This window comes from Leptinotarsa decemlineata, unplaced genomic scaffold (genome assembly GCF_025532065.1).
Source record: "Leptinotarsa decemlineata unplaced genomic scaffold, Ldec_3_MD MMD2_tig00000505_RagTag_RagTag, whole genome shotgun sequence".
Lineage (NCBI taxonomy): Eukaryota > Metazoa > Arthropoda > Insecta > Coleoptera > Chrysomelidae > Leptinotarsa > Leptinotarsa decemlineata.
Window position 1 is genome coordinate 9475016 of NW_027412549.1, and position 72089 is coordinate 9547104.

The 72089-nt window shown below is 34.0% G+C and overlaps 1 protein-coding gene across 2 annotated transcripts; it reads left to right on the forward strand.

Moving 5' to 3' along the window:
• The first annotated feature begins 2387 nt into the window (after window positions 1-2387).
• On the forward strand, window positions 2388-42608 carry LOC111510455 (equilibrative nucleoside transporter 3). Of its 2 annotated transcripts, XM_074173895.1 has the most exons (8): window positions 2388-2547; window positions 15985-16148; window positions 18390-18633; window positions 21882-21932; window positions 25100-25537; window positions 28206-28291; window positions 32639-32838; window positions 42241-42608. In XM_074173895.1, the coding sequence occupies exons 1-8, from the start codon at window positions 2517-2519 to the stop codon at window positions 42347-42349; spliced, it is 1323 nt and encodes a 440-aa protein (XP_074029996.1). In that variant the 5' UTR covers window positions 2388-2516; the 3' UTR covers window positions 42350-42608. The 2 variants fall into 2 exon arrangements, with proteins under 2 accessions (XP_074029996.1, XP_074029997.1); XM_074173896.1 differs by lacking the exon at window positions 25100-25537.
• Window positions 42609-72089: the final 29481 nt, after the last annotated feature.

Below are 72089 nucleotides of genomic sequence, written 5' to 3' on the forward strand. Positions count from 1 at the left end.
GAAGTTTGGCTTCGTTACTGACCATCGTTGGGATACTTGCTTATCTGAAGTTATATTCAGGCGCGTAACCATCTGTAACAAATCTGTAATGTAACCGCGAACACAACGTTACGGATGGTGAATACGGAGTATAGTTGTATTTTAGTCGTATCACTTTGATATGTTGTTACGTTATCCGTAAAAGGTACCTATTTATTGTCGCTTGCCCATCTACTAATAGCTCATATCGAGATCATAAACAACCACCCGATAGCTGCTGCCACTAACGGAAAAATTAGAAACTTTGTTGGTCCTTGACCAAGGTATTTTAATCATTTTCAGTTGGAAATCGACAATGATACTCGAACTCTGAATTTAACTTAGGGATTTTCGTAAACGCTATGAGTGGTTGTAAATCACATGTTCACAGAAACGGATTCGTAATTGTGCTGATTTGGAAGGTTGAAAATTCCGTTTTCTTATCTCTTCGGAGGATATTTATATCAGTTTTTTTCCAACTGTATATGAAAACGTCTTCAAATTATTAGGGTTCGATAATCGGAGGCATTTTTTTTTTATAAATTGGTGTACCACCCAGGAAAAAAAACCCGATATTATTATATGAACAGTTATTTGGGGACAAGGAAATGAGGAAATGTCACATGGGTGTTTCATCCTCTTCCTTGGAGCAGCAAAATAGTGCCGTATTACAGCTGGCCGTTTGGAATCGAGGCTAAGTACCGCATAGCGGCATTAAGGACTTTCCTTTTGAGTGAAAATTTAATATATATTATTTTTTATACTAATACCAATATCATGTCTTCCGATCAAATTTCTAACTAGAAAATAAGTTTTTCCTCTCATTGTGCCCCCCACATATGAACTGATGATTGACTAAATAAGTAATAAGAAAAAAAATATTACGTAACAATGTTTAACCATGTCTAACGTTTTCAAGCCATGGTATCAAAGGATTATTGAGTAGACAAGGCGAAAGATTGGGACCGGCATTATTTTATATCCCGATCGGTTTGAATGATTGATACGATCAAAACTCGAACTGTTTCCGGAGGCAAACCGTGTCATTTCGCAACGAGCCGAATATTTGAGATGTTACGTTATGAGCCATTAGCTCTTATGTATATGCGCCTATAAACCGAAGTAGTAGGTCACGCGGCGTTATTTCATACATTGTTCGGTTGTGTTATGGAATGATTGATACAACCAGAACTCAAAATACTTCCTGAAGTGAATCATGTCATCTTACGTGTTATTTGCTCATATATGGTCGAAAGTCAGAGTGCTTCCGGAAGTGAACCATATCATCTCACTATGAGCCAAACATGTACGATATTATGTTACGAGTACGTGGATCATATGGGAGAGAGAGCAAAGAGATTTGTTTCTTTGCTTGTAGTAACCTGTGATTCCTTTCGAAAATTCTGATAACATATCCCAAAATATGAAGAAGTGCTGCTCTTCGATAATTGGGGTTTCAGTTTTTATTTCGATCCCATAGATGGGGTCTTTGTAAGGAGAGTTATCTTGCTCACTTTTCACTGGAGACTGTTCACGTTAAGGAGAAGAACTTCGAATTTGTTTCCTATCCCAGTACCGTTGGTGGGATCTAATACGCCATCTGATATGAGTTCATGACTGCAACGCTTCAGTTAGGTTGCGGTACCATCTAGTTCACTGTTTGTACTGAAACCTGCGGACATAGACAAAATACAATTAATTATTTGTTGGTTGACGTCCAAGCTTATATTTTTGACATATCGCCGCGCCCTTGTGATTATCGTTCACTTTTAATATTCATGTTTTGGTTTTCTGTTGATACCTTAAATGTCATCTTTGGGAGGAAAATTATCTTCTTCTCTTCTTACTCAGGGTTTTGTGAAGCTCTTAAATCTCCCTTTCGTTTAGAGATATTGAATTTATTGTAAGTAAGTCAACCACACTGACAAAAGATTCACAAAAAAGTCAAGGCCCAAAATTTCAACTCAACTAAGCTCAGAAATAGGGTGACCACAATGTTTTCCAATGCCTTATTATTTCTATTACATATTGATGAGGATGTATATATCATTCTACAAAGATTGTGGCGTTTATATCATAAAATGCCAACTCACTGACAAACAGGTCTCAATATCAAGCCCTGGTTTACCCTAATTCTAGTGGTATTTCATTTTATTTTCTGATAGGTTAACAAGAATTTCTGTTTTCATACAAGTATTGGCCAATTCCATCAAATATATTGTTATCAGGACTTTCCATCCTGCATTCTCAGAACCTTCGATGAAATCTACGATTCATGCATTGAAAACATCTGTACTTCAGTATTATCTATTTACGATAACATTTCTTGAATGTCATTCTCACCTGTACGATAAATTAACTGATATCTATATTATCTTTATAATGAATTGGATAAATGGAGAAAGAATGTGAATGGTCATTCATATTGCTGTTGATAATTTATATTAAATGAAGGTTTTTCAGTAACTTGCGGAACGTTCAACCACCATTATTCAATCATGAAGGAAAACGTTGAAATTTTGAGGAAAGGTAAGAAAACATGTTTTACGTTTGAATTTTGAATATAGAGCAGTTTCTATGAAATTGATATCAAGGATTATCAATTCCAAGGTCTTTCATCTATTTTCATGAAGAAACATGGTTGGGATTTTCATGGTAAGATTTATTCAACCCTCGAATATTATTGTCATTTCAGCAAATTCGCAGTCTCAGAAAAAAATCAATACTCCAAATATGGTAGTGGAAATTTCTTCAAGTGACATAAGTGTTGGTACTTTGTGAGATCATATATTCAATTAGGGAACGGATTTCTTAAAAATGACAAGGAATTGTATACAATCAATCTAGATTGTATTGAAAACTCTAGGTTGATCGGATTAGTGAACCAAAATATGTTTCATGTATTCTAGAATGGATCATGTTGTCAGATTATGGCTTCAATAGTTCCAAATAATTCATCAATTTCACTTTCCACCCACTACTAGATAGTGAAATCAACTGAAATATTCGATAGTTCGTACTGGAACCTCTGGTGTGAAATGAAGCTATTGAAAATACTTTCTCAACACCGGAACAAAATCAGGTAACAACGTGACAATATCTATACATGTGGTGTGTTCAACGGGTTATGATGTGAAATACATTTGAAAACTGGAGAAAGTACCTCGAGATCAAATAAACAGGAGTTGCACATATGCCCTTATTGGTCAGGTTTTCCATGACTCTTCATTTTACGTTGAGCCGTTTTCTCTTGATTAACATTTATATTGTTACCTGATAACCGAACAGGTTTTCCGACCTCTACCAGTAGTATTCCTCTTATGTGAGTGACATTTCATGATTATGGATTTTGTTTCGTCTAAGTGCTTAATATTTGGCTTCTCCTAGGTTTTTTTGTAGTCAAACAAACCCCACCGCTGGACAAGTTTGGATACACAAATATCATATTGTTTTTGGGAAAGAAAGGACGTGGTTTTCTACCACTTCTTCGTCTTCATACAAAAAGTATGGGAATCTTCCAAAGATTCCCAGTATTTTCTGAATAGTTCAATGTTCACATAAAAGTAGTCGTTTCGAAAGTATTTTTTTTTGTCTAATTCAATATTTCTATGAAAGAAGTTGTCTCGATAGGGCTTTCTTTCCAGTTTGTGTCTGAAAATTTTATTTTTGCACAATCTACATATTTTTGTAAAAACTTCACTTCGAAATTATTTGCTTCTTCCTTTCTTTGGAAGTCATACATTGTTTTGTATAAAGATGAAGGAATAGAAAGCCAAAACCTCTCACTCCTAAAACGATTCTTCTTCAAAAACTAATTTCCCCCTAAAAATATACCGTTTCCAATTCATCTTATTGTGAAATAAAACAATATAGTTATGTCGAAATTTCGAAATTGGAAGGATGCTTTAAAGAGCATTTATTTTAAATTTTATAATTTTCGAAACTCTTACACAAATAATGGAAACAACCTCATATCTGAGTATACATTTAAAATTAGGTTTTTATCTGTTGATAAAACGACTCCTAGACAAAAAATGTACTCACTGGTTTAATTGGAGAATGACTCACAGTGTTTCAAGACCTGCAAATATTTGTTGTCATTTATTGGTAATTGTATAGAACTGGCCGATTCTTGATGAAAATCCATATTAAAAAACTAATTATCACAGTTTATTTTATGATTTTCACTATGAAGGGTTTTACAAAAACTGCGACACGTGTTTCGCTCAAGCATAAACTGACAGTTACTTCTGAATTATAACCTAACATTAGGCAGACGAGTAGGTAATAGGTTAGAGTATGAAATGGTTGTCATTTAGAAGTAGTGTCCGACCGAAACTGGTTTTTACGACCGAAACCGAAACCGAATTTCGGCAACGGTCTCAGTTTCGGCCGAATCTGAAACCGAAACTTCTTTAAAAGGATTATGTTTTGAGGGAAAAATAAAGAAAACGTTATTATAATCAGTCAGTCTTCATTTTTGTATCTTTAAATCACAACTTTATGCAGTCATCGACATTTTTACTTATTATTGATAATCAACAAATCAACATAACAACCTCTTATTTAAGAAAAAATATGAATTGCACCTTAAAAACACTTAAAATATGTGAGGTGTTCATTCGAGTAGGTGTAGATTCTTCTTTTGAATATTATTAATGGTTTTTCAAAAATATTAAACAACATAAAATTCCTTCTCTAATCTAAAGAAATGAACTTTAACATTCAAGCCAGTCTCGATATACCTACACAGTAGGTTGAATGGACTGACTCCTATCAGAAAACAACTACTCCTCTGGGTAGTACCACGAAGGGCTTTGGATTATATCCGACAGGCGTCAGTGCAGGAATCTTCACAGAAAATTTCCTGCATATGCAATTGGCAATACAATTGAAAGCGTCGACCTACAATTTTGGAACGGGGATACTTACAGACCGGTTTCGGGCTCATTAGCCACTCGTCAGTGCAAGATAGTGACCATTATCGACCTAAAGTCAATGATATTCCATAATTTAAAATCGGAATACTTTCAGAGTATTTCATTCCTCTTCCGTAGTAGGAGCGAACATCACAAAATGTCTCTCCATCTAGTGGACGAGGTACTAACTGCATATCCGTAATTTGCCCGATTCCTCTGAATAAGGAATAAAAACTTTCTTATTAGTCAGTGGGCTATGCTTGAAACAAATCTAAAGAAATGAACTTTAAACGTTCAAGCCAGTCTCGATATACCTACCCAGTAGGTTGCATGGACTGACGCCAGAAAACAACTACTCCCCTGGCTAATACCACGAAGGGCGTTGGATTATTTCCGACAGGCGTCAGTGTTACCTTATATCACAATGGGTGCTTAATATTTATGTAATAAACATAATAAATCACAAACTAAGTCACGAGTCATGACATGATTCGGCACGTGGACGCGTCGCTTGTATGAAATTCAACGCGCCGAACATTATCGATCACAGCACGAGAACTCCCAAATGCAGTTTCGGTTTCGGTCGTAGTTTCGGCAGGTTTGTCGCCGAAAGCGAAACTAAACCAAAACCCGTTTTTTTGCCGAAACTCGACCGAAACCGAAACCGAACTTTCAGTCGGACACTATTTAGAAGTAACTGTCAATTTAGGCTTGAAAAAGCTATTGCATAGCGAAACACGTGTCGCGGTTTTAGTAAAATCCTTTATAGTGAAAATCATACAGTGAACTGTATTAATTTTTTTTTCATCCATTGGTGTAAAAAAAACCTAATTATTCACAAACAGGAGTAGAAGAAGTTTCAAAAAATGATTGCTGTATGATATACCGAATATACCAAAAATGAACTCGAACTCGATAGATCTCAGTTGAAGAAGTAGTAAAAGATAAAGTCACAAAAGTAGAACGCAAAAGAGTTTCTGTAAATATTTCGAAAGAATGCTGGATAATATCAAATGACTACAAAATAATTTCAGAATAATAGAACTTGATTCCATTGTTCGAGGATACATTATTCTACCAAGTTGAATAAAAGGAAAGAATCAGCTTATAATAATATATTTCAGAAAAAACTTTGGAATATGGGTTCACTGCATCACTTATGCTAGGCCACTTAAATTCTTCAAGTGGTAGGTTGAACTGTAACGTGAATTTGAATATTAGCAGTTCTGTTTGGAAAACAAGCAAAATACGATATATTTGTGAGTAGAGTCATTATCAGAGCAATGACTATAGAGAACAAATACGAGGGAACATTTTTCCCTCACCAGAACAAAAATACTGTCTCTCGACGTGCGTTCCGCTAACCGAGTTACCGTCATCAAGTGATGATTGGGACTACGTATACTGAATATGTTGAATGTTTTTATATGAATCTATTCATCGTAAGGGTCATTTGAAAAATTCCTGATATCTAGTGTTATTTGCTACCTGATTGATATCTAATCTTCAACTGTTTTTCATCTCTAATTACGTAAGTGTGCGAACAGAGGGCTGATATGAATGGGACTTTGGTCTTCGTTCATAGAACCCAATTCACATTTTTCGGTTTCTAAATTTTTAATGTAACGGTCCCAACAATTTCAAGCATTCCTCTATGGAACCGAATAAGTGAAAAATGTTCCTTGTAGCAAGCTTGTCTCTTGGGTTGTCCAACACTTACGAAGTTACGAAAAGTTTTGAAAGCCACTATCATATTTATATTCAAAATATTGTATTGTAGGTACTAAAAAGAAAAATTCTGGGATTTACGAAATGAGCCGTGGGACGGTGTCACGGTAGCCGGTTGGGTTGGCGTGAGCGGTTTGTTCCATTCTCAGGAGTAACTTGTTAACATCGCCGGGGCGTTTCTCACTGCCCCTTCTCAGCGGAGCCGTGAGGACGAGTTTGTCGAAAGAAGAAGTATTTTGCTACTTTACACTTCAGGTAGAGAAAAGCCTGGAAAATGTAGATGTGTGAATGATATATTATAATAAATGGATACTTGATTTTGGTTTGTTGGACTCATTCGATCGACCGTCAGGTGAAACGGTAGTTCACGCCACGAGGCCGGATAATCAATTTTCACTGCCTATAGTCCAACCCGTACTGAGAATCGTCCGTTGAAAAGCAATACCTCAGCTCGCACAGGAAAAATTGAGCGGACTGTGATAGCTCGCTACAAAGAACATGTTTCACATATTTGCCTTCATAGACAATGCCATACAGAACGTAACATAACATAAACACACAACGAGAGCTCTATCATAGGCGACATTGCCACAACACTAGGAAAAACTTGCCATGGAAACAGCAGAGTTCATAAAGTTCATAGTATTTATTCATACTGAAAATCTAAAAGAGATCAAAGAATAACAAGAACAAGCCAAACAATAGAATTTAGAGGCTGAACGAAAACTGATATTTACAAACAGAACATCTGGAAAAAATAACGTCTTGATTTTTGGTGTTGCGCAAGAAACAGACGAGAACACTGAAGACATACTGATCTCGGTTTGTAATTCCAAAGAAATCATTGCGAGATCAAATAACCTGGAAGGAACAAAAATTAAAATCGTTAACGACCTACTCCCTGAAGACAAAAAAACCCAAAAGAACTTAGACGCAAAAATACTTAAAGAACATCTTTACATTGGTGGAGAAATGTACATAGTAGAAAAGTTAGAGATACGTACGAAAAGTATTTCAGAAACACCAAAAATAAAATAAAATAGTCCTCTATCAAATAATACATCATAAACTCCTCCAAACAAGAATAGTCATATTATCAATACACCACAAAAAAAATTGGTTCGGACAACATACAAGAAAAATAAGAAAATAGCTATATATAGATCACCATTGACAAAAGAGGAAAATTTTGTTGAAACATTTTGAAAATTACCTGTAACAAACGGAAAATACATCAATAAATACTTAGACAATAGTCGGAGATATGAATATGAACCTGAATATACTGAGTGAGAGAGGTTTTGAGTAGATGATTAACTACAACACTCGAATACAAGATACATATGAAAGTTGCATTGACCACATATTTCTGAATCGAACAAAAATCATATAGCACTAACATATAAGAATTATTTTTCAGACCACAGATTGACAACCTCAGGCATACCAACTTCACATTGGGCAAAACATTTTTTTTATAACGAACCAAAAATAAAATATATTACGAATTTTAATAACTTAAAAATTGATTTGAAGTCCCACCATTGAAACAAATACTTGGGTGAGACAGATACTGAAATACTTCTGACTAACCTAATGGATATTCCCAAGTATCTCATCGATGAAAATACTATAGCGAAAAAAAATTGACAGAAATGAAATAAAATGTAATGATTGGATTACTCCAGGTCGTATTGAATCAGGAAAAAATATTAGTTATATGATGACTACAGAAATTATCCCATTGATTCTGATAGAAAGTATACTCATCACGAATATAAAAAAATGTATAAATTGATCAAACTAGCAAAATATAATCACTATAAAACACAAATAGGTAATAAAAGGAAATCACAAAAAAATTATTTCAAATAGTCAACTGAAAAAAATCAGAAAATGAAATTGGGGACGTCAAGAACAAAAACTTTGAACTATTGACGAATCGAAAGCAAATAAATGCTTTCAAGAATATTTATGCGGAGTTGGAGAATCGCTCGTCAATAAAATACCAAAAACCTCACGAAAACAAAATCGAACAAGGCATCACCAATCTTTCTTTCTTAATCCTGTAGACAAAAAAAATTATTGACCATAATTCAATAACTAGGTTCCAAGCAAACTCCAGGTATAGATGCAATAAACACAAAAGTGATCCAAAAAATATCAAATGTAATTGTGTCACTTCTCACCCACCTTATCAAAAACATGCTTGCAGCAAATATGTTATGCTGCAAGCAGCCATGAACAGTTGTTACAAACTTTGGTCGGTATAGGATTACGAAGAGACCCGAACAAGTAGTGAAAAAAATTAACAATGTCCTAAGTGAAGAAGGGGTAATGAACTACAGCACACCCCAAGTTACAGTCTCAGGACCAATCCTCTTCTCAATTTATAAAAATTACTTATCAGTGTCAAATCTGTCAACAAAAAATATTATCAGCTACGCCGACGACATTGCTATCCTGTATACAGATCACACATGGGATATAATGAAAAACAAAGTAGAAACTGATTCGAAAATGATTTTTGGATCCGTCTCTACTTTGTTTTTGAAGTTCAGTAAAAAACATTACCTACCAATTTTGAAAAAGAGAAATTCTACTCCATTCGGTCGGTCGGTAGCCAGGCGGTGCGACGTGGGTGCTTTGTTCCATCACTCGAATTGACTGACGTGATGGTCGGTGGTCTGAACGCTTGATTTTCACTTGCTATCGCCAACCCGTGTTAGAAATTACACGTTGAAAGGTGAGACCCCGTTAATCCTTAGCTCGCATACGTTTCGACTTCTGAGGATTGTCGTTCGTAGGAGTGCGACAGCTGGTTAACGGAAAAACATATTTTTTTTAAATAGATTCGCCAATAACAATAGCACACCACCCGATTTTGATACTTTGAACGTAGAACATAACGAAAATATGGAAGTAATACTGGTTAACGGAAACACATATTTTAAATAGTTTTTAAACAGAATATATTCTCGAAACAATATGGAACGCCGTTTTACTTTTTATTGTCACAAATATTCATTCCTCAATTTATTCAACTAACAATTTATTTGTTTGAATTTAATTGACTCATGCATTTGTTCAACACATTAAAAACGATTGTTCGCAAAATTTGTTCTATTTTAAATGACACTTGATTTAAAATGTTACATGAATAAAATTGTTATTTGAATAAAAAAGAGTAATGAAACAACTTGAAACTTTTATTGATTCCGAAGAAAAATATTGTTTCAGAGTATTGGAAAATGGAACGCCAATTTATTATATATTATGCTGAAAAATAATCTATATACATATAGTTCAACTCAGCAATAAACCAATATTTTAATTCAACCATCAATGGAATGTATTATTCGAGTAAATTCAACAAACGTTTCAATTCCGCATATGATTTTGACCTTTCAATAAAATGTTAGTTATTTATATGACTGTTGAATTACAATGAAATTTTAAATTCACTTTCTAACAGTAAGTTTGGGAATAAAATTTCAATGAATATATTTGAATGACTGTCAAAGTTTTTCCATGAAACATTGTTGGTAATAAAAATAGACTTTCGTTTGTCTGAAAATATAGCAAATTAACTTTCCATACTAAATATTTTCCAATGAATAATAAAGATTGTTATATTTCAATTTTATTGAAAGTGTTCAATATTTGCAACATTCACTTTAATGCCTTCAATTTAAAATTTGGTTACAACTTTTGTGCAAAACATTCTCAAGCAAGTATCATTTTATTCCATCAGTCTTTTTGAAAAGCTAATTTCTGACAAAAAATTAAATTTTTTGATGATTTAAAAAGTTTCTTGTATTTGAAAGATACATTTAAAACGATTGTTGATAATTTTAATTCGGCGCTGGTATCGAGCGGATTTATCAAGAACTTCAATTGTTACATATGGCAACATGCTAGTTCATTTATAGTACGACAACACGCCGTTCAACCGTGGCGCCGAATAAAAATTATCAACAATCAATTTAATTCATGTATCACTGAAATTCAACAAACAAAATAATTCAGATCATTTCATAGGAATATTAATAAAAAGCAAAACGGCGTGCCACGCCGTTTTACTTTCTATTGGTATTTTGTCAAAATGAATTGTTTTGACTGTTGCATTTAGGTGATATATGAATTAAATTGATTGTTGATAATTTTTATTTGTCGCTGCGGTCTAACGGATTATTACCGTACTATGACCAACGCCATACATATATGCAGTTGAGTAGTTCCATAAAAATACGCCCGACGACAGCGCCGAATAAAAATTATCAACTATCAATTTATTTCATGTATCACTGAAATTCGACAAACAAAATAATTCAGCTCATTTCAAATGAATATTAATAAAAAGCAAAACGGCGTACCACGCCGTTTTACTTTTTATTATTATTCCTTTGGAAAGAATTGAATTAATTTTTTTGTTGCATTTCAGTGATACATGAATTAAATTGTTTGTTGATTATTTTTATTCGGCGCTGACGTCGGGCGTATTTTTGCGGAACTACTTAACTGCATATAATATTTATGTCATTGGTCATAGTACGGTAATAATCCGTTCGACTGCAGCGCCGAATAAAAATTATCAACAAACAATTTAATTCATGTATCACTGAAATTCAACAAACAAAATAATTCAGATCATTTCAAAGGAATATTAAAAAAAGTAAAACGGCGTGCCACGCCGTTTTACTTTTTATTATTATTCCTTTGGAAAGAATTGAATTAATTTGTTTGTTGCATTTCAGTGATATATGAATTGAATTGTTTGTTGATAATTTTTATTCGGCGCTGACGTCGGGCGTATTTTTGCGGAACTACTTAACTGCATATAATATTTATGTCATTGGTCATAGTACGGTAATAATCCGTTCGACTGCAGCGCCGAATAAAAATTATCAACAAACAATTTAATTCATGTATCACTGAAATTCAACAAACAAAATAATTCAGATCATTTCAAAGGAATATTAAAATAAGTAAAACGGCGTGGCACGCCGTTTTACTTTCTATTGGTATTTTGTAAAAATGAATTGTTTTGATTGTTGCTTTTAGGTGATACATGAATTAAATTGATTGTTGATAATTTTTATTCGGCGCTGCGGTCGAACGGAATATTGTGTTACTATCACTGAACTATCATGTTGCCAGATTCAAAAATTCAGCTTCTGCAAGAATCCGTTCGACGCTAGCGCCGAATTAAAATTATCAACAATCGTTTTAATTCATGTAACTATAATTATCAACAAACCATTTTATTCATGTTTCACAGAAATTGTAGTAAATTATTCGCTAGTTACAAAAAAAGTATACATGACAAACATTTACTTCCAAAAATTTCAAACAATGAATCTATATTATAACTGTTCGCAACTTTTCATCAAACAAATTAAATCAAGTGTCATTTAAAATAGAACAAATTTTGGGAACAATCGTTTTTAATGTGTCGAAGAAATGCATGAATCAATTAAATTCAAACAAATACATTGTTAGTTGAATAAATTGAGGAATGAATATTTGTGACAATAAAAAGTGAAACGGCGTTCCATAAAACAATATAAAATACTTAGGAATAACAATAAATAAACACCTACACTGGGATCTCCACATAACTAATATGACAAACATCAGGATGCTCATTATATAGATTCAGAAAACTGAAAAACATACTTGACATTACTCACCTAAAAATGATATAACACGCTCTCGTTCAGTCGAAGCTACAATGGGCTCATTCAGGCTAATTTAGTTTTTTATTGAAAATTATATATTACAAAAGTAAATCATCTCCCAAATATCCCACAAAATTTTCCAGTTTATATGTCAATTAACAACTGAGCAAGATCAATTGAAAATGTGAGATCGCCCGCCGTACATCTTGAGTTCACACCAGGCAACGAGCTTCGAGCAGTTGCAACCGGGCCTGTAGTTGGAGATTATGAATCGCTGCTATCGTCAATTCAATTTAATTTTCTTCAAAGTGATGTACCTATATATCAATTCTGGGTAACTGGCATTTTTGAGACGAAAGTTCTATAATAAATAAAGAGTCTCTTAGGATTCCAAGACATAATTTCGGATTTTTCGCTATGACGTAAATAGATCTTTGCTCAATATTGTTTTTCGAATTACAGTTTTGAACAAATATTCCAGACAAAGTAGAATTTGATGATGTATCAACAGAGGTCATGTCTGATGTACTCTAACTCTCACTGTCTTCGGGGGAACTTAGTCGTAATTTTTTTCCAATACTTTCTTTTTTTTTTTCTCGTTCTTCAGAACGATTTCTTTTTCGGTGGTAGGCATATAATATTTACTGTAGCTGTTGATTTTTGAAAAATCTGTTTAATACCTTGAATTTCAACATCAAAGGTCTTTTCCTGTGTACTTGCTTCATCAAACATGCTTTGATTTTCAGGGATATCTTCGTTACAAGTATTCAACAAGATTTGTGTTTCCTTTTTTTGAACAAACGGAGCTTTAGATGTATGGGCCGTCGGTCTATCAATCTGGCAATCAAATATATGCGGAATTACGCCTGGTTTCAATATAATTTTTCCCGCTTTCATAGTTTTGATATACATGTGATTTTCTAAGTCTTTTTCAACCTATAATTTTTTTATTAATCATTAATACTTACATTAAAATGATCTTCGCAACAAAAATGCGTCCCCTTGGCAGATACAAAGTCGGCCCTCCCCATAGCGCGCTGCCATAACTTTCGTAATTTCAAGTTACTTGGCAGTGAAATAAAAATTTTGTCTGGTGCAGTTACCGAATAATTCTTGCATTAAGAAACGTTCTTTTTTATCATTATTCATATTCACGCAGTTGACATGTCAACAAGTTGTGTGTTGTTTACTGCAGTGTGCACACAGTTTGCACACTGTGCACACTGTATTTCGCTGCGCACACTGTATTTCGGCTCTAGCACACGTATTTCGCTTATCCGCCAGCACTCGCCGAGTCGACTGATGTGACGTCACGCTTGACCACGTCACGTTTCGGCGAACGCCACATTCAACTATTAATTTGCGGGGAAAGATAAAGAGTGAAAATTCAGATTTTTTGCAGATGTACTATTTGAAACATAAACTTTAAAATAATGAATTGAAAAAAAATTGTTAAATGAGCCCATACGCCATTCTCAGTTGGAATTATCCAGTTAAACTCTATTTGAATCAGTTAGATGTCCTCTAAAGAAGGATTTTGAAAATAATCTATAACAAAAAACAACTACTCCTTCAATAGATTATTCCAAGAAACATGTTTAATCGACTTAAGACAGCTATTCATGCATCAAACATCAGGTGTAAGCAGTCAGAGGCAGAAAGATTGTAAAACTCTTTTTTCTGTTCGAGAGAGACAATAAACGCCTCGAAAGCTTGAACAGGAAAAATAGTCTCACAATCTTCCTGCCTGCTACACCCGATTTCACTCCCTGCATTATATAGAAAATAGATAACTACTACTCTGATCTGTTTAAAAAAAAAATGTTTAAAATATGTTCTTCCGTTAATCAGCGCCGCTATACGAACGACAACTCACAACAGAAGTTGTGAAACGTGTGCGAGCTAAGGACTGACGAGGTCTTACCTTTTAACGTGTGATTCCTGACACGGTTGCAGAATCATTCCTGCATCAAGCGAAGCCAGAGCCCCCTAATCATTAGGGATCCAACTTTATGACCTGAACCCGGACGAACTTCATTCAATAAAAACAGCAATAATGGAAAACGAACCGATTATATCCTTCAAAGATCCAAGTTTTTGGATGATGTTTATCTACCTGGTCCTAGTATCAATTTGTTTGTACCGAGTGCACAAGAAGATTGGCCTCAGAGGATGCAAAACCAAAGGACCATCCGAACCAAATCATGACATGGAGATGTCTAGGGTTCAACTTCCTCGCTGACCCTCCTACGGGGGAGGAATTATATCGCCCGTTTCCATATGAACCGCTGACCATGCTATAGCAGAATCTCGCGATTCTGGGAAACTGATGTGCAAGCAATCTCATCTTCATGGGAAGAATACTTTCATAATTCAGTCTTAATTTTGCTCTCACACTGTTAACACCCATTTTTGTTAATGAAATTAAATTTTTTAAAATGTACTTTGACATCCGAAAGTTGTATTTCGTGTTATATCATTTTCAGATAAGTAATGTCGAGTATGTTTTTCAATTATCTATATAATGAGCATCTTGATGTTTTTGTCATAGGTATTAGTTATGTGAAGATCCCAGTGTAGGTGTTTATCTATTAATACTCCTAATTATTTCATATCGTTTCTAGAATGTATTGTATTTGAAATCTATTTGAAATATGTTTTTCCGTTAACCAGTATTATTTCTGTTATGCTCAAAGTAGCACAATCAGGCAGTGTGCTATTGTTATTGGCGAATGAGTGAAATTTTTCTTCTTCAGAATTGGCAGTTGATATTTTTTGACTGAACTTCAAAAACAAAGTAGGAACGGATATGGAAATCATTTTCAGAGACGTTTCTACTTTGTTTTTCGATATATCCCATGTGTAATCTGTATACAGGATAGCAGTGTCATCGGCGTAGCTGAAAATATTTTTTGTTGACAGTTTTGACACTAATAAATCATTTATATGAATTGAAAAGGAGATTGATCCTGAGACTGTACCTTGGAGTGTGCTGTAATTGATTACCCCTTTTTCACTTAGGACATTGTTAATATTTTCACTACTTGTTCGGTTCTATTCGTAATCCTATACCGACCGAAGTTTGTAACAACTGTTCATGGCTGAATGTGTCAAAAGCCTTGGGCAAACCCAGTAACAAATTGGACTAACTCTTATCTAAGGACATGTAAACTTTTTTGGATGAGTAGGCAATTGCATCATTTGTTGATAGTCTTTCTCGAAAGACAAACTGCTTATTAGACATCATTTTATGTTCATTCAAAAAGTCATTTATTCTGTTCTTGAGTGCTTTTTCGAATATTTTTGCAAGACAAGTATGGTCTTGTAATTAGATAATATTTGCTTCTTGCAGCAAATAACATATCTTTCTGAAAGCCCCAAACAAGGGCGGATTCTGATCTGAATTTTGGGGAATCTGGGGTAAACCTGAATTTTGAAAGGGTAATTTTCAAGCATATATTATAATACTCATGTCAAATCATCTGGAGGGATAATTCGTACAGGCTAGTCTTGTAGGTTAATGGACCATTAACCTACAAGATCAATATCAATGATATTATTCCTATATAGGCGGTTCATTGTATTCATAAAGAATTTTATTCTTTATTGAAATCACATTGATGAACTTTGTTTTTCAGAATCTATCATTTCTGTTTCATCAACTAGGAACGATTACGACAAAAGATTTGGCGACAAAATCAAGAATGCACCTAAGGATACTTTTTATTTATGTAGCTTTTACTTCTTCATCTTGGGATTCATGACAATGATGCCATTGGTGTTCATCGGAACAGCATTTAATGTAAGTACAAATATCATCATTGTATCATGTGAAATATCGTCTCTACAGACGTCGTAACCGACTAGTGAAAAAATTATCACTTGACATGTTTCATTGGTATGATTTCCATCACCTCACTTGCGATACTGTCTAGGGTGATCACGCTAGAACGAGATAGAAATAATATCATTATTCTGAAAAAACTCGGTGTGAAGTTCCTGAATTGGTCGACATTGTTCAGGCCAACATTTTCCATGGATCCGGAGTGGGAGAACAACATATTATTCAATGGCCTTTTTTATCACTGTCAAAAATCGACGGTTCCCAATTTTTTTTCATACTGACGCAGTTACTGATGGAGAAGCTATGTTTTTATTTCGCCACCCTGTATGAAACGGCATCGAGGTGATTCATTTTTCTATCCTCAATGAATCAATCACTGGGCACGGGTATTAAACGGATTGGTGAATAGTACTTCGGTGGACATTTCATATCCAACAATATCTGGTGTAGTTAGAAACTAGAAATTATGAAAAATCAAATCATGAAATGACTCTCAACGAATGGAATATATTTGAAAATGCGATTGCAATTACTATCTTTGCACAACTACCAGTTGATTAATACATGTCTTCACTATCAGTTGCCAATATAGTGTAACTTTCTAACTGGGATCACATTTACGAGATTTTCTGAAACTTTTCTGAATATAGTACTTTTATTTTCTCAAGGAGAACATAACAAGCCTATGGACAAGAAAGTTATGATCTACCATTTTGTGTTGTGACTAATGGTGTGAGGTATTAGGAATATATCTTGTATTCTTCCAGTGGACATGAAATTTCAGACCCAAGTTACTTCTGATCAATAAGACATCCAACAATGATAACTCCTCGTTTTTTTCAATTCCATATGTCAACCCAATATTTGGATTTCTATCCTCTACCTTTGATTTCTTTGTATCATACATATTGGATCCAAGTCCGTAGAAAGTAATTCAAATCAACATTTGCTTTCAATACAAATCGGCTCATGAACAAATTAGCTATGAAGGAGGAGACTGGGTTTCTCACTGCCATGTCATCGATTATTTCTCTACTGAGACCGTTGACACGCCCGAAGAAGCTAGTGTTTAATGAAACACGTGTTGCGTTTTTATGAAACTGTTTAATGAAAATCTCACAATGAAGTGTTTCTTGAATGTATACAATATCTTCACATACTTAACCTTCCATATGAAATCATGTGAATTAACAACACCTGAACTCAATTGTGAGAATTGTGAGAGATTTTACCTGCTGTCCAAGAACTGAGATTATAATAGTTTTTCGGATTATACCTGTTATCTCATTTACCATCAACCAATCAAGTGAGTAACTACTACTGTTGTATATAAGAATTGTAGACCAGTGTGTGTACTATTACTATGGATGAAGCTACGGTGTTGCGAATCGCGTCTAGAAGAAACATTATATTTTTGAAAATTGAATAATTATTATGATTGATAGTTAGACATTCAATAATTTTATAAGCAGGGAAAATTATGGCGGAGACAATTGGAAGCACATACTTTCCAGGCTTGTGAATATTTGGTAGATCGTATATTTAAGAAACTGTAGGATTAGAAACCTGTAGATTCCTGTTCAAGCCTGTTCAGAAATCAAGTTTTGATTTCTGAAACCGTCTTAGGAACTCAGTATATGCTCCCTTGTTTTCATATTAGTTCAATTTTGATAGTCAACATTTGACTATCTATCTATATATATATATATATATATATATATATATATATATATATATATATATATATATATATATATATATATATATATATATTTTCTTGCCGACGTTTCTAATTCATTTAAATTATTCTGTAGGGCTCGAAAAGTTGTTTCTTCCTGTTGGTAATATTACTATTTCGAAGACCATCAGAAGTATTAGATACAAATTGAGAAAAATGAAAAATATCACAACAACCAAATTTCCGAAATATAACCAACACGAAACGACATGAAACAAACAAAATTTTCGAATCTCTGGTTGAAACTGCAGCCCGAATGTCCTATATATAACACATTGCAATCGTCGCACTAGAGCTTGTAGACCCCAGACCTTTTTAATTTGTCTTGTGCTGATTTACAATCATTTTCACCCTGCCCTTTCAATCAGTTGTTCCTGGAAGGATAACTGGATGGTATTCAAAACAATTTTTTGAAACGATATTACACTTGATATACCTAATCAGTTCTTTGTTATTTTCAGTATTGGATGTTTAAGTTCAGGAATACAACTGCACCAGCACATGACCCAAGCAGAACGTCACTGCAATCTCTTTACGAGTCATCATCAAGAATTGCCTCTTCAATACCATCTGTAATATTCACTATCGTAGGTTCAATTTATGCGGGAAGGCTTAACCCACAAAAATGTATTTTGTCCGCGTTGACTGTCATCCTTTCGATTTTCGTGATTCTTTCATTGTTCACTCAAATTGACACAGACTCATGTAAGTAGAGCATTTAACTTGAATTCAAGTGTATTATATGATATTTCCAATGAAGATTTCATCAATTAGAAATTGTAATAAACGAAACAGAAAATAACAATATGAACTTCGGGATGTTCAAATAATCAAAATATGTTTCGTTATGAAATAGGATCATTCATAATATTGAAAAATCATATTTTTTACAATGCACAACGAAATGATTGATTGGATTCACTAGACTAGTGAATTCAGATGAATACAAATCATGAAATTATAAAACAATAACAAATATTATTCGAATGAAGGCACTTTGCGTTTGTAGATAGTTCATTCTGTCAAACTAGCGAAATATCGAGGAAAAAAATCTTCATTAATATTTTAATCAATCAGTCAATCAAATGTATTAATCTGAAGACCACAAGTGGTATAAGACATATCAAAAATTTGGATTATAGAGCAAAATTACAGAGTGAAAGTTAAATGTTAAAATGACAAGTACAAGTACAGACAGAGTACAGTACAATTTGAATATCAAGGTAAAATATGCAATTACACACATACTACGACACATTCATAATAATAATAATAATAATTCTTTCATTCCATCTGGATCATTTACATGATATTGGAAATGTCACAGTCACAAGAATATCTCATTCAAAGATAGAGTATTCTAAGGAATAAATATAAAAAATGTATATACATATGAAACACATTACTAACATCACTAAAACAGTCGCTAAAACAGATGATTGAACATTTCATTTAGAGTGTATAAAGTAAAACACATTACAAACATTATTGAAACAAATGATTTCAGTTCTTCCAGTTTCTTCCAAAGTATAGAACGCACCCTCAATTAGTACTTTTTTCAGTGACTTCTTGAATCTGAAATTGGTAGGTTCATCTGTGATATTTTGGAGAATTTTATTAATAATTCGAATTCTGATGCTTAGAGGACCGTTTTGGGATAGGTTCACTCTGTTTTGAGGAGTATTCAGCAAATGCTGATTCCGGGTGGAACGACCATGAATGTCATCATGACAGAGCAAAGTATTTCTATGTTTGTAAATGTAACATGTAAATGTAGCAGTTGCCAATATGTAAAGAGAAATAAGGGGCGATACTTGTAGCTTTATAAAGAGAGGTCTACTAGATTTTTGTTGGGGTTTGCGAAACATGACACGAATACACTTTTTCTGTGTAATGAAGAGACGTAGAGCAGCAGATGATTGTCCTCATACTATAATTCCGTATGCCAGTCTCGACTGAATGTCTGCAAAATAGAAGTTTTTCATTACTGGAGCTCTCAGGACCAAATTATACATACAGCGTATTTGAAATATTTTGGTGTTAATATATTTTATTAGAGTAGGTATATGTGGGTTTCCCAATTCAGTTTATCATTTATATTCAGACCTAAGAACTCAACAGAGGTATTACGGTTCACGTTAGTGTTGTTTAAGGTCAGGTTGATATTTTCAATTTGTTTTTGTCTTGTATGGAAGATAAAAAAATCAGTTTCCGCTGAGTTTATATACAGCTTATTTTTTGAAAATCATTTTGCAATTTTATGCATCAAATCAATACCAGCCTGTTCATTTTAATCATAAGATTCTTTAGATACTAAGATTGATAGATATTCTGTTAGTTTTGATCTGGTCATATCTATTGAAATATTTTTTCTTCGATTAACACATAAAATTTGATATTTCGTACTTGTTTCCAAACAAGACAGTTGTAAATTCAGTACACATGCACTAAACTGTATGAAATAGGGATTATACCACTGTTGTACTCTAATGTCAGATGGGGAAATTCATCAATTTTCACATGCTTCTTTGTAGGCAGCCTCAGTCTACGACTGAAATATATATCGATGACAGTCTGTCAAGCAAAATGTCATTGGCAAATGAAATTTTGCGTTTTATTGAAAATGAAACAGCATCTGCTGGTGGAATATTTTTTTTGAAAAAATAGAAAACTCAATAAAAATTCAGGATGATGTATCTGCAAATAATATTGCTGACTGTGATACTGCCGATATTAACTTTTGCACAATACTATAGAAAGCGCTAAACGGGATGACGACCCCATTCAGTTGTTATGATGTATGTAATTTGCAATTCGGAATAAAGGTATAGTTCATCGAAGCCAATATTTTTGATGATAAACCACTTGAAAATATATACAGTGTCAACCAGAAATGATCCTAAGTCAAGAATTTTTATTAAAATCCTGTATTTTTTTGACCATTCGCTCAATGATATAACACTTGTAGCCATTTCCATTAAAGATATTAGCGTGGGACTCATTTTCTTCAAATTCGATATGGTGGCACTATGGCGTCATCTAAAGAAATTTTGTTAAACAACTCGACGTAGAGAAAAAGGATCGACGGAATTTTCCAGTTTTTAGATAAAAATTCAAAAACTTGAATAATTCATCAATCCACGTACTCTTTCTTGATTCTCAAATGCCATTTATTCATCTAAAAAATCTTATTTGGGAGTGATATTCTTCAAGCTTTGACTTTGAAGTCACTACAAGAAAATGTCGAAGACACTGAGTTTTTCATTTTTTCTGTAAGTGAAGAAGTGAAAGTATCAAAGCTACTCTATAGTATTCTGAGTTATTAGCTATTTACATTCTCAATTCCTAACATATTGAAATTTTTAAATTTCCATCGAAAAACTGGGCAAATACGTCCTTTATTTATCCCTTCTTGGATTTGCTTCAAAATATGTCTATGGATAATGTCATAGTGCCGTCATATTGAATTTGGGAGGAATGACACCTTCGCAGTCATTTTGAGAAGAAGTGGCCACCAATCGAATGGTCAAAAAAATGTACCCTGTTCCATTCAAATTCTTGACTTGGGTTGATTTCCGTTTGACCTTGTATGAATTTTACATTATTTCAGAATTAAAAATATCAAATTCAAATAACTCCATGTTGATTCTGCATTTCAAACTCCTTACCTCACAAACAACTGAATAACGCTGTGTACAATGTTTTCGATGTCATCCGCTACATTTTTTTCCAAAAATGATGATAACTAGCAGTCGTACTTCCTGTGTAAAACTGTTGATACATTTTCTTAGATCAAAATTTTCGATTCTTAGTCATTATATACAGTGAATTTTCTCTTACTTGAAAACTTTAGATGTCAGACTGATTTTTAGTGTGTGTAGCAAAAATGTAAAAATATATAATCCAACTCACAATTTTCACTTTGGAAAAAAATAATTTTCCCTACTTTTTAGGGCAGACGGAATTTTTTGCCTTGGCGATGATACTGACAGGACTGAATAGCGGTGAGTATTTTGAATGTCATTTCATTCCATTCATTTAATCACAATATGGCATATCGAACAAGGGGCTATTCGTACAAACAAAAATTGTAATATAAAAATCATGATTGAATATACCATGGAAAGAAGTGTTTATCAACAGTCTCACATCTCTCAAATGGCAGGGAGTAGGTATCTAAAATTTAATATCACCATATCACACATTGGAGAGTTATGGGTACATAAGAGTTACATATATTTTCAACAAGTGAATAATAATCACACAAATGATGTAAAATGAATCTCATAAAATATATAAGAAATAACTCAAAATACTCAATATTTCATTAGTTGAGGAAGAATTCGAGAAAACTGTTTCAGAATTCATGTATATAATTTAAAATATTAATAATTACTACGAAAAGTCAATGGCAGAGGCAATATCGAAAAAAAAAACAACATAAATACTACATACTACCTATATGGGAGAGAGGAGACTGATAAATTGATGGATGTAGTCGTTACTACGTGGTAGGAAAACATAATGAAAAGAGATATGAAACTTTCTATGTTTTTTACCACTTTTATTTGTAACTAACGTTACTGCAGTGTCGTCTTATACGGAGTTTATTGTATAAGTTTGAAAATGTCCGTATAAGACGAAACTGCAGTAACGTAAGTTACAAATAAAAGCGGTAAAATACATAGAAAGTTTCATTTCTCTTTTCATAGAGAGGGGGCTACCGAAAGTTTCTTAAATTAAAAGTTCATGGACGAGCACAATGAATTGGACAAAGATCTGGGAATGAACGCAGCTTAGGAAAATTGACAGAATAATATTTTATTGAAAGTATTGCTCTATATTCCCGGGAAGGCGATATTAACTTTTTCCAAGTAAAAAGATCACTTTTCGTTTGATGGGTCTTTCACTTTTCTATCCAATACTGGTAAAATTCTTGAGTTATCAGCAGTTTTCTATTCGTTTCGAAATTCTGCAAACAGGTGATGAATATGATTTCAATGAAAATTGTTTCCAAACTCATTTCCGTTTATCCAATGTAATACCCAATACGCAAAAAATGAAAATTTTGTTTTTTACAAATATCATGAAAGTAACTAGCATGCGACTTTTGATAGTGGCTGGATTGGTATTGCACAAAAAAACAAAGTTTGAGTTTAAAAAATTGAAATTCAGCTAAGACATTTTCAGGTCAAGTGGTATTCATGAGGATTGCTTTCTGAAATATCCTCAGCTGACTAAATTCGTAATTGTCAAAGATAGGATTTCATTGTTGCTTTGACATGAGACCGCAAAGCCAGCACCCGAGTGACGAGGCTGAATGCATTATCTGTATGTCGCGTATTCTTTCCGACTTTAATGAGATTGTTACTATTCAGAATGATGTTTTGATTCGAATCTGAAATAAATTTTGATTGGGATATTGATATTTCTGAATATCAGTTATGAATGTTTGGTATTCGAGGTGGAGTTTGAATTGAAGTATTGTTGTCTTATTTTCGTGAGGTTATGTGAATTAGTGAAGTGTAGAAATTCGTTTTTCATTACAATCTCTTGTACCTGTTCAATGTATTGGTGAGTTTTATTTGATTTGCATATCCATTTGAGTTGTCTCAGTAGAGTAAAGGTCTAGTCACTGTCATAATAATATCAAATCAAACCTATTCAGTCACAAAACTATTTGAATATTTGATTACATTGGTTCAATTTGGTTAGGACGGTGACTTGGAATTGTGAGAATGATGCACAACTAGACCCTGAGGGTCACGCATGATTCAAGAATAATGACACTCAGATGTTACAGATAGTTTTATTTATGTTAGATATATCGCTATTAGAAGAAGCGTTTCATCGCAGTTTTGGTGGTCTAGCCTTCATTTCAATCCTCGTTTCATGGGTTTGCATAAAAAAATAGCTGAAAAACTCTGTTTTGGTAGGCGAGCCTTCAAATTCTTCATAATTTTATCGCTATGTTTTCTGTACCCTTCCTAATAAAAATGAAGTTTGTTTACAAATTCATTTCTAACATTATGGAATGGAGTCTGGTTTTCATGAATGAACGGTTTGAAAGTATGTTAAATTAGAAAGAGTTTTGAATAAAATTTTCTGAGCGATATTTATCTTCAGTTTACAGATTCTTGAAAGAATATAAAACTAACCCTTATTTTCATTTGACGATGACAAGTGACTACACTATTATTTTCCACCCAAAGGATTAGAAATGATACATTTTAAGTAAATGTTTTTAGACTTCATGGATCAAATCTTGTTTGAAAGCAGGAAAGTTGGACATTTTACGTCCCCAGCATATGTATCTCATGAATAACTGAAATCGAGTAATTTCATGGGAATATCAAACTAATATTTCATTTTTATTGAGAAAAGAATCAATTTTCAACCTTCCGAAACATGGAAATTTTGAACACTTTCGGGACCAACAGAGTGTATTTAAATTATCTAGGATATATTTGTTGACCTCAACGACCACCAAGACGTCATCACTAGCATCGTTGGAAACCTATAGATAGTCTTGATGGAAAGACTGTTTTTTTTCCCTCCAGCTTCCACTACGGAAACAAGCAGTTCTCATTCGAATGATTTTTATGTTGTGTTATTATATGGATAGATAAGGACATTTCATCAGTATACCGGTATTTTGAACAGTCTTTTGTCTGTCTGGTAAGAAATTGTTTCCGGTAAATGATTTAAATTCCACTGTGATTAGTATGTTTCCATAAAAAAACCTCAGTATACGTATTTTCAAGGAGTTTTATAGATTGAACAATTTGAATGAAAATATAGGTTGTTATGATTGTGTAACCTGAGTTGGTTTAATAATAACACTGGTATGGTTTCACCCCACCTTTGCACAAGTACTTGCTCAGTTCAGGAATCGAATAAACTTTCACAAAAAAGGGGGAGGTGGCGAAAATGTAGATGGTATGTTATTTCTTCAGTTCCAGTACTATACTTTTTGGGATTATTCAGTATACAATATTGTAAACAAGATACAGTTGAGGAAAAGTTATAAAAATATCTAATGACATTGAGAAATACGTCCCACTTAGAAATCTGTGCATTACATTTGTTTGAAAATGGTCTCTTTCACATATCAGAATACTCCCGATGTAATTCAAATAATCATTTTAGAATTATTTTATTAATTTTTCAGCCACAGTTGCCATCTACCAAATGTTTTCGATGGTGTTACTGACGAAGTTTCCCAGTAAGTTCCTGAATCTATTTCTGTTGGGAACAGGTGGAGGAATTCTGACAGACTTCATTCAGATTATTTCTATATCCGTCACCGACTCAGACATAGATGGAGCACTTATTTATTTTTTAACGGGAACTTTTATGGTAGTGGCACAAATTTTATTGACTTTAGGAATGAAATACATTAAGTTATATACCTATTATTCGGAAGACAGCGTAGAAGATCAAAAAAGGAAAGATAAAAAATTTTCTTGGTCAGAAGTGAAAGAAGTTGCGAAGGATGTATGGCCTCCTGGTGTTATTCTATTTATGGTACTGTTTGCAATGACTTGCGTTCATCCTTCAGTTACAAGCTTAGTGATATCTCAATATTATATGGATGGTACTTGGGGAAGTGAGTACTTTATTTCCATCAGTGGCAATAATTTTATTCATCAATCACTAGAAATCTTTCATATTCAGGTGTGGGTAACTAATTTCAGAATTGTTGACTCAAATAATGCTTGATATATTTCTTGACAATTGTGATTTGGAATTATTCTGATGTGAGGATTGATGGTTAGTTCATATTTCAATCCAGTTAGTGGTAGTTTATTATATATATATATATATATATATATATATATATATATATATATATATATATATATATATATAAATATGAAATCAGATAAAAATCATCAAGAAAATAGCTGAAAGTAACTAACGAGTAAGTAATAAGAAGGATGAGTTAATTGGGAAACCAACATTCAGAGAGTTTCTTTCTGAATACTCGAGTTTTCAGAAAGATGAATATTAAAAATTCCTAGTTGTTTCTCATAAACTAAAATACACCAATGTATTCTGTTAAAAATAGGTTGAAATCTCTTTGCCTTTTAACGTGTGATTTCTAACACGGGTTCGACGATAGGAAGTGAAAATCAATCGTCCGGTCTTGCGGTTTGAACCATCGGTTCACACAGCGGCTGATGAGTGAAGTAAACCACCTACGTCAATCTACCAGGTTACTGTCCGGATTTTTGAAAAATTCAACAGAAAAGTGGCTTTGAAATCTGCTCGTATGTTCGTGTTGTGTTAGACAACCTGTAAGACGAGACGACTGAAAAGGAAAAAACCTGGCATTATCCCATAAACTGTGAGGATTACGATGGAAAGTATATTGGTCTAGAATAACTCACTATAAGAAAAATGTTTCACATGTTCGATTTTATAGAACAGAGAAATCCGTGCGTCAGAGAACACTACAGAATTAGGTAGTCAATAATATAAAAACAGAAATAAATGCAAAAACCATTTTTGATGGGAATTATTTGGCTGGATACATATGAAAGCCCAAATTAGTTGTTATCCTTATATCTTGATCCTGTTGTTGGAATTTAAATTCGTCAGGCTAATGTTCAGCCCTTCATCATTATTCCAGCTATAATATCCAGGACCTGCTGCTATACAGATGACTAGGTCAGTACAGTACTTCACTTTCCATTGAAAGGTTAAAAAAAAACGATGAGAAAATCCTTCTGACGTGCCTCTACTACTCCTTTGATAAAAGTACTTGCAACTTCTTTCCTCTATTCCTCTTTCCTTCGAAATCTGGATAATACATTTTGAAAATGTATCATTGAATACGTCAAAAATTTCCAAGAAAACAGCTATGGGCCAGTTTACACAAAGGACAAATTATGTATTGCACAAAAAAGGTTAAATAGTGACTAAAAAAATTTAAATTTTGTTCTATTATTTATTTTTTTATTATTTATATTCTAGTGATGATGAAGATAATAATTAGTGGTGATAATGGAGCTGACATGTAGTCATCTAACTGTGGAGAGTGGAAAGTAGAAAAATTTCTTTCCAAAAACATAATTTTTTCCAAACATATAATATTTCCATTGGATATGTTTCGAGTTTGAATATCATATATACGTACCTATATCTGGTTCTTATTATACCACACCGTCAGCTATCATGGAAATTCTTCTAAACCTACTCTTCACATCTTTCTGGAAACAAAGGCTGAATGAAAATCATATAGAATTCTGAATATTGCCAATTGCACAAAACAGGCTCATGCTTCACACTTGATGTCCTTAACAGTTAAAACTATCAACTGCCACCTTCTAATTCAAAATAAAGAGGATCGGATCTTCCGGAAGTCAAAAATATAAAGGTGAAAACACTTTCAGATTCTGTAGTAGAAGTATACAGTTGTAGACCTAGAACAGAGATATCGACCTGCCTAGAGACTTATGTGATCGTATCTCAAGAGGGAATCTACATAATTGATTTGGGTGTGGAAAGATTGACAAAAACCAACCTATCACATAAATCAATGCAAATATTCTTGAGCAGCGGTGTTAGAAGCTCTTGACTTTTACCGAGCAATATCTGAGTTGTAAGTGAGCTTCAATGGGAGAATTCCACAAATTATCTCTGACCTGGATTCCTGACAACATTAGTCTGGGAAGTAACGGAACTGCTGACTTCCTTGCAAGGAAGAACTCTGTAAACAGTTTCATCATTTAAGCAATGCCGTCGGCATTGGTACTAGACTGATTCACTCAACATATACTTGAACTGCCAACTTACATTGGAACCTAATCTGACCTACTATGTCCTAAAATATTGATAGAGTGAGGCTTATAGTCGTAGAGTTGGCGTCAGAAATGTTCAAGAAATTTCAAAAGGTTGATACTTTTCAAATGAGATCACATTTTATTGATGAAAAGTTATGAGTTAGTACTTTCAGTATCGAAATAATAGCCGCTGAGACGCTCGCGAATGTATAACAATTAGGACATCTGTTTTCTGATAGCTGAAAAGATGTGTGTCAGCGCTGCTTTATACGTGTCAATAAAACTGCACAGTAACCATTATCACTGAATAATGAAAAATATACCAATTTCCAAATGAAATAAGATAATTTCCAAATAGAATTCAAATTGAAAATATAATGCGAGTTAATATTTCGAATATGATTCTTTTTCTTAAGGTTTAAAAATTCATATAACTTCATTATTACTTCATTTATTTTTCATATATTTTTTTTTATATTCAAATTTCAGGAAAATATTTCACTCCAGTCATCACTTTTCTGCTATCCGATATTAGTAGCATGGTGGGAAGAATACTTTCTTGGGGAAGTGTTACGGTAAGAGACTTAACGTAATGAAAAGAGATTAACAGGTAGTTAGAGAGTTGAATGGATGAATATTGAAAAATATCCCCTGATGCCGAGTTTGGTATTGAAATTTGTATGTATTAGAATATAATAATTTCTTCGTTTCCCTGAACGAAATATGATAATGACGTAAGCATTGTTTCAGGGCATGAACACATTTTGATAGTATCAAAAGTTAATGTGGTGGAATATAAAGAGATTTTTAATATCCCTATTGATAACAACAAAAAATTTCTGGAACAAAAACCTCAGTTCAACTGAATTTACTTCTCCGAAGATGTTTTTTGACCAAACGGACTGATCATCTCTATTATAATAATAATAATAATAATTTCACTAGTTCGGACTTCCATTGTCTACTATATAAAATGATTTGAAATCCCTGAAACAAGTAAAAAAGAATAATTAAAAAAGAATAGTTGAAAATAACAATTATATTAAGCAACAATAAACCTGAAATGAAATGATAATGAAATAACCTACAAGTAAAAATATAATAATTGAATAAAAAAGTTAAAGAAATGAAAAAAGAAAATGATAAAAAAATAAAAAAGTGTAGAGATTCCAAGTCACGTTAGTTCACGACGTTTCGATTGTTGGTATCTACAATCGTCTTCGGGTGATGACATCACCCGTGAGATCTATAAATACTGCTATTGATGGAATACCTTCATCTAATGCATTGTATATGTCTCCAGTTAAGACCTGAATTGCGTCCTGGGTAGATTTTCCCTCCCTAAAACCGTATTGTGTTGTTGAAAGTAATCCATATTTGTTAATAAATTTGCTCAATCTAGTTTTCAAAATTTTTTCTAGTATTTTGGCGAGGTTTGAAATCAAGGAAATAGGTCTATAGTTAATCATATCAGTTTTATCTCCGCTTTTATAAATAGGCGTGACTACCGACAGCTTAAAGGCAGAGGGAAATTCACCTGTTTCCAGAGATTTATTAATTATAATATTTAATGGTTTTTTTATATAGTCTGCTATGAGTTTTAATGTTTCTGCCTTTAAACCGTCGATTCCCGGAGCCTTTTCATTTTTCAGTTCATATATAACATTTTTTATTTCCTGTTCATCCGTCGGATTCAAAAAAATTGTTTTCTCATGAATTTTTTTATGTTCTACATAATTTATGGGCTTCTCAATTCGTTTTGCTAAGTTTTTGCCGATATTAATGAAGAAATCATTGAATTTCTCTGCGATTTCAGAAGGTTCGTTTATCATCCTGCCGTTTTGATCTCTAATGGTGTTTGTTTCTTCACTCTTCTGGATATTCAACATTTCATTTACAGTTTTCCATAGTTTCGTTGATACGTTTTGTTAATTACTTATCCTTTTCTTATAATAATCTTTTTTAGCTTTTTTAATTTGAACTCTGAAAATTTCCTCTTCAATGTTTCATTTTGTGTCACGATACAATCTATTTTTTTCGTTCACGGAATAAACCAAATGTTTTGTTATCCACTTATTTTTTTTTATATTTTTATGTTTTATCCTAGTGTATTTTGTGCAATTTCTAATACAGTTTTGTAGAGTAGTTATGAATGCGTCTGTCATAGAATTCAAATCTGGGCTACAAAGTATTTCATCCCAATTTATCAGTTGAATTGTTTGTGTTAATTTATTTTCCTGAATTTGCTCATGATATTTGTTTTTACGCTCGTTAGAAGTATTTGGTTTGCCACTCAGAACGATTTGCAGTAGTATAGTATAGTGGTCTGTTATAGATGATGCAATTGTTATGGTAACATTTTATCGAAGTCATTATTTTTTGCTTTGACAAAAAGGTGATCCAGACATGTACTCGATTCCCTTTGCTCCCGAGTAGGAGTATTGATTGCCGAACGAAAACCATGCTCACCAAGAGTATCCAGATAATATTTTGGAACTTGATTATCTGTCAGAAGATCAATGTTTGCATCACCAATAATGAGGCTATAGTCAACATTTTCGATTTCTTCGTTCAAAATGTTACCTAATTCATTCGTAAAAATTTCAGCATTAGTGGCTGGTGATCTGTAAAATGCATTAATAATAATTTCTTTTTCTTCAAATTTCCCATTTATTTTCAACAAATTGCTACCATTTAACTCTATCAAACTATGCGATAGGTATATTTCTGACTTTATGAAAACAACTATACCATCATTCTGATTATAGTATCCATAATTGTACAATGTTTTATAACCCTCAATATTATCGATAGATATATCCGAGACAATGCGAGTTTCTGAAAAAACAATGCAGTCGAAAATTGTATCTATGGTCTTCATAAATATTAGAAATTCATCTAAATGACACCCAATGCTGCAAATGTTCAAATGAATAATTTTAAAGTTTTTTGTATCGTTTATTTTCGAAATGACACTCGTTTCTTCTGCGGTACTGAGTGGATATGTCTTCAATTTTTCAACTACAAAGTCACGAATGTAGGGGTCCATTTCAATTCGGTACTTGAGTAAGAAAACGAATATTTGGGTATAAAATTTGAATGATTATTTCAATTAACAAATTATAGTAAAAACATTCAAGAATTTGGAACAATAACTAAACAGAAGGTAGTGTTAACAGAAGAATGTCAACTATTTCAACTCACTTATTAGATCTAAGTCTGATCCTCCATGTCTTTAGTTAATGGCGGAACGATTTGCTTAGGTAACTTTTTTGAAGGAGCTGCTTTTGAAGTATTTTCAGTCTCTGTGGATGTTTGCTTTTCTCCTGTATTTAGGCGAGTTTGTGAAATTTGGCTTTGTTCTTCCTTTTCTGTTTCGGGTATTTGATTTGAATGAGTACTTGGTGTTGACGGGGCACTATTAGTTTTGGGGTGTGGGTTCTCTTCGTATTCCAGGTCTTCAATGGTATATGCAATATTATTCACAAAGAGTTTATTTCCTCTGATATAACACCGATTTTGGGTGTTTTCTCTAGCTTGCATTAAATAAGTTCTCAAAATTTTATTCTCATTCCTTTGATTTTCGGTCAGATCGTGGGCAATATATATATTTGATCCTTTCAGTTTGCGGCAATTCTGAAGGATTTCTTTTTTCTTCATTTGTGATACCAACTCAAGTTTTATAGGAGAATTTTCATCATTTCCCAATTTATAAATATGGCTAATGTCTGAATGTAATAGGTTAACATCAAGTAGTTGTTTGATTTGGTTACATATGAAATCGATTGATACTTCTTTAGGATTTTTGTCGAGCCCAAAAATGACTAGATTTTTCTTTCTATTCTCTTTCTCTAGTGACTCAACTTTATTTTTGAGTTCTAGATTTTCTTTCTCTAAACTCTTCACCTTAATCTTGAGGGATTCAATTTTCAGACTGACTCGTACTTCACTAGCTTCAATAATGTTTTTCAACTCACTCCTGTTTCTCACTATTTCATCATATTCAAAGTAATTTCCGTTTCATCGTTTCTCATTTTATCACTGTGGACGTGTGTGAGCACCTTAACGTCAATTATTTGTAGATTCTGGCTACCGCTTTTTGTGATGGTGAAATTTTTTAGGTCAGATGTTCGTTTATGATCTTGTTAAACTCTCAATATCAATATTGTTCATTTGTAAGTAAATTAAAATTAGATTTTGACTGCTCTCTTCATCAAATGTTGCACAACACAATACCATTAATTTGTTATTAGTTTAGAAATAAAACATATCCAAGCAGAATACTATCTATATGAAGTTGATATTTTCATTGATGGAAAGTAAACTTGCTACTTTCTTCAGTTTCTTAATTTTCATGATGTTAATTTCTTTGCGAGAAGTATTGTTTATGAAATCTATAAAGCGAATGCTGAACATAATCCCCTTCGAAGTTATCATTAGTCGCTAGATTATACAATACCTCAATGAGTTTTCAGTTGAACGTACGGAAACAGATACAAACCCTTTTATGTTCCCGAGTTCAGATTGGATTCGAAAAACACAATCGAAACAGTCGCAATACTGCTCGTACATGTTTCAAAACTGTCAGTGAAATGTTGCAATTATGATGAGAACTTCGGAATTTCTGGTTGGTTTTTGTATTGTCCGTTTGGAGGAAAACCCTCTTTACTGTACAACGTTTATGAGTTTTCCAGCCAGAGAAGAAAATTTCAATAATGAATATGATATTATTATTATATTGGAATTATTTTATTAGAAATCAACCTATAGTAAATTCTTCGTCTCATAATATTCACGTAAACTACTTCATTAATTTCTATCTTGAAAATTATAATTGAATTTTTATTTCAATTACTATCTTAATATTCTGCTTGAAAATATGTATAATGCTTGAATATTAACAACTGACACTTATTTTTCAGAAAACCAATTATCCCGTCTGGATGGGTGTATCGATGATTAGACTGATACTTTCCGTGTCATTTATTTTTTTTTGCAATGCCCAACCAAGAAGTCATTTACCGGTGGTTTTTGATGAAGATTGGCAATTTATCCTGTTTATTATTATATTCAATTTTAGCGGTGGTTTAATTATGAACGTGTCTTGCCTTAGTTTACCTAGGTGAGTATCAATAATTTTGTCAGAACATTTCTTGATACTTTTTATTTAGGGAAATTGCCATTACTTACTAGTCGGTATTTAGAAAAGATTCCAGTAATCAGAGTTGTAGATCATGAAAATACTACGTTACTTTGCAATGTCTCTGAGAATGAAAAATGTGAGAAGGTTTCCTAAAAACAAAATGAAAATACAATACTTTCTGTACTACCTCTTTAAAGATGCAAGAAAAACATAAAATTTTTCAGAAGTGGACCGGATTTAGTGATGAATCTAGAAGTCAGATCAAAACAAATGTGACAAGGTTTCTCAACAAAAAGGAACAAAAAAAAATCAGTACTGACTTTTTAATTTTTTTTCCAGTTTCCGGGCATATTACGTTTTTTCTCCATTATTTTCGTCACACGAAAACGTGTGACGATGAAATATATCCCCAGAATATCTGGAAATATATTTCGATGATATTTAAATTTTCATTCTCATATTTTTTAATATTTTTATTATGTTGGTAAGGACACATGAAAAAATGAAAGGCATAGACATATCTGGAGCAGAAATAGACAAATCTTATTGATGGATCTCGATTTCAATATTGAAAATGAAGTAATACACAATATAATCATAAAAAAATATTTCAGCGGTATATAATATGGAAGAAAATTTAAATTGAAAGGGTTATATTCTTAGGAGTGACTAATTTTTTGAGATTCCCCCCATTTTTGTATCCAGATGGATTAGTAGAGAGCCAGAAACTTTTTTCCCATAAAATAAAATGTTTAAGTAAAAAAAAAATAATCAACACAAACAATTTGTGAATGACAAAATGAAATACTCACTGGTGTCGCCAAATAATTAAATTTGTCTTTTTCCTCTCGCTAGATCCTGAACTAACATTTTTGGAATTTCTATCAGCATATTCTAAGGAGTAAAATATTGTCAATCGACCAAACAGGTTGGCGAGAAAAGTGTATGGAAAATGTTCACAAGGGTGTTCAAAATTGATTTTTCGATGATGGGAAAGTGTTTCAAAATATTGTTGAAAAACAACTTCCAAGTTGGAAGTATACATTACAAATTATTATGAGACATTTGTAAATTTCCAAATGTGTCCAAATTTCCATTTTGATATGCTTTGAAATAACAAAATAAACTAGTGTCATCTGAATATTGATGGGCTTTGGCATAATTTTCACAAATTTCACAAGAATGGATTTTTAAACACCTTTAGATCAAATAACCACAGACTCTGTATGTCAAATAACCACAGACAGAGTCTGTGGTTAGGTTAGGTTAGGTTAGGTTTGATCTAAAGTTGTTTTGTAGAAGATCTGAATGTTCGTAATATGTTCTATAAATTCATTTACTTTTTGGTATGGGATAAGTTCCTTGTTCAGGATTTAGCTCAACAATTGTTAACAGTATTTCATCTGTGTCCGCTTCACAATGTTCTGTCTCGCAATTCATAATATCCAAACAGATTATTTTTTTGAAAGACATTGAAAATTGAATTGTGGTAGGATTCATACAGTTTTCATTTTGTAACCGCATTTTTCCAAAAAAGTATTGGAAGAAATTCTGATTCACTCTTCTGGTATAAAAATATGAGACACCCTTTGATTTCAAAATATCCCATGATTCTAATGTCCCCTTAATTTTAATTTGGCAACATTCAATACAATTTAACGTTTTTGTTATATTTACTACTTCGCAATTGGAAAGTTTAAGATTACTAAGAAAATTATATCATTTCTTACAAAAATCAGATTTCCACCACTTCATGACGTTAATTACCTTCAATTTGAATTCGAGTAGAATCATTTACTATATTAGTTGTATTTGCTTCAAAAAGTGTTTACAATATTGATATAATATTCGTAAATTGTACTCGGTTGAGCATCAAGCAGAGCAGTATTAATAGTGAACTTCGGATAAAAATGAAGACATTATTATTATCATCTTTTAAGTCAACAGATCATCTTATATTGACAAAAAATAATCCTGACACATCGAAATGAATAATTTAGTAAAACTAGTTGGAAAAAACTCGAAATTGAAAAGTTATCTACATAATACTCAGATATTATTTTATCTTCTTGGCTCTGAGGTAAAAAACTTTGAGATCTCTTTTCGTAATGATTTATTGAAACAGTTTCTTGCGGCACACACACATCCATCCCTAACAAACAGTTTCTCCATTTCAAACAAAATATTAACTAAAATACTTTTTCGAGTTTAGGTACAATTAACACAATATCACAACTGGCTCAATGTAATCGGCAACATGTCGATTGAAACCAAGATTAGGATGCGCCACGACGATGCGCAATCTTTCCGTCTTGTGTTAGCAGGACTCAATATTCTGTGAATTTCACTATGAGAAATCTCTTGAAATTCCTGAAACTTCACTACTCTTGCATAAATACGGTGAATATGGAAACCTATATTCTTCAATACATCCTCAACAGATCTGGGAAGTGTCAAACATGCAGAGAGTTGTGAGTTTTTCTTCTTGGCCAATTAATGTTTCTACATCAGTGAGGAATGTAGGACATTCGACAATTTTGAAAGAGGAATTTTTGAGAAGATATCGAATCGTATTACTTCAAATCTTTTGGAATGAGGGGGTTTTGAAATGAAGAGCTGACCTTTGCTTCAGACCAATGTAACCTTTGAGTAATTTGACGATGTTATTTTCAAAGTTTTCATTTGGTAATGTGACATATGACCGAAAATTTTCAAAAACTTTTCCGATTCTACCCTCGAGTTTTTCTATAACCGCAAGTGTAATGATTACTTGGTTTTTATGTTTATTTAAAGCGCGTTCTGCATATAGGATTCTCAAGTGAAGTGTGAACAGTTTCTAAGTTAGAATTTTTTCTTTTTCTTTTGGAGGAACGATTTGAACGTCATACAGTATATTTATTTTGTCTCAATTTTTTATGGGTTCAATAACTTAGAGAACGGATTCGTCCAATTCGGGGATTCCTTTGGGATTTGTCAATGTGTCTCTGAATATTTCGTCGACGTAACCTGAATTATTTTGAATGGATTCAAAAGCCAAATCGATGTTGGAAAGGTTTCTAGAAAGGACATCAGCTGCTTAATTTGATTTTTCCTTTTTGGATTTCATAATGTATTCAAACTCTCCGAGTGTACCAATCTAGAGTTGGGTTCTTTTGATGAAAAGTGCCACTGAAGGGGTTTGTGTTCGGAAAATATTGTAATTTTCCGACCAAATAAGTAGGGTAACATATTGGATGGTCATTTTGGGATAATATGACGCCTATTGCAAAATTTGAGTAATCAGTGGTCACAGGTATTCATAGTGACCATGGTCCACATTGAACGCGGTTTTATCGAGCATGTCATTGATCTGACGTTGGATTCTTTTTCTGTGGAAGCACGGGATTTGGTGAATACGTGTATTTCGTCCGTAGTCCTTATCTTATATTTGATTTCTGATGTAAATGTCAATTCGTCTTCTGGTTTGAGGAAGATGTCAGAATATTCTTTGCATACTCTGATTATAGCGGTATTTTCCTCTGAATTCATGAGGTCAATACGAATTCAGTTTGTGATTTTCAGGTCACTTCCGTTTGATAGAAAATAGTCATTTGTCTGTTCTTTGGGATTTGTGAAAGATTCGAGGGCAAATATTTCGTATGTCGAGGATACAAATTGAGTGACAGGTAGAGGTTTGAGTGATTATACTGAATCACTCAGTTCTGGTCGATTTCCAACCATGTACCCTGCTTTCCGAATCAATTTTTCCTGGATACATTCAAAGACATCTTTGGTCGAAGATGCATCGTTGAATATTTCATAGGTAGTAATCAATGAATCACACCTATCAATAAACTTATTAGGTGCGTTATTGTCACCATCGGAAGGTTTCAGATTATTGAGTCGACACTTGAAAAGATCCCAGTTTATTCGAACTGTGCCATTGTAATTGTTGGCATTAGAAGTTCAGTATTACTTTCATTAACTACTGAATTTTTTGTACTGGTAAATCACTTAGTCTATTCAAAATATTATCAACTTCGTTCATCAATCAATATTCAATTAATAATTTTGTATTATTGACTTTCAAATTTCTCACAAAATTGATTTTGTTTCTAAAATTACTCCTTGAATAGACACTGTTTTTGTTCGAAATTAACTGCCCTAAATTATCTTCAACGAAATGTTGTTGCCCTATGCTCCGAGGGATATTGAATCCGTTGTGGGAAACGACAATTGCCGAATTTGTTGGAACTATCCGTTCCCCACTCTTATGCTCATACAAGCTAATGAGCCTGATATAGTTCTTTTCGACCACCAGCGCAATGATATTTGTCGTGGAGTTTTCAGCTCCTGGCGAGACGAATATCGTCTGAAAAGAGGAGCAAAAACGGTTAAAATATTGAGATTTTATCTTCGAACTCCGCAGCCGGACAGATGCAGAAGGTTGTCATTCTTGGCTCAATGCGCTTCTTCAGGCTAGATGCTTCTCGGACCCAATGATCACTTACCCCACGGTGTGGAGAGTGGTCGTTGGTTGATAATGCTGGCGCGCCCTTCCGAATGTTACGTGGCTTCGGGGGATAGGGCCTGACCAGCGCATATTACGATAAAACACAAATCATGACTCGTTTATAAAGTGAAACAGTGAAGACAAGAGAATTGAAACTTTCTATGTTTTTACCACTTTTATTTGTAAGTAACTTTACTTTAGTGTAAGTTTCAAAATGTCTTCATAGGACGAAACTGCAGTAACGTTAGTTAAAATAAAAGTGGTGAAAAACATTGAAAGTTTCAATTCTTTTTTCTTCACTGTGATTTCCTACCACGCAGTAACGGCTAAATCCATCAATTCATTGAAAGTAAAACAAAATTTGAAAACAAACATACTAATCACTGAAGCTTGTGTGTGATGCATGAAATTATAAAAAAAAATTCAGAGATAAGTGAATTTATAACATAATCTAGGTGGGAAGTCGATATCGAGTGAAAGGTCACAATAAGGTAAATGCATCAAATTGGGTAAATGTTTCAGTTCCGTGTTTATGAGTCTATATTGGGTGAATGTGTCAATATGCGGACGATTCAGCAGAAACAATCATAATGTAAGGGACTGTGATGCAAAATATTATGGACAGACAAAAAGATCTATTGAAATAAGATATAAGGAACACTTAGCACACTTAAAATATGTAAGACCTGAAAAATCAGCAGTCAACCATCATAGGCATCTAGATGCCTATGAGAGTGTAGAAATGAATAAACATAATAATATTATAAATAACCATGGTGGACCAATACCTAATAGTTCTCTGTATAGCTTGTTGAGATAATATTATAGTTATTATATTTACCTGACTATTACATAATGTGATCATAATGTAATGAATCTGAAGCCGGCCCTGACCGATGTCCCAGTCAGCAAGGACAGTTAATTCTTTAATTCGTTACAATAAAAACTAGTAGATAAGGCAATATTGTGTTCATGACACTTAAGACGCAGGCACCTAGAAGAGGTAACTATGTTATAAATAAGGGTAACTCTGTAAGTAACATCAGTTTGATCTTCCTCTTGAAGATGATAACTTGGTGATTGAAACACGTGTCGAGGTGTTAAAATAACAGTTTGGTGTTGGGAAAAACTCCAGTAATATTCATTACTACACCAAAGGTTCCAAACAGTGCATCACAACCTGCTTTTACTAATTAAGCAGCAGCCTTTCCACCAAACTCAGTATCATCAGCTTTTACTTTATTTTAAGCTCCATTTCCGAGTACGTAATCAGCCTCGTGCCTTTCTTTGATTACGAAGTATACAGTGCTAGTCAAAAGTCCCCTCTCCCCCTCGTATCTTTTGAACGGGTATACTTCTAATAATGAAATTTGAAGGGTGGAAATAAAGGATGTAGGCTTCTTAACTGGTCATAACAGGTGACGCAATAGTCATAAATGACGTCACAAGGCCACTGTGACCAAAAATTTTAAATGGGACCCTATGGCAAGTGACAGCTCGTTTGAAAGGTATTGAAAATACCTATTCAGTCATACCAATTTTGTTTGGGTTTCGGCTGATTTTGATTGATAAATTGAAGAAATACGAAAATTATAGTTTCGCATTTAATTAATAAAGATTTAAGAACCAGTTCTTATAATAAGTGTTCAAAATGTGCTCCATCTACTTCCTGGCAGTAATGCATCCTATTGCTAAACTCTTGTCGTACTCGTCCCAGTGTGTCAGCGGAAATTGCCCTACATTCTTCAACAATTCGTTGTTTCAGAATGGCAATACTGTCAGGTGCTGTAGCGTAAACCTTAGATTTCAAGTACCCCCATAGAAAAAAATCTAATGGTGTAAGGTCCGGTGACCGAGCTGGCCATTCGATCGAACCTCGTCGTCCAATCCATCTACCACGATATTCTTCATCTAGGTAACGTCTTACTGCACCGTAATAGTGTGCAGGAGCACCATCTTGTTGAAACGTTATTTCCAAGTTGTCGAATTCATCTGGATTATCTTCTAGAATTTCAAGAATTAACGCCTCAATATCAGTTTGTAACATCTCCAGATACAATTCACCGGTTAAGTTAGCATTGAGAAAAAGAGGCCCAACTATGTGGTTTCCCAAAATACCTGCCCAAACATTTACTTTTTCTGGAAATTGAGTATGTTTTTCACGAAAGATGTGAGGATTTGTGTCACTCCAATACCTCACATTTTGAGTGTTAACATTTCCATTGAGAAAGAAAGTACTTTCGTCACTAAAACAAATTGTCTGTATGTAGCCTGGTTGTTGGTTCATTTTATCGGACATAGTTTCACAGAATTCTAGTCTTCGGTCGGGGTCATCATCTGAAAGTTGGTGCACCATTTTTAATTTGTATGGATGAAATTTGTTTTTAGCCAACACTCTATGTACTGTCCTTTGACTGACTTCACAGATAGACGCAACTTGGGCTGTGGAAGAAGTAGGGTTCACTACCATTTCTCCAAGTATGTCAATTTTTTTGTCATCACTAATTGTTGGTCGACCAGATCGTTTGGCATCTTGAACACTACCTGATGCTTCAAACTTCCGAAGAAGCTCCCTCAAATAAACCCTCGATATAGGGCGATCGGGGTACCTCTCATTAAACAGTCGTTCCGCTGCATGGAAATTGTTTCTACATTCACCAATTATTAAGATAGCTGCTACTTTGTCGGCTACAGTACGTACCATTTTGCCTATGTAAACACTTAAACGTCTCGTTAAACAATAGCTTAGGTAAATTTTCAAGGTATAAACACTTCTGACAAGTAGATAATTCAAACACGTCAACCTTTTTGACAATGAACCAGAGGCGTACTTTAAAATCTTTATTAATTAAATGCGAAACAATAATTTTCGTATTTCTTCAATTTATCAATCAAAATCAGCCGAAACCCAAACAAAATTGGTATGACTGAATAGGTATTTTCAATACCTTTCAAACGAGCTGTCACTTGCCATAGGGTCCCATTTAAAATTTTTGGTCACAGTGGCCTTGTGACGTCATTTATGACTATTTCGTCACCTGTTATGACCAGTTAAGAAGCCTACATCCGTTTATTTCCACCCTCCAAATTTCATTATTATAAGTATACCCGTTCCAAAGATACGAGGGGGGGAGGGGACTTTTGACTAGCACTGTATAATATGGGTTGTTGAAAATCATATCAAAGTTATGAAAGAAGGAAATTATTTTCAACTTGTCTTGTTTTTGAGAAGCTTATTGATGTCAGGTTTCAGTGAAAGATGACAATGAGTCCATTCTCAATTTTCCAGTGAAACAATCGAATTTTCATTTATGATTAGTATCATAGTGTCTCTTCAAGTGAAACTCCTTACGAAGAGCAATTGATTGATTGAAAATCAAACACAATGGTATATGTTTCCATTCTATGAAAAAATATGCAATTTTCCATTTAGACTGAAAAACTCTGCACTCACTATCAACATAACGTTTTTGTGACATTATTATGCCAAGAACGTAACAATTATGGAACTTGACACAACAATTGTGAACCTTCACAATCATTAGATTTTACAATCACTACTTCACAGTAGTGATTGTGAAATATCGATAAGAAATGTTCTAGTCGAAGCGCGTGAAATATTCTATTGTTCTCAACAAAAATAATATGGTATTTCCGCTTGTTGATAAGAGACAGCGTTATAGTCTATGATTGAGTTGTTCAATAGAACTGAATAGGTACCCGACTAACACTCTCTCGCTTGTTTGGCACGCGCTTTTTTCAGTGACACATTGAGATCGCGAACCATAGTAAAACATCCCGGGTGCCATATCTTTGACACGTCGACAGCCATCTTGCTTTCGGACAGGTTGGAGCCGGGCTCCCTCTCCCTTTCAATTGACGTTTGTCGGAAGGACAAATGGGTCATAACTGATAATGGGATGACGACATGAATATCCTCAGACATCGGTACCGCCCTTCACGGAGTACCCCTACCTGGCTGGGGTGAGATGTATGGAAAATTGTTAATCTGGTCATGGGGGACATGAGGGCCTCATTCGACAGAATGTGGGAGCCTTCTATATCGGGAGGGATCGCCTACAGCATAGTCTATAGCTTCCCTAACTATCGGAATCTTTGACACGACTGATCTTAATGAACTCTAGGGGCTGTTATGGCAAAGGGTTGAAAGCGTATTGAGGCATGCAGTGCGTCCTCTCAGCACTGGGTATTTTTTCGGACCGAATGCCTCAATGCAGAAATCAACTCACTGTCGCGTTCGCCTGCATAGTGGTGATCGGTGTCAGTGAGCGTTCGGAAACATAATAGACAAGATTCCAGCATGCGCAAGCTGAAACTGCACACACTTTCAAGGCCATATACCATGCGACGTCACTAGTGGGGAGAGAAGAATCGGCTGTAATTTCCGTAGTCATGTAAAGTGCGACTCAATGTTACCGAATCGTTTCTGCTTTCGATGTTAAATCTTTCATGGTGATGACGTTTTAAAAGTAACCAACATGCGCAGACTGGAACTGCACACACACATTCAAGGCCATTTGCCACGCGATGATGCTAGTGGTAGTGAAAGGTCCAGAATTGGGTGTAATTTCCGAAATTTTGTAACGTGCAACCCAAGGTTATCGAATCGTTGCGGCTTTTGTCAAGTCAAATCATAGGCGGAGAGTTGAAACATTAGCTGTTAGATCGTATACATCAATATCATTATTTTAACTCAAAATACAATGGGAGATGCATTTTCATACTTATTCAACATAACTTATTAGTGTACTCCAAAAAGAAGATACATACTCACAATACATACACAATATATACTCACACAATACATAAGATATATGAATAAAGTCTCAACTCCAACCTTATAATCAACTGGTAATTATGTTTTTCAGGTTTACAGACGGAGATGCACAAATCGCTATGAAGTTATTGTCCCTCTCCATCACAATTTTAATGGCAGCATTTTCCGCCAACGGTGTGTTAATTGTGAAATTATTATGATATGTGGAATATTTCCACCAAAAATGCTGATGACCCATTCGTTTTAATGCAATGATATCAATTGGAAGAAAATGTTCTTCATTATTTGAACTGTCAAACTCTCATTGTTTGTAAAATAGAGAGTGGAACTTTGGAACCATGAAATACTAATCAACTATAGACATGTATCAGTAATGAATATTTCGACAAGATCTTATTGAATTGTCTGAATAGCAGAATTGATTTTCGATGATGATAATAAAGCAATATCTGAAAAGTAGTTTGACTATGAATAAATTTGCATATACGTAGTTGTATTCAGGATCCAATCAAGAAATTGTCTTTGGGTATGGTAAACACTTCATAACTCATTCAAAAAACAGACTCTGATGTGAGATTTTCACTTGAAAGTTTACAAAACCACGATAAGTTTTTCGCTATGCGATAGCATCTCCGGGTGACGGTACTGTTACAATCAGGTTGTAACTTTATCTTTTCTGAGTGTGAAAACTTTCCAGATGAAGGAATCATAGATCGAATCGACACTATTCTGAAGTTCTTGATGAATCTCCGGTACCACTCTACCGTCCCACATGTCTTGGTACTGGAATATCTCATAATTCGACTTTCGAAGGATCTGTACCTTGACTGTCTCATTGAACCAGATATTCTGAATATTCGACTCATCCCTTCACGATTTATAGTCAAATCTTTTTCTGAAAGCTTTTGTAGTACTAGTCGAGTAGCTGATATATTTGGTGTGAAGTCTTTCGATACCACAATGATGTCAATCAAATATATGAAAACTGAAGTTACATTTGAAAACTAGAAAACAAGTGGTCGTTGCATTCTGCATTCCAAAGGCCATGTGTACAAAACGGCACAATCCTCCTACCTGGAACTCTAAAAGCGGTTTTAACCTCACTTACATTTTTATTTCAATTCTCTCGTATGCTGATTCATTATTATTGAATAATAAAAATTTCACTCTTCAAATTTAGTTTTACAGCGAGGTTTATGTCCGGGTAGTTCCGTTGGAGAAATAAAAATTACGCCAGATAGTGTGAAATATCACTTCAATCTTGATAGCTTGATAACTTGATAACAATGAAAGAGTCGGATTCAACAAGCTCCATCTCAAAACGACGGTAGACTCGACGTAGATTTTGCGGGATTTACGTAAACGGAGTAGCAAGTTGAACAGTCGGACCATCAAAAAATAGGGCGATCCAGCACTCAGTAAAAGATTGCGTTTGGTCTTCCAATTATCAAGCTTAATGCGTACGCTGTCGAGTGATATCGGATCCTAGAATGTTGAATCTGGAGATAAAGTATCATTAGGGGCGCATAGAAGCTCCATTGGTGGCCATCATCTGAACTGAATCTACTATGTGAGATAAAGGATCTGAATTACCTCAAATTAGTACATTAACCCTCATGACCTGTTTTCTTTTTGGAATATATTTTTGAAAATAAATTTTCAACCATCACAACCGATGGAAACCATGACGAATTTGATGATTCAATCAGACCCAATTTGAACATTTCATCAATCACATGATTGACTATTGTTCAAAGACGGCTTTGAATCTTTACTGAACGAACTGAGAAGGCTGTCAATTTCACTCCATTTCCATTGAAGCTTCACAAAATGTAGCCAAGACTCCCAACAAAAATCTGTAGGACCCGTACTTGAGGTATCAACATTGATTTTTCTATCTAGTTACCCCATTTTTTGAACGAAGAAAAAAAAAGCCTGTTTCCGAAGAATATTGTTTTTGTAAAAAGAGATTATGTCGGTTATTGACCAACCCAATACACCCAATAACAGAAGATGTATAAACTAGATAAATGTATACTGAAAAAATGTGATGAAAGGAATACGATAGAAATGTACATTCACATGTGTGCATAGTGCACACACACATAGAACATATAATAATAATAATAATAATAAAAAATGCTTTTATTGAAAGGTTACTCAGTACAAGAGATACTAATGTAACCTAACAAATGGCAGAATTCAACGTCTGCACATGACAAATCAAGGCAGAAATTGCTTTTCCATCCATTCATTGTAAGTAAACGCCATGAATTAATTCATGGGAATATATTAATGTCACATGAACCACATATCAGATTGATATTCAACTATTCAGTCGAAGTACATTAAATGGATTTTTTGCGAATATAAATATTTCAAATATTTTCTTCGATCACGTTCTATGGAAAGGTTGCATAATGGGGATACCATACTGATACCCCATATTATAATTTGCTCCGTACATAACCGTAATGTAAGAGTTGATGAATCTGAAAATTCCCTACCATTCCTCAATACGAAGCCTAACATTTTATCAGCAGAAAATATGGTACTTTGAATACCAGGATTGAATTACATCTTTTGGTCAAATAGTATGTCAAGGTCGCGTATTTGAGTCAAACGATTGAAGATTGTATTACAGATATTGTGTCGCAATATCAATGTATTTTCTTTCCTCGAGAAGTTAAATATTGGTTGATACTCAACTCAAAAAACTTTCCACCCTTAATATTATCCTTCCAGTAAATAATATAGGGAATCGAAAAAACAGGTCAATTTTATAGTCAAGGAGTACACTTTCAAGGAATATTAGTAACAGATTACAGCCTTTTCTGGGCCTCCCCCCACCACTATGACGTAATAATAGTTTATTTTATGGTTTAGTGATGTCAAGGCGATGTGACCTTGAAGTGTCTGGTGCATGGGTCATTCAGAATTTTTTTCATATGAGATTTTGTGTGTGTTTGACATAATAACAATTTTATTTGGTTGGTGTGTGTGTGAGAGAGAATACACGGTACAGGGTTTCATCATGTGCTATATATGTACAAACATACGTCTGCATACTTCGAAGATTCTTCAAGTAATGAACGCTCCATCGGTGTGAGCCCACCAAGTTAGTAGTGATGTGACGTCACAGCAGCAACCGTTCACCGGTAGTGGAGCGAGATGTTCACTCCACGACGTGTGCCTAGTAATGCATATTCATCGGTGTTTCCTCACCTCTCTCGATGCGGCGAAGGCTATGACGTAACGCATCGCTCTACTCTCGCTGTCAATGGAACACTGTCTGTTCGTATCGATATCTTTTAACGCATTTAGCTGGGAGGTGGGGTTGGCGCATGTAGTTGAGAGGTGTGGTTGGCAATGACGTCTTGACGGACTCGATCAGACTGTATTTCAGAAGCGGACGAGTGTTGGTTATGTCAGTTTACATCAAGTGAGTTAGTGAGAACGTATCATAGAAAATGTATTCCTGTGACTGTGGTCACAGGACAGCTCCGGAGTTGCCAAGGAGGGCCTTCAGTGAAACGGATGAGAGTGGACAATGCAACACCTATGTATACATGCAATTGTTGTAATGTGACAATTCCTTTGACCCTAGTGAATTCTCATCGAAGAACCATGAGTCATAAATATAATGCATGTGTTTAATTGTCTGAAGGTGTTGAAATTATAAGGACAGCATTCAATTGCCGCATTGCTACATACAGGGTGGAGAGTTCGATTGTATCCACTGACTACATGTCATTTTGTAATGAGATTGGGCAGAAGGTCATTGAATTACTGGAATTTGCCATCAGGATCCATAAAAGCATCAAAGTGAATATGGAAGTTTTTGAGAATTATATTTTTCAGACTATAATGGACCAATCTTCAGATTTGAATACTGTTTTTGATGGATTCCGATAAGTAATTGTGGCTCAAACGACTAAATTCCAGGAACGTGACTCAGGCATTAATTTTTTGTAAATTCCAATGAGATTGAGTAGTACTATTTATTTTTTTTTTGTAATTTAGGTTGGACTTATGAAAAAATACTATTTTTCGAAGTTAACATTAATAAATACAGTCCACTGGAAGGACGTTCATATGTGAAGCTCCCCGAATGCATTGAATGTAGGAAAGCTGTCGTGAATGTTCGTAACAAAGATCAACACTGTTTTGCTTGGGCTATAACATCAGCATTATATCCTGCAAATGGTAGAGTGTCCGAAGTTACATCATATCCATATTTTTCCAATGTTTTAGATGTCACAGGTATGGATTTTCCGGTTAAAGTTAATAATAAGAGAATTGAAAGATTCGAAGATAGGAATGATATTTCAATTAATGTTTACGGTTTAGAGAGTAAATTTGACAAGGGTGAAATAAAGTATGATGTGATTGGTTATAACCTTGGTTGTTTAAAAAAATCAAAGAGAATAAAATAAAACAAGGCTACACAGTTGCAAACGGTTACTCAGTTTTTACGAGGGAGCTATGGGTCGTGAGTTGGATGAAAAATACAAAATTAACCTCTTTGGGCGCCAATCAGTTTAGTTATCAAAAGAGAATATATATATATATATATTTCAGGATATTTCTTCCTGTAGCAATATGCAATCGTATACGTATACCTTTGCCTTACACCTTGGAAATAGTAATAAAATCCTGATATTTCCTAATCTGAATTTTGGTAAAACAGAAACTGTATAGAATCTTTTTTTCTTGCGAAATATTCGTTGGAGATCAAATAAAAAAATAAATAAAAAAAATATATATATAGCTCATCTGGAATTTCTTTCGAGGGCCGCCGGTTACATAGACTTCGTCCAATTTCCCAAGGATGATTACTGATGAATTTCACAAAAGAGTGATCAGAAACTACTATAGGTGACAGTTGAAATTGAAAGGATCCAAAATGCCGGTCGGTACTATTCTTCTACTTTTGTACATCGAATGATGATTTCAGGTAGAAATCAATATAATAAATAAAATTGAGGGGAAGGAAAAAGAGGGCTGAAAATGACACAGGGCTTATTTGGGCACTTGGAACTTCAGTTTTTATTATCTTACCGTTGGTGGAATGTGGCCTCAAAGTGGAAAGGGTCCAAAAAATATTTGCTGAAATTTTTCACTGAACAAGGCTCGTAATCTGTGATGTTTTATAGATCCATGAACTCATGATACCACCACAAAAACTTATTTGGTTTTTTTTTTATTTTTTCCTATACAGTGTGTTCACTCTTGAAATAGTATTAGGTAAAAGGTATCGATTATTCTGTGTTGTAGCATTTCAAATGCTACATGGTCTATTGCGATACTCACAGAGAAGACTCCGGAGACATGTCAATTTGTTCGGTTTTTTTTTTATTTTTTCCTATACAGTGTGTTCACTTTTGAAATAGTATTAGGTAAAAGGTATCGATTATTCTGTGTTGTAGCATTTCAAATGCTACATGGTCTATTGCGATACTCACAGAGAAGACTCCGGAGACATGTCAATTTGTTACTTATAACTGATGACTCCGGTAATAGTCACTATTGTGGGATCAAAGATCTTTCAAGATTAGTTTCTAGTCAACTATCAGCTTATGAACATAAAAAATATTTTTGTGATGGATGTTTGATATATTTTTCCAGCGAGAGATTGCTTTCACGTCATAAGATGAATGATCGTAATCTCGTTAGTACTACAACACCAACCACCAATTTTAAAATCAATAAATATGGTATGATGGTTGCGAAAAATAAATTATTGTTTGAAAATTTTGAGAGACAACTGAGGGTTCCATTTGTAGTATATGCTGATTTTGAATCAGTCATTGAACCAATTCACGTGAATGAGCCAAATCCCGAAAGTTCATACACGATTAAAACATTCAAACATGCCCCATATTAATTTGCTTATTTAATAAAATGTTCATATAAAGATGATTTGTAAACATTTTTTACTTATAGGGGTGTAGATGCTGTTCAGAAATTTGTGAGTAGCATTGAAGATGATTTGAAAAAGATATATGAAGATCATCTCAGATACTCTATACCAATGGATGCACAAACCCTCGAAGAAGAGGATCAATTTGCTGCAGCCAGAACTTGTGGTATATGTAATAAACCATTTATTGATGGTGAAGTCAAAGTTAGAGATGACTGTCATGTCACAGGGAAGAAAAGATCACATGCCGCTCATTCAAAATGTAATTTGAATTTGAAAATACGTAACTTTATACCTATTATTTTCCATAATTCAAGTAGATATGATTGCCATTTATTCATAGAAGAATTGTATAGGAATACAGAGAAAGTTGATGTCATTCCGCAAACTAAAGGGAAATATATATCTTTCACGAAATATCTCTTTACACACAGCTATACCGATAAAGATGGTGTGGTTAGGAAGAATTATCTCAAAATGAGATTTATCGATAGTTATAAATTTATGACTAATTCGTTGGAGAAGTTGGGTGCTAACTTGACCTCTGATCAATGTTTGGAGACGCCTAAACATTTTCCACAAATTGAGAAATTCAATTTGATGAGACAGAAAGGTGTATTTCCATATAGTTTCATTGATGACATTGACAAATTGAATCATCCATCACTTCCAACAAAAAATCAGTTTTATGACAAACTCAGTTGTGAACATATTTCAGAAAATGATTATGATAGGGCTAGAAATGTGTGGAATTTATTCAAGTGTCAGAATTTAGGTGAATAATATGGTTTGTATTTGAAGTTGGATGTATTGCTATTATGTGATATTTTTGAAAACTTCCGCACCACAAGTTTAGAGATTTATAACTTAGATCCAGCACATTATTACACTGCAACTGGATTATCTTGGGATGCTATGTTGGAATTACTAACTGACATTGATATTATTCACTTTTTTCAAAAAGGTATACGAGGTGAAATAAGTCAGTGTAGTAAGAGGAAACATATAGCAAATAATAAATTTTTACCAAATTATAATCCCAATGAACCTTCCACATTCATTACATATTTAGATGCAACAAATCTATACGATCATAGTAGGTCACAACCTCCACCAACAAGTGAATTTACATGGTTGACATCTAATGAAATTCTTAATCTTGGTGTGATGAATGTGAGTGTTGATAGTCCGTATGGGTATGTGTTTGAAGTGTGCATTATTATCCACAAGAGTTGCATGATAAACATTTCGATCTTCCATTTTTAGTTGAGAAATTAATACCACTTCGTATACAATCGAAAATTCCCAAATTAATTCCAAATTTGAATGATAAAACAAAATATATTGTCCATTAAAGAAATCTAAAGCAAGCCATCAAAAATGATTTGATTGTAATAAGTACACATAGAGTATTGAAATTCAAACAATCATGTTGGATGAAACCCTATATAGTTCTTAATACTGAAATGCGTAATAGGTCTTACAATAAATCTGTTAAATATTTCTATAAACACAATGGAGAATGTAGATAACAGAACTGATGTTAGACTCGTTACACATTGGGAAAATATAAAGAAAAATATAGGTGCCAGCACTCTCATATCCAGACCAAATTCCAAAAATTGTTCAATTTTCACAGATAATTTCGTTGCCATTCAATTGGGTAAAGTTGAAGTCCATTACGATGAACCATTATATTTGGGATTTTCTATATTAGAATCATCTAAAACAGTCATGTATAACTTTTTCTATGGATGCATCAAACAATACTTTGGTGAAAGTGTCTCTTTACTTTACACAGATACCGACTCGCTCATTCTGGAAGTAAATACAGAAAATTTGTATACTGAATTGAAGAATAAAGTTGCATTATCATACCACGACGATAAACGATTTATCATTCCGAATACTACCCACACGCTTCCTTGGGGTCATAATGATATTGAATTTTATCACAACGATACGAATGATAACATTCATTGGATAAGTAATATCATTCAACAATCACAGGAGAGTCCACTTAATCAATTAATTGATTTATTGTCTGTCGAGATCAATAACTGAAATACCATTCAGTGTTTCCAAAACCGGAAAATCCAATATTGATGTTTATGTAGGTATTCATAAATAAAACTGTAATGTGATATTAATGTATTTGTATTACTTTGATGAATATAAAAATGATAAAAATTTATTTGTTTCATTTTTATTTTCCTAACCAATTATTGCAATGTATATAGCATGGAAGAAATATCAGTTTTAAAAGAATTATCGTGGGTGCACAATGTCTAAAACAATAGATAAGTTTGGTAGAAAAATATTGAAAAGTACAAGCGAACCAATTGACAAGAGTGATTGTGTAACAGTACCATATCTTGAGAGGAAAATTAATGGAACAAAGGATGTCATACTTCTAGCCCTACAAGCTGCAATACAATCCACAATAGGTAATGTTGTTCGCGATGCACGTCAAGCATTCGACGATAAAATTGCAGAGGCTCGGATAACTTTGACTCGTAAATATGACAATCTTAAAAGTGATGTAGATATAAAAATTTCTGATATAACAACACCTACAATGAAAAAATATGACGCTTTGGAACAGAGAGTTGTAGTTTTGAAGGAAAAACATGAATTCAGTTCATCAGGTGGACTGGGGTATCCAGGACTGAACATTAATCCAAATGTTAGAATAATAGAACCAAAACCAACAGATGACGTATGAATTGAACGAACATGGTGAATGTATGTATGGATGACTTTCGTGCGCGAAGCGAGATCAGCGAGCACGCATAGCTTCGCCGGGGTCCCGCTCGCCGCCCCGCCTCCAAATCCCAACACTCGCGCATGCACGCCTTCACCCCCATTGCGCGTGCGCACCCCCCGCCTCATTCCCAGCAATCGCGCATGCATGCCTATACCCCAAGGAGAGCACTCCTCAACATTCAGTACGACGACTCAAGTTATCTTGAACACTCCAGTCCAGTCCAGCCTAGTCCAGCCCAGTCCAACCCAGTCCAGTCCCTTGAACAACCAGAATTTTGATTAAGTTAACAATGTATTTTTTTTATATCAAGTAACTTTGTATTATTTTACATTTTCAGAATGATAGCATCAAACATTCAGGAATTAAACAACGCTTTGGCATCGATCATGCCGGTGGTACATCAGGAGAGGGCAGCCACTTCGAGTGGTAGGGGGCAATCTCTCAGCCCTGACTTATTCGAGGAGGAAGATAGGGTTGTGAAAAAGGTCTGTCGACAACCTGCAGCAAGGCTTGGTCCTATTGAAAAATACCGACTTACTTGCAATAGGACTAATCCTTATGAAGGTAGTTGGCCGACCGCTCGTAAGAACTTGAGTCGACTTATATAATTGTATAGCTAGTGGGTAGTGGTGATGGTAGTGGTACGACTCCCACTCATCACTTGACTCGTTTTGAGTGGGAGAGAAGGATATAGCATCTAAAAACATAAGATGGTATGATGAAGTCATGTTTGTGAGAATGAGAAGTTCTCCCAGTATACTTTCACATGGTGTTAATTTGTATAAATAGAGAATGTCCGTATAGGAGAGAGCAGTCAGAGTTTCAATGAGTCATCTCTTGATATTTCTAATCGAATTAGTAAAATGCCGTTTCCAAAAGAGTGGAATGAAAAACCAAAAGTATGCGTCTACCCAATGATGATTGAGGGGGCTATTGTGTGCAACTTTTGCCAAATTATTAGACCTAAGGAAACAATTAATCCATGCGGTATGTGCAATGATTGTGTGTCGCGGATTCAGCTATCGCCTCCATCTCATCCACCGAAGCGAACAAAATCAGTATATCGTCAACAACAGTCACAGTGCCTGAAGTGTTCCGAACCTGTAATATTCAATGATATGGGTATTTGTAGGAATATTTGTGGCTGTTCCAGCTCCGCTGCAACGTTGTTTGCGTTATGATACATACTCTATGAATTGTTGGAATCATGTATGCACTACATGTAGAAGTTCTTGGGATCTATTTGAGGAGGTTGGTCAACTCTACCCCAATATGAGAATTCATTTCTTTCAATGTTGGTGTTTGACACATGAACAACAAATATTGAGAAGGAGAATCAAAGAACGTTCCACATCAACAGAGACACATTAACACTTTCGATTTTTATTGCCGTTATTATCCTCTGTTATTATTAAATAATATTTTTTGAATTCATTTGTATCATTTTCTCACATTTTGATAAATGCATGCAACACAAAGTGTTCCTTTTAAATGACAAAGATCGTCACTTGCGTGAACAGTTTAGTGGAAGAGCGCATGTGCCAGTTGATGAAAGAGCGCATGCGCTAGTTTATTTTCTTCTATGAAAGGTGAAGTATCAGTAACATCATCACCTTTCCTATTCACATTCTATTGCTATTACATATCATTCCTCAGACCTAAATGATAATTATCATGAGTTCTATGCCGCTATTGATTGCTGAAGATGGTTCACCACTTGTTGATATCGATCACACTGATTTTGAAAATATTCCTGTATTACATTTATCGAGTCAAGAGTCGATAAATGATTTTGATATTAACGACTTCATTAACTTTGCAGATGTGCCGGAACCAAATGAGCAAATTGTTATTGAAAATCCAATCGTTTCGCAATGATCACCACTCAAATACCCCTCATCTACCCTTCTTCTTGGTGTTGATAAGAAATCTAGAACAATCAAGAGGAAGGTTACTAGTGCATCTCCATCGATTGTCACTGACTTCAAACAAAAGAAACAATCGAAAAGTGTTGTGCGAGAGAAAAAACCCACAACGAAAAGTGACATATCGGAGAGGAAGCCAAAAGGTGTACCTACAGAAATGAAGGGTGATTTGAAAGCTGAATCGCCATCTTTTTTCAGTCCACTACATCGGTTTGGAGAAATGAAAAAGAAAGCAAAATGCCGCCTTGTAAAGGCACAAATGGCTATTGCTGAACACGAAAAGAGTGAGCGAGCTATTAATGTTGATGAGGAAACTCTTCAAGCAATAGATGCCAAGATTGCATTACCGAAGGTTGGATTGGCTAAAATATGTAAAGATGCCAATGAACTCTGTTCGAAAATTGTGAAAGATAACCGATTCAATCAACGTTCGAGAATGCGAGCTCAGGCAGAGCTTGAGGAGTCGACTCAAATTTATGAGACGGCATTATCAATGAGAGATAATTGGCGACAAGAGTTGGAGAGTGCATTTCGAAGTGACAGCGATTAGTTTTGGGAATGGTAATGTGTTTTCAACATCGTGAGTTGAAAAATATAAGCGGAAATGGAGTAAACAATTATTTTGGTTTGGTATACACAGAACGTTGCGAGTGGTTGGGGTAATGTTTACCGCTGCAATATTTTTCAATTCACATTCATATAATTGAAATGAAAACAATAATGAACTTCAACATTACTTCATTCATAAATACATTAGTAGATACATTTAAACCATATTTGATTCATCAATCCAAGAATTTTGTTCGCTAGGAAGGCCTAACCACTTTACATATACTTCATTTTTCTTTTCTTCAACACCTTCTCAATCAGATATACGTCAGGATTTTCGGTTTGTAATAACTCTTCGTCGTAAAAACATCCTCTACCAAATCTTCACATAATACACATTATTCAAATGTTTCGCCAAAACACCTTCACGACTTTCATTCATATTAGGTGAGGAGTCAAGATCCAAGGAATCGATGTGGGACGATGATGTTGTTTCGAATAGAATTGTTCTCATATCGTCTTGAAGTGTGCTCGTGTCACTATTCACAGATGATGCACTACCAAAATATTGTTGTTTTCCCAATGGAGTACTCATGGGATAATTTGAAGTAGATTGAACATTTCCATGATTTGATGATAACACTGGCGATTTCGAAGTAGCGTTTGATGATAAAACATTCAATGGTTTTGTTATGGGCTCATACAATTCTTCAAGTGTCATACGATTTTCGATATCATCATTCTTGATAGAGTTGAATTTCTGCCTGACAGCTTCTGTTGTCTCTACTAGTTGACGTTTCAAATTCATTTCATTGTTTTTATTTTCAGAATCATTTTTTGTATTCATTTTGTATTCACATCAATTGGAATTGTTTGTTTGTTACATTGGGTGATACATGAACTGAATAAATGTGGTGTAAATTCGTCTCATTTTGTTTGAACATTATGGTGAAATTGGTATTGTCACGCACTAATTGTTTGGGACTCCGTGAATATGTCTGTGCGAGATAAAAACAATCAACATCCTTATGACATTCCATACAGAAATATGATCTGATAATATCCTGCTTTTCACATATCATATCATCGAAAATGAAAACAGAATTAGGCTTAGCGTCGGAGGGTTCCACTATTTCTGCATTATGGCTGAATATATATAAACCGTATCCTTTTATAGGATCCAAAATATTTCGCAAGTACTGATATTTAGGTTGATTGAGTGATTTCGAATAGAGATACACATTTCTGAATCTCAGTCCTTGTGGATGTGTTAATAGCGATATCATTGCATTCGTCTCTTCACAATTTGAAGGTTCTATAATGAGTCCTCGAACTGATGATGGAAGTAGTGGACCATGTCTGAATACCCTTTGTCCATTCAATTCACACCGAAATTTCTCATCTAGATTATCTACAGCAAACTAGTAGATGAACAAACTTGTTCCGAGCTCATAATCCCATGTGTTTTCCTATGGAGCTGAACTTTTTGCAATTTTTGGTTCAAACAAGAGTGAGGGAACCGTGTGACGTCATCGACGCAGGATGGAACGAGTATCGTAGCGATTCAAGCATCGAACTCGGCTCCCTTGGTACTCCGCCTCACCTATCAGCCCTCCTTAGTGCTCACCCCTCGGTCCCCTTGGGACTCGGCATCACCGCTCAGGCCTCCTTGTCACGTTATTTTAATTAAAAAAAGTTTATATTCATGAGATTCGAACCCACGACGTCCGTGCGGTAGACATTGTCCTTAGCCCCTACACCAACGTAAGATATTAAAAGTAATTGCGAATGATGGGTATTTATAGCGTTAGTTTTGTCGGGACCGGAATTGACTCATTCATTATACTTGACAGCATTTTTTTTATTTCCGTAGACTGTAGTCATCATTATCATCTTGAAGATAGGGAAATATACTCAGATTTGGAAAAGAATTAATATTTCAAAATACATCATTGAAAACAAATATGGCGTCGGAGTGTACATTTGAGGAAAAACACATGTCGGTTTAAAATTTGGTTTTAATGTGTTGTATACACATTAATACATCATTTAAGAAAAAAACATGTCGGTTCAACAGAAGTCTAGCGTTCCAACATGTCAGAAGGACACTTAAGTCTCGTATCTTTGTTAACCAAGTTAGCATCATAAGGAGAAGAAGGAGATGTCACCAAAGGTGTCGAGGTGCCACCGTTTTGCGTGCGTTTTCGACCGTTTTCGATCGTTTTCGATCGTTTGCGTGCGTTTCCGATCGCTTTTCGTGCGTTTTCGACCGTTTTCCGTGCGTTTATTCGTTATCGTTTCATCGTTATTCTTGTAACGATTTTTCTTCTTTCAATATGACAGTCATTTATCATTTAACGCGTTTCGCTACCCAAGTAAGCATCATCAGGAAATGACTAAAGTCCATGCTTTGTCTTATGAAAATTCATTTTGCGAATTTTCAGACTCTTGAACGGAACCTTGTGGAATACTCAACCTAACTTCTGTTACAGAGTAGTGTCGGTCAGCTAATCAGAATGGACAAATCAAATATCGCTCCATTGATTGTCCTAGATGAAATTGAACTAGAGAATGTGGCTCGAATAATATTAATAATAGTGATAAAACATTAAAACCTTGAAAGTGAGGTAGTCAGCGTGGGAGGTGTTGGCGTGTGTGAGGGTTTGTGGAAATTAATGAGTTATTACGAAAAATAATAGCGCAACTGTCAGAAGTGCACTGAGTTGTACATTCACTAATGATGATCGGATCATCGCGTACAGCACGTCAAATGAAAGGATAAGAAATGCAGAATTCATCGACAAAAAAAAACAAATCTTCGTTAATGATGGTGGAATCTCAACGTGCAGCACATCAAATGAAAGGGAAACGAATGCAGAATTCATCGACAGAGAAAAAAAATGGAGACGATGCCAGGAGGGTGCAAAGTTGTATCTTCACTAATAATAGTCGCATCATCACATGTAGTACTTCAAATAAAATAGGAAAATAGCAGAATTCATGTGTTTGTTGCGCTATTCAAATCCAAATTGACATGGATCAATGTCAACGCTGAATAGGCATCTAACAAAGACTCTTTGATTATCTTATGTTTCATTTCAGAATATATCATCACTAATTTTTATATTCATACTCAAGGTGACATTGATCACTGCCAATGCCGAATCTGTAACCGGAGATACGCAGTTCTCAAAGCGACGAAACAAAGGCTCCTTGTTTCATTTTAAAATATGTCAGCATTTATATTACTATAAAAACGTCATGCATGGTGAAATGAGTTAGTTGCATCCATGATACCAGTGACAAGTGCACCGAATCTATTTGGAAGTAAGTGTTTTGAGTTTGACTTTTTCCTTAGATGAATTTATTCAAATGTTATTCAATTGAAAGATGGTGAGAATTGTTGAATCATTTGATTTCCAAAATTTTTCTCGATATATATATTCATATACAGTGTGACCCATTTAAAATGGAACCACCCCTGTAGAATGTGCATTTTTTATTCAATCTCAATTTTTTTTTATTGAAATATTGAGCATGAAAAACTGTATCTTGACACTAACTTTCACAATTTTAGTTTCATTTCCAAGGCACTCTATGTTTTTTTTTGTTTGTCAAAAACGGCAAAAGTTTATTAGGCAATTTTTGTTTTCAAATTTGACTACACCACTGGATTCGTAGTCGTTATAAATCAAAACTGTCAAATTTTCATTAAAAAATATTTGTTAACAACGAAGTTACAACAACTTCAATTTTGGAAACAAAGTATTTGTTTGTAATTTTTATTCAGATTATAGACATATTTGAGATCTGACAACACTGTCATCACCAAGTAGAACACCAGTGAATTTGTACAGTGAAAATCCGAAGTCAACAGCTCAATGCGTTCTACAGTTATAACTCCTGAAAATATGGTAATGTGAGAGATTTGTGGTGCAAGCGTTTTGTAATAAAAATCTGACTACGCCACTGGATTTGTGGATAATATTCCCTTAAAATCATTCATTTGAGTGTAGGTTACGAGAAGTGAAAATTAAAATAAAAATTGAATAATTGAATAACAGAAAATTAAAAGTTCATTTTCAAGTTACGCAGTAGTAGACCAAGTTCAGAATCTCATGTCATGGGATCTCCCAATTGCGCTTTTACCAAATCTTGATAGAATCTTGAAGTATTAATGGTCATACTTGTAAGCTTTTTGGAAGTGTCCCAATAATAAATAATAGTACTTTTGTAACAGCGCACCTGGAAAATCACATTTTATGAGATTCTGAACTTACTCTACCTTCTTCTATAGCTGATGAAAACAAAATGTATACAAACAAGTTTCAAAGTATTTATTCAACAATTAATTGCCATTGAGAAAAAACTGATACTAAAATAAACATTGATTTAAAATTCCGAATATTGTTTACACTATTTCTTATTTGTTGAACTGTAATTTCGGCACAAGCTTGTCGTATCCTTTGCATGAGTTCAGCTCGATTCGTTGGTCTTGTTCTGTATACTTTTTGTGTCAGAATACCCCACAGAAAAAAGTCTAATATTGTTAGATCAGGCGATCTAGGTGGCCATTCAATTAAGTCACTACCTCGTCCTATCCAATGATTTGGAAACTGGTTATTTAGCCACTCTTTAACAATCCTCGAATTGTGCACGGAACAGCCGTCGAGCTGAAAATATAAATTTACTTGTTCCGCAAGAGGCATTTCATCTATATATTTCGTCCGATAATTGGTTATTTAGAAATTCCAAAAAATTTTGCCCGTTTATGTTTACATCAAAAAAATATGGACCTATTATTCTATTTTGTACTATACCACACCAAACGTTAACTTTTTCGGAATATTGACTTTTACAATTTATGATCCAGTGCGGATTTTCCGTAGCCCAATACCGAGCATTTTGTGATGAAACTACCACATTGGTGCTGAAAGAAGCTTCATCACTAAACATTATGCAGTTTAAAAAATTTCTTGTATTCAGGTACTCGCCTTGTGCCCACAAACAAAATTCCATACGTTTCACTTCATCACCTGCCTTTAAAGAGTGAAGAAATTTAGGTTTAAATGCTCTCATTTTGTTTTGTTTAAGACATCGTCGAATAGTCTCTCTCGGTAAGTTTAAATCCAAACTGTATAACCTTGGTTGTTTAAAAAAATCAAAGAGAATAAAATAAAACAAGGCTACACAGTTGCAAACGGTTACTCAATTTTTACGAGGGAGCTATGTGTCGTGAGTGGGACGAAAAATACAAAATTAACCTCTTTGGGCGCCAATCAGTTCAGTTATCAAAAGAGAATATATATATAATTATGTAACTGATAAATATAACTATAAGGATCAATGATGTCGTGGAAAAAAATATATATAAAAAGATATGCAACAGATTTCTGAACACACACTAAACATTTATTATGAAAAACATTGTAGAAATACATATATCATAAATTATGTTCAATCTCAAAAAAAAATATGTTTCAGGATATTTCTTCCTGTAGCAATATGCTATCGTATACGTATACCTTTGCCTTACACCTTGGAAATAGTAGTAAAATCCTGATATTTCCTAATCTGAATTTCGATAAAACAGAAACTGTATAGAATACTTTTTTCTTGCGAAATATTCGTTGGAGCGCATATAAAAAAATAAATAAAAAAATTATATATATAGCTTATCTGGAATTTCTTTCGAGGGCCGCCGGTTACATAGACTTCGTCCAATTTCCCAAGGATGATTACTGATGAATTTCACAGAAGAGTGATCAGAAACTACCATAGGTGACAGTTGAAATTGAAAGGATCCAAAATGCCGGTCGGTACTATTCTTCTACTTTTTGTACATCGAATGATGATTTCAGGTAGAAATCAATATAATAAATAAAATTGAGGAGAAGGAAAAAGAGGCCGTTGGTGGAATGTGGCCTCAAAGTGGAAAGGGTCCAAAAAAATATTTGCTGAGATTTTTCACTGAACAAGGCTCGTAATCTGTGATGTTTTATAGATCCATGAACTCATGATACCACCACAAAAACTTATTTTCCTTGTGTGATCTCGACAATGCTTCTCATTTGAACTCTTCAGTTTCTTGGCTAGGAATCGCAATTTTAAAGGGAACATGAAATACCGTCACGCTACGGAAATATTCACTGAGGGCAGCACCCACGGAGAGACAAAGTTTAGGATACGATAAGACAATCAGAGGTGTTCAAAATGTTAAATGATGTCTGCTATATTATTTTTCATATTCATCAAAACTGATGTTTTTAGAGTGTACATACTGACAGTATGAGCCATAGCTGATATTGGAAAATCACCAGAAATTAACTTAATCGCGAAATAAGAAACATACCATCAAATGGACTTTATTGGTTCTCCGAACATTTTGATGTTTCCTGGATATGAAAATGAATACTCTGAATATTGGTTTGTTCGGTTTTTTTTTTTATTTTTCTATACAGTGTGTTCTCTCTTGAAATAGTATTAGGTAAAAGGTATCGATTATTCTGTGTTGTAGCATTTCAAATGCTACACCACCCCCTTCGTTAAAAAAAAATGAGCATGGAATGTCATTTTTCAAAATTGAACATGAAAATATGATTAAAAATGTATACATGGTAATTCCTTGTTTATATTCATTATGGACCATTTTGGTATCTTCGCGTACCACACGCCTAGTTGGAGTTAATGGGGACATAATTTCATTCATTTATTCATTTTATTTTTATTATTTGGACACAGTAGGAGAGTCATATTCAAGAAAAGTACCTAATTTTGGAGTGACCATCATAATTAACAATTTTACCATGAATAATCTTATTCTAGTCTCTTATTATTGAAATACTAGATAAAACCTAAGAAATGACCTAACTTACAGCTTATACTACATGGCCAAACAAAAAAAAAAAAAACTTTCTCAATAAAAGCACATTTCATTTACATTTGGATCAAGCAGATCCAACTGAAATGTCGGAATTGGAACCATAATATGGTTTCAAGTCTTTAACATGCCATTCACCGACATACTGTTTATCTAAATTCTCTAACCCATATACCAAACGGGAGACTTTTTTTACAACTTTGCACAAAATATATTTTTGCGCCAACTTAGAGGTGAACTTCTTTGATGCGTCAGACAAGACTTTGTTACGACGCCATACCTTGTCACCCACATTGAAAGAAATATCGCGTTTCCGCAAATTATAACTCTTTGAATTTCTTTCATATGCTTTATGAAGTTTATCACGAACATCTTCGTAAATTCCGCTGAGATTTCTGATATCAGATAAATATCTATCTCTGTCTCCTGGAAGAAGAAATATATCTTTAGTAGATTGAATTTCACCATAGTACGATCCACTAATTGGAACATTTCGACCGAAAACAAGAAAAAATGGGGAGTAACCTGTCACTTCGTGAACTGCTGAATTGATTGCAAAATTTATTTCGTTCAAATATTTTTCCCAGTCTTTATGCTTTTTTATATAACAACGAATGGTAGTTTCAATAGTTTTATTTGATCGCTCAACAAAGTTCACTTGGGGGTGATATCTAGCGTTCAGCCAAATTTTTTGAATGTTATATTTATTAATCAGTTTTTTGAAGGTTTTACCAACAAATTGAGAACCATTGTCACACATTACTATCTGAGGGACACCAAAAGTGAGGAAAACTTCTTTTTCTATCAATTTCACGATATTTAATGCATCTGGTTTACGCAGTGGAAAAATAAGAGTATACTTAGTAAACCAGTCTCCTACAACCAATAGATGGGAAAATCCACGGGAACTTCGAGGTAGAGGCCCTATGATATCCACAGCAATAATTTGAAAAGGAAAATTTACCCTTTTCTCAGCACCCATTAAATCTATTCTTCCGGCTGAAGAAATTTTTTGAGATGCACAAACTTTGCAAAACTTTACATATTTTAAAATATCGCGCCTCATCCTTGGCCAGTAGTAGTTTTCTTTCACACGTGAAAGCGTTTTGAAAAATCCAAAATGACCAGAGGTTGGAACATCGTCACATTCTCTAATAATTTCATTTCTTTGTGATTGAGGAACCAAAAGTTTGAATTCAGAAATATTAGATTTGACTGAGATGCGTGATGGAATATACTTATATACTTTTTCATCTATTATTTTCCAATCAGGATAATCGTCTGGATACTTTGCAATATTTTCTTTGATTCGAAGGTGAAATTTATCTAAAACAACATGTGATAAATCTAGAAGTGAAATTTGAGGGAAAAAGGTAACGTTTTCTTCAGGAATTCTTGGGAGAGCGTCAGGGACAACGTTGAGACAACCCTTTCTATGTTTCAATTCATATGAAAACTGTTGCAATTTAACGGCCCACCTCGCAAGTTTTCCGGTTGGCTCTTTCATATTATTGAGCCACAAAAGTGACCAGTGATCGGTATAAATGACGAAATGCGTTCCTTCTATATAAGGACGAAATTTATCAATACCAAAAATTACTGCTAAACATTCACGTTCAGTTACTGTGTAATTACGTTCCGTTCTAGAAAGAGATCTACTAGCAAAAGCAATTATATATTCTTCACCATCAATATTTTGAGTGAGAACGCTACCTAAACCAGTATTAGAAGCGTCACATTGAATTTCAAATGGCTTAGAAAAATCAGGGCTTCGCAGAATAGGTGTAGAAATCAGAATTTGTTTGAGTTTAACAAAAGAATTTTCGGCATCATGAGTCCAAGTAATTTGTTGTCCCTTTTTCTTACCCTTTATGAGATCATTTAAAGGCGAAACTAATGTTGAAAAGTGATGGATAAATTTTCTATACCACGAAGCCATACCAATGAATCTTTTTACTTCAGTGGTATTGGTAGGTCTGGGATAATTGACCATGCATGACACTTTATCAGGATCGGTTTTCAAACCATCTGAATCTACCACATAACCCAAATATTTCAAAGAGGTTTTGAAGAACTTGCATTTACTCAAATTTAGTGTTAAGTTTGCCTCTTTTAACCTATGTTGAACTTCTTTGAGAATTCTCAGATGTTCCTCAAAAGTGGAAGTTATAATTATTATATCATCTAGGTAACAAAAAACGTTCGGTTCCAATTCAGGTCCAAAGACTGCATCCATGAGTCTTTGTTGACACTGAGCACTATTCCTAAGGCCAAAAGGGACACGAGTGAAACAAAATAATCCCCTACCAGGTATTGAAAAAGCGATCTTTTCCTTACTTTTTTCATCGAGAGGAATTTGCCAAAACGCTTTTCGTAGATCAAGGCTTGAAATAAACCGTGCATTTCTAAGCATACTTAAAATCCTATCAACTCGAGGAAGAGGATAAGCATCGTGCTTTGTTACGGAATTTAAACGCCTACCATCGAAGCAAAAGCGATGTTCGCCTGACTTCTTTTTCACCAAAAGAACAGGTGAGTTCCAGGCTGAACGTGAAGGTTCTACAACTCCGAGAGAAAGCATTTCATCGAGTTCTTTATTTAATATACTCATCATATATGGTGATAGTGGATATTGCCTCACACGAGTTGGTTTTGCATCCCCAGTATCAATTTCAAAAATCATCTTATTTGTGCAACCTAATTTTTCATCTGAACTGATATCTCCAAAAGAGTCGATAACACATTTCATTTTACTTCTATCTGAATCATTTAGATATTCAATACTACATAATTTTAAACCATCTTCCGAAGTATGAGAGATATCTGTTAATTTGAAATCAAAATCATTAACACCACCATGAACATTCCAGACATTGTTCCGAAAACTAATTTCAATTGCGAATTTTTTGCAAAAATCACTCTCCAATATGAGAAATTGATTCAGCGATGGAACTACCAAAAAGTTTATTATTTTACAAACATTTCCTGCACATATGGGCAAATCAACTGAACCACTCGTAACATGTAGAGATCCATCAGCAGTATGAACAGACTTTTCGCAAGTTTCATCTAAAATTAAATTGAAATCTTTTAACAAATGGTAAGCTTTATTTCCTATAACTGATTTAGAAGCCCCAGAGTCTAAAAGAACAACAAGAGGTTTTCCAAAAATCTCTATCTCTATGTATGGCCTATCATCGAACGGTTTTTCAAGTATCAGTGGAGAAATCTGAGGAGAAGATTTACCATAAAATTTATAAAAATTTGCTACAAAACTCTTCCATTCCTCCCAGTAATTTTCTTTGTAATATTCGGAAGATAAATTTTTATGAGCATTTTCACGGCTATACCCACACTCAGTTAAAAACTGTTTTCTATTTCTGTAGTTTTGGAAGTTGATTTTATTTTTGACAAAATATTTATAATTAGTTCTAGGCTTTGTCGACACTGGACGGCCATTTTCGAATGTCGACCTAGCTAGTTTTTTTGACAACTACAAGTTCTTATGGTCTCGCCTGCTTTGCCACATTTAAAACAGAATTTATTTTTGGGAGCAGTGCAATGTCTGTAATTATGATTATCCAAATGACAGTTCCAACAAGGAGTATTTGTTGCAGTATTAAGAGATGGACCTACCCTATTAGAATGATTCCTGCTAAACTTATTGTTGTATGATTTATTATTCGTAGTAATATTTTTCCCAGAAGAAAACGAGATAGAATTTATAGAAACTGTTGAATTTGACGTTGAGGGTTCATTGCTGCTAATATAGGCAAGTTCTGGACATAAAGTTGAAGTTTTAGGAGGTGAACGGTACTCATTTGCGTATTGTAAAGATTCGTCAATTTTTCTGCACCACTGTAAGAGAGTGTCAATATTTTCTATAGGCGCAGACATAACTGATAACCTTTCATTGTAAATAGGCAATAGACCCTTTCTGATATGTTTCAATTTGATGTTTTCATGGACTGGTTTTTGTAAATTACTAAAATATGTTTGCATAACAGCTATGTAAATATACATTGGTTCATTTTTACCCTGAGTTCGCGCTCTAATATCATCCCAAATATGATCATCAAAATTCATAGGCAAGAAATAAGTTTTCAATTGACTAACTAAATGATCCCAATTTTGTATAGTCGTTTCGATTGATTTATACCAAATATAAGCCTTATCAGTGAAAAGATCAGCAGCAGAAACTAACAGTTCATCTTTTGAAACATTTCTGGCCCTAGATAATTCTTCAACTTTATTCAAAAATGAAATTAAAGTTTTGGTATCACCATTAAATTTGGTTACATCCCATTTATAGACAGGAATTGATTTTGGTAAAGATTGTAGAGGAGGAAGCTGTGATAGTCTACTATAATTCGAAACATTATTATAATTAGTTGAACTTGTGCTCGGAAAAACTATTGGTGAAGGTTGATTGTTAATTATACTATCATATAATAACGTTTCTAATTCCAAACAAGTCGCTAAGCTTTCTTTTTTAAAAACTTCACAAGTTTTATCAGGATCTGTGTCCGGAATTTCAATTCGTTTGACTCTATTTGTGATATAAATTAGTCTAGATCTAATTCTTTGAAAACCTGAATCATTTTCAGGACCACTAAATTCATCAATGAGTGATTTCAACTGTGTGAAAGTATTATTAATCACAACAATTTCATTTTCAAAGTCATATTCAGGGTCGCTCAACTCCACGTTTCTACCAAACTCAGTATCCAAACGCCTTTGTAACATTTTACGTTTCGTACTAGGATCTTTTCTTACAGTAACTATACCTCTAATTCTCAACTCATAATTCAGTTCCTCTGCCAATAAATTAATGGGTTTCATATTTTTAAGTTCCATTCTGCTCAAAAGAATATGACAAACACAATTAACAATTACAGGACAAACTATCAATTAAAGGAAAATAATGTCTATTTTCAGCTATGATTCACCCTGTATGGATATTATCAATATTCAGGAACATTCATCAAATTTCATTTATTTGTTACTTCGACGGCAATCAGCTCGAAAGAATTTCGACAAAAAATTCTAACACACCATAAAAAGTATAGGGAATAGATACGGAAACTTTTTCACCAACGATCGCTAGAAACTTTGGCAAATATTTCTAAAATGTGTCCTGAAGTTTGTTGCATTCATCAAAAAAAATTCAAAAGGTATAATTCAAGATTTTTTTTTTCTGGCCCCACGTTGCAGCGTCAAATATTTGTATAACCTTGGTTGTTTAAAAAAATCAAAGAGAATAAAATAAAACAAGACTACACAGTTGCAAACGGTTACTCAGTTTTTACGAGGGAGCTATGGGTCGTGAGTGGGACGAAAAATACAAAATTAACCTCTTTGGGCACCAATCAGTTTAGTTATCAAAAGAGAATATATATATAATTATGTAACTGATAAATATAACTATAAGGATCAATGATGTCGTGGAAAAAAAATATATATAAAAAGATATGCAACAGATTTCTGAACACACACTAAACATTTATTATGAAAAACATTGTAGAAATACATATATCATAAATTATGTTCAATCTCAAAAAAAAATATGTTTCAGGATATTTCTTCCTGTAGCAATATGCAATCGTATAATCGTATACCTTTGCCTTACACTTTGGAAATAGTAGTAAAATCCTGATATTTCCTAATCTGAATTTCGATAAAACAGAAACTGTATAGAATACTTTTTTCTTGCGAAATATTCGTTGGAGCGCATATAAAAAAATAAATAAAAAAAATTATATATATAGCTTATCTGGAATTTCTTTCGAGGGCCGCCGGTTACATAGACTACGTCCAATTTCCCAAGGATGATTACTGATGAATTTCACAAAAGAGTGATCAGAAACTACCATAGGTGACAGTTGAAATTGAAAGGATCCAAAATGCCGGTCGGTACTATTCTTCTACTTTTTGTACATCGAATGATGATTTCAGGTAGGAATCAATATAATAAATAAAATTGGGGAGAAGGAAAAAGAGGCCGTTGGTGGAATGTGGCCTCAAAGTGGAAAGGGTCCAAAAAAATATTTGCTGAGATTTTTCACTGAACAAGGCTCGTAATCTGTGATGTTTTATAGATCCATGAACTCATGATACCACCACAAAAACTTATTTTCCTTGTGTGATCTCGACAATGCTTCTCATTTGAACTCTTCAGTTTCTTGGCTAGGAATCGCAATTTTAAAGGGAACATGAAATACCGTCACGCTACGGAAATATTCACTGAGGGCAGCACCCACGGAGAGACAAAGTTTAGGATACGATAAGACAATCAGAGGTGTTCAAAATGTTAAATGATGTCTGCTATATTATTTTTCATATTCATTAAAACTGATGTTTTTAGAGTGTACATACTGACAATATGAGCCATAGCTGATATTGGAAAATCACCAGAAATTAATTTAATCGCGAAATAAGAAACATACCATCAAATGGACTTTATTGGTTCTCCGAACATTTTGATGTTTCCTGGATGTGAAAATGAATACTCTGAATATTGGTTTGTTCGGTTTTTTTTTTATTTTTCTATACAGTGTGTTCTCTCTTGAAATAGTATTAGGTAAAAGATATCGATTATTCTGTGTTGTAGCATTTCAAATGCTACAACTGGCGACTCGTGAACTTCTGTTTGGGTGGTTTCTAAAATAATCTAAAACAGCACCTTCGTTTAAATTTCTTCTTCGGTGATTATTTTTTAAAATATGTTTGCTGACTGCACCGGTTTCTTTAAATGTTTTGTTAATTTTACTGACGGTGCTTCTGTCAATGGGAAGTCGATTTGGATGTCTGTGATTAAATATCCAAGCTGCTTCTCTTTCACTATGATAATTGTCCCCAGAAATTCTCACAATTTCAATTCTTTCTTCTAATGATAATTGCAAAGCCATTATTAAATGCACGTAACTAACAACTATTGTTTTATTTATGATTAACTGTCAAAATCACAGCCTACTGTTGATTTATTATAAAACCTTTGCATAATGAGTTCAGCTTCCTCAAATTATTGATATCTCCTCTAAAAGATTGTTTTAGCTGAGTTATGAAGAATTTACAGGGAACAATTTTTGTCCTGCTCTCTGTTTTATTATTGAATAAATGATTTCCATGCTTTAAATCAATTTGATTTTAGCGGCTATGCGAAAGAATGTACTAAGTACTGCATAACTTGAAAATGAATTTTTAATTTTCTGTTATTCTAGAATACACTTCTCGTAACCTACACTCAAATGAATTATTTTAAGGGAATATTATCCACAAATCCAGTGGCGTAGTCAGATTTTTATTACAAAACGCTTGCACCACAAATCTCTCACATTACCATATTTTCAGGAGTTATAACTGTAGAACGCATTGAGCTGTTGACTTCGGATTTTCACTGTACAAATTCACTGGTGTTCTACTTGGTGATGACAGTGTTGTCAGATCTCAAATATGTCTATAATCTGAATAAAAATTACAAACAAATACTTTGTTGCCAAAATTGAAGTTGTTGTAACTCCGTTGTTAACAAATATTTTTTAATGAAAATTTGACAGTTTTGATTTATAACCACTACGAATCCAGTGGTGTAGTCAAATTTGAAAAAAAAAATTGCCTAATAAACTTTTGCCGTTTTTGACAAACAAAAAAAACCATAGAGTGCCTTGGAAATGAAACTAAAATTGTGAAAGTTAGTGTCAAGATACAGTTTTTCATGCTTAATATTCCAATAAAAAAAAATTGAGATTGATTGAAAAATGCACATTCTACAAGGGTGGTTCCATTTTAAATGGGTCACACTGTATATATACAGGGTGTCCCTGGACTTCCTCTTTTTCTCTCGGGAATGTATAGATGGGGTCAAAATATCACCAGTACTTCATATAACTTTTTTTCCTAAAAGTCTTCGTAACCAAGTTACGGGCCCTCGAAGTTACAAAATGAAAAATGTTTTTCTTTGATAACTTTTCAAGTGAATATTCAAAATCATCCAAATTTTGGTAATTGACTGAACAAATGAATTTCGTCGATGAGCTTTCATGCAGGAGTCAGTTGTTTTGCTACAAAGTCAGGAACGGACTACCCCCGATGGTCCACACCCCAAAACTTTGAAATGACAGATATTTTTCAATATTTTTCAACAAAATAAGGTTACTTGGACAATTTTATGAATAAAAGTACTCGTGTGGAAAGTCGATCGGAGCAACGAGTCTTGATAAAAATGTAGTTCTACTCGACGACATCAAACCCGCTCGTCCGCCATTATTTGAATTGTATAATTATCAAAGCAGAAATAATAATGATAACGTTAATTCAACAACATTTATAACAGGAATAATACAAAGTATGCTAGAATGAAGTCGTAAACAAAAAGTACAGTACCTATATGGAAGTTTAAGTCACAATTGTGATAGCAGATATTTTTTCAAAAGAAATATCAAGTTCTGTAGATTCGTGGTGTTTTTAAACTAACAAGCTACTCTACTATGAAATATCGAATTCATTCCATATTTTTTATGTACATAATACGTGTGGAATAATCACGTTTCGTGTTGATCAGTTATCTGAATCTCATGAAACTCAACATTCGAATGTTTCAAATTCTTCTTCACAGCTAAACTGTTGAGGAGTTTCACTGATAATTATAATTTTATGGGAGAAATTCTTTAACACGAATCTAAATTTAGCTGAAAAAACGCACATCGGAAAAAATATTTACTATACTAATAAAAAGCAAACGAATGAACTACAAAAACGGCTGCACATGATCAGGTGAAAAATATCCAGGGAATAATTATGTTCCATTTCTTTCACAGATGTTGACAAAAAAACCTTTTAGAAAGTTTTGATAAAAAATGAGAAACTGGAATGCGATTTTGTTTTGTTGAGTGGTGCGTTGTCATATGACTATCATTGTATTATTTCGATATTATTGTAGGTACAGTTTTGCCAAAACGAGGTGGTGAGGGCGCTCCTAAGACTGTACGTACCGTTGTATTGGTGAAAAATATTTTGGAAGCCGTCGCTGATGATCCTTCAATGAGCATCAGAAATCTATCAGAACAGTTCCATACATCCAAGTCCACTATTCATAGAATAATTAGGGAACAACTGCTCCACCCATTTCACATCCAGAAGGTACATGCCATGACACCTCAAGATTTTCCAGCACGACTGGAATATGCCAATTGGTTCATGGGTAGGCAAAGAGAGGATATGACTTTTATTATTCGAGTGTTATTCACTGATGAAGCAGGTTTCAGTAGAGATGGAGTTATCAACTCTCATAATCTCCATATATGGGCCGAAGAAAATCCCCATGGGATATTGCAAACCAAACACCAACGGAAATTCAACGTGAATGTTTGGGCTGGTATCATAGGAAACCATCTTATAGGACCATTCGTTCTACAGGACCGATTGAATGGAGAACGTTATTTGGAGTTCATTCAGAACGATTTGAATGGCGCTCCTCCTCATTTTAGTTTGATTGTGCGTGACCATCTGAACCATATTTTCCACAATAGATGGATTGGTAGAGGTGGGCCATATTCATGGCCATCGCGGTCTCCGGATTTAATTCCATTGGATTTGTTTCTGTGGGGGCATCTAAAAAGCCTTGTTTACGCTACACCTATTCACACAAGAGATGCATTGTTGAATAGATAAACATAACATTGTGAAGCCATACGAAACGACCCTGGAATGCTATTTCAAGTACAGAGAGGGTGTCTTCGCAGACTAAGAAAATGTATAGAGAGAGAAGGTGGTCATATCGAGCAGTTTCTGTAGCGGATTTTTCATTTCTGTTTGCTCTTGAGGCTCTTGAGTTTCGTTAGTTAAACGTGTTTGCATTATAAAAATTCGTTATGAACATTTTACCTATCATTTCCATTTTCCTTAAAAACTAATATTTTCGAATAATGGTAGACATCTCAGGATAAATGTTGTTGAATTAACGTTATCATTATTATTTCTGCTTTGATAATTATTCATTTCAAATAATGGTGGACGAGCGGGTTTGATGTCGTCGAGTGAAACTACATTTTTATCAAGACTCGTTGCTCCGATCGACTTTCCACACGAGTACTTTTATTCATAAAATTGTCCAAGTAACCTTAATTTGTTGAAAAATATTGAAAAATATCTGTCATTTCAAAGTTTTGGGGTGTGGACCATCGGGGGTAGTCCGTTCCTGACTTTGTAGCAAAACAACTGACTCCTGCATGAAAGCTCATCGAAGGAATTCATTTGTTTAGTCAATTACCAAAATTTGGATGATTTTGAATATTCACTTGAAAAGTTATCAAAGAAAAACATTTTTCATTTTGTAACTTCGAGGGCCCGTTACTTGGTAACGAAGGATTTTAGGAAAAAAAGTTATAGGAAGTACTGGTGATATTTTGACCCCATCTATACATTCCCGAGAGGAAAAGAGGAAGTCCAGGGACACCCTGTATATATATATATATATATATAGAGGAAGGGTAGTCGTTGCTGACTAGTTAAGAATAAAAACTATTGGATAGTGGGGTATTGCAGCAAGTAAATGAGTACTCTTTTAAGTTAGTCCAAGCTTTCGGAAAATTTTATTTCCATCATCAGGGAAACTACAATAATATAAGTTTTAAGGTAAAATCAAAAATATTAATTGTTCATGACTTACATCTTATGTGAGGATGGTTACATTGATGTTAAAGAAAAAATGTTGATACATTGGAGAAGATGAAACTTGATACACAATTCTTAATGCTTGAGATTATTTTTTATAAAATATTGTTATTTGTCAGACCGTTATTCATACCATGCGTGCAGGATTCAAATGAACGAGTCTGAGAATAGAACGTTAAAATGCCAGAGTGACATCTGTCAATTGATAAAACTTATATGCTCTCACTAGGAGTACCAAGTGTACTCTAGTGTATAATGTAAAATTTATGTTTGGTAAAATTATTATGAAAGATTAAATTTAAGATATATTATACAATGGAATTGTTTAAATTGATATTGTTTTTGTAAAAGCTTTTATCTAGAGTCAATAAGTAGGAATAAATTTCACTCAAGTGATTAATGTCTGTTTTTTTATTCATACAATTGTTATTTTCAAAAATGTAAGACATTTCTAGAAAGGACCTCTTAACTGAGGTTGATTCAGTGGCCAATACTTTCATTGCGTTATAATTCATAAGGTGGTCCAAATTATTCACATGGTCTGCTAAAGAGCATCTTTCTGGATGTAATCTACAGTCACTTTTGTGCGAAGTAATTCTAGCACCTAATGATCGTGAAGTTTGGCCAATATATATCCTGTCACATGATTGACAAGGAATACTATACACAACATTCACTTGGTTTATTAGAGGGACCTTGTCCTTGACTTTGCTATGGATTGATTTAATGGTAAGTACCGTTTTATTGGCTATTTTAATGTTAGGTAAATTTTGAAAAATCCTAGATAGTTTGGGAGTGATCTCCTTGATAAAAGGTAAGGATGTAAAAATGAATTGGGTTGGAGCATCACTAGTTATATTGTCATTGACAGGGAGGGTTAAATTGGAAGTTAAATTATAGTTTTCCAGAGATGTTGGTGTACTGAACAAAATATTATTTATCAAACGGATTGGATAAGAATTTTCTATGAAAAGATTAGCAAGAATTTTAAGATTTTTACTATGGAAGCTTATGTCAGAGATTTTTAGCACTCTATTTTTCAGTTGCTTGACCAAGTTCACTTTCATCGAATGTTTATGATACGATAGGTAGTTCATGTATCTACCTGAGCTGCAAGGTTTTCTGTACCAGTCAATTAAGACTTTGTTATCTGTTGTTCTGATGAACTTTGTATCCAGGAATGGTACTGACTGCAAGTTATCTTCTGTTTCTATCGTAAACTGAA

What these genes read in the sequence shown, in the direction of transcription:
- LOC111510455 (XM_074173895.1), top strand. Translation starts at nt 2,517, where the DNA reads ATGAAGGAAAACGTTGAAATTTTGAGGAAAG. An exon ending in CGTTGAAATTTTGAGGAAAG is followed by an intron (nt 2,548 to 15,984) that starts GTAAGAAAACAT and finishes TTTGTTTTTCAG; the next exon opens with AATCTATCATTTCTGTTTCA. An exon ending in TATGGATGGTACTTGGGGAA is followed by an intron (nt 25,538 to 28,205) that starts GTGAGTACTTTA and finishes TTCAAATTTCAG; the next exon opens with GAAAATATTTCACTCCAGTC.